The 61072-nt window shown below is 40.5% G+C and overlaps 1 protein-coding gene across 2 annotated transcripts; it reads left to right on the top strand.

Annotated features, from left to right (window-relative positions):
• The first annotated feature begins 4466 nt into the window (after positions 1–4466).
• LOC146968728 (F-box/WD repeat-containing protein 7-like) lies at positions 4467–57073 on the top strand. 2 transcript variants are annotated; one of them, XM_085759570.1, is made up of 13 exons: positions 4467–5048; positions 29754–29836; positions 30854–30989; positions 32708–32842; positions 34144–34267; positions 39483–39619; positions 40388–40501; positions 49110–49291; positions 50018–50243; positions 50878–50944; positions 51075–51218; positions 54969–55118; positions 56781–57073. In XM_085759570.1, exons 1-13 carry the CDS (start codon positions 4497–4499, stop codon positions 56912–56914), a joined length of 2184 nt encoding a protein of 727 aa, XP_085615696.1. In that variant the 5' UTR covers positions 4467–4496; the 3' UTR covers positions 56915–57073. The 2 variants fall into 2 exon arrangements, with proteins under 2 accessions (XP_085615696.1, XP_085615698.1); XM_085759572.1 differs by lacking the exon at positions 4467–5048 and adding an exon at positions 25412–25833.
• Positions 57074–61072: the final 3999 nt, after the last annotated feature.

Below are 61072 nucleotides of genomic sequence, written 5' to 3'. Positions count from 1 at the left end.
CATCAGGTGTTCGTACCTTTATATACTCGTTTCTGTTGCTGCAGTCTGTTCTTAATAATGCAGTGTTTCTCTTCTACATGCACTCACTTGATATTTGTCTTTTGAAGACAGCCTTGCTCTATTTAAAAGCCAACAGCCTTAGTGGTATTGTAGCACCTGTTCAACACACAGGGTTCCTCCTCCTCGTAAGTCAAAGATGTCTTCTACCAGTTTGTCAATCATGGACGTGTTTATTGAAACTGAGACATTTCAGCATTCCCACTATTATAGATGAATTAGTCAGTGGTTTTATCCCCGTTTTACTTCTTTAGCCATATAATTGAGACTTGTGTAACATTAATAACCCCAGATTTCTGCACTTCTCTTGGTGTTTGCTAGCTCTTACTTTGTAACCAGACCCACTTTCATATATCTGCCAAGTTTAGGTGTAGGTAACTCTCAATTTTTCTTTCTTCTAGAGCTCAGCGACAGTTTCCCTGACATAAAGCAACAGTGTTCAGAGAGTTTTAATGATTATTTTTGTGTCCCTGAGAAAATAACGCATTTAAAAATAAAGTAAGGCCTCATGGGATCCAAGCATGAACCTTTACATACCTGGACTCGCTGCAGGTTTTCTGAGTGCTTTCACATTGGTGGTTTACAAGGGAAGGAAATAAATATGCATCCATGAATATGTGATGAGATTTAAAAATAAAGAAAGGATAATTGTCTTTTCTTCAGTGTTTATGGTTTAAGTGATGTGACTGAACCCCAGCAGGGTGTTTCCTGGCTGTCTCCCCTCCGATTAAACAACATTGTTTTATGTCTTAAATTCCTCTTTGATTCTGCACCTTTAACTTCACTAACCGAGCTGAGGAATCTCTGTACATCTGGCCTGATTGAAATTAAAATTATATCATTATTATAATTACTATTAAAGAAAGAGAGAAAATTTAAAACCTGCTAAATCACTGAGAATCATGTAGTTTTAAAAAATAGTGACTAGTTTAGACGAGGAGATATTTATTTAAAGTGTCTCTGATTCAAACCAACAGTGTCTGACTCACTGGGAAAAGTCTGCGGTGCCAAGTTTGTTAATATGAGGATATTTGTAAGTTTCTGTCTCTATTTATGTATACATGTAGGTAATATTTGATAAATATATGTATAAATACATAATCTATATACTAATTAATAAAGTATTATTCCTTGTTGACATTGTTGTGTGTTTTATTTGTTATTTTTTGAGTCAATTCTTTAATATTCACTTATTTTACACCCTAATGAATATTTCACTGCCACTAATTAGCTGCTGTAAATGAGCAAGAGCAGGTCTTATGGCTCTAATGGTTTATTGAGTTGATTCCCTGTCCGAAATTACAAATGAACACGCTTCAGGGCCATTTTGCCTCAAACTGCAAAGCTATACATTACATTACATGCAGTCACAGTCTCATAAAGCAATACAGCAACTTATTATTTATAATGAACAGTTCTGAGCATGTGTTTTCCCTTTCGTCGTTGCTTTTGTTTCTTTATCTAAGCCCAAAATGCAGGTTCCAATATAATCGTAATGCTTAGTAATATTAATGGTAGGTTTCATCACTCATCACTGGAAAGGAAACAAAGAAAAAGTATTGTCTTTTGTTCTCCTTTAAATTGTAGCTTTGTAACCTCAAAACTAATTAACAAGCAGACATTGTGACTATGTTTTGTTGGATTTTCAAGTGCTTTTTGGCTGAAGATGATAATTAAGCTGGAGTGTCTTCTTAAAAAAAAAAAAATCTTTAATATGATTACAAGCTGTTAAATAAACTACAACCTAACAAACTATAAACTATAACTACATTTAATTGTAAATGACTTACATCCAGTTGCATTTCGACGTCGTTAAGAAGAATCAACAGATTTGGATTTGAAAGTAATTTGTGTGTTTTCTGTGAAGATGATATTGAAACAACAGAGCACCTCTTTATTACATGCTCTAAAACCCGACTGTTCTGGAAATTATTTACAGACTGGTTGAAAAGAAAAGAACCAACAATGCCAGACTTAAACTACAATAGTATTACCTATGGTGTTATATTAAAAGACAAACAATTGGATTTAACGATAAATGTCTTACTAAGCCAAATTCTTTAGTCACAAAGCCAAATATCTAAAAACTCCACCCAATCTTCACATACTTTTTAAATGAATTCCATCTCCATATTAAGTCCCTAAAATTTATTAAGTCAAAACATGCCAAAGACCTCTATGCAATGTTCAAAAATGATCTGACTAATGTAGCGTAACAATTGTTTTAATCCTGGACGATTTAATGTATGTTTTTATCTATTTATTTATTTACTTTTTCTCTTCCCTTCTATATTTGATATGTGTTTGTTTTGTTTTTTACTCTTAATTTAATCTTAATTTTTGTTTATTTAATGTTATTCTTAATTCTTATCTCTGATACATGATGTCTGCTCTTGTTAAATTGTGGACAGATATAATATTTGCCTGACTAGTTTGTAAATGCATTTGTTTAAAAGAAATAAATAAATAAATAAGAATCAACAGTTTAGCTTTGAAAAAAGAAAAGAAAAGAAAAAAACGTAAAGGCGCGTACCGCGTAAGAGTGACGTCATTACTACGCGCCAAACAAAGGTCCATGTGCAAGAGGAAGGTACAAAAAAAAAACTGAAAGTGGTGGGAAGTTTAGTTGTTTTTTTTCTTTAGTTTGTAATGAAAACACGCAAAAAAGAAAAAACGTGGAGTTGGAGAAGTTCAGCGTGAGGTCGCGTTGTTGTTCCGCTTCGAGCTGAAGAACTGAAGCTCTGGAGAGAAAAAAGAAAGAAAAAGAGAGAAAGAAACACCGGTGTTTAAAAATTAAAAGTCCGGAGGAGCTGCAGTTTAAAAGTTTCTGTGCATAAAAGGTCAGTTTGGTTCTTTTTATTTAATACTTTAACTTCACTTTAACTTTGTTTTTAAAGCCTCGTATCGGTAGTTTAGTCACATTGCAGCGCTTTATGTAGAATAAACTTAGAGAAACTTCACTGACACTAAACAACTTTGAGTTACTGCAAAGTAACACACACTACACACTATAAATGACTACGTAGTTCCCTCTGAATGTCTGTTGAACGGCTTCTTTCTTTCTTTCTTTCTTTCTTTCTTTCTTTCTTTACTTTGCTTATAGTTGTTTTGTCATCTTTTCTTGGACCTTATCACTGCTGTATTTATGTTGCACAATGAGCTGCTGCTGCTGTTGTATCAAACTAAAGACCGAAATAAACTTAACTAAGCTTTATCTTCCTACATTTCAGAGAAAAGTGTACCACTACAGTGTCCTGCAAAAGTTTAGGCACCCCTGCTCAAAATATCTGTTCATGTGAACAGCAAGTGGAAGATGAAATGATCTCCAAAAGGCATAAAGTTACAGACGACACATTCCCTGTATATTCAAAACTTTATTTAGCTATGTCAGTAATTCAATGAAAAAAGTCAAACTAATACATTATAAACATTTCATGTCTTTATCTTATTTCTTTCAATTAAAATGATTAAGACTTATATATATATATATATATATATATATATATATATATATATATATATATATAAAATGAAGACTTAAAGTTCAGTATCTCAAAAAAATTGAATTTTACAAAAGACCAAAACATTTTTTTTTAAAGAAGCATTTTTAAAGAGACCCTGAGGAGTTTTCTTTTGGTTATAAAAGAGTCTCATACTAATGTGGATGAATCTACGTTACCCACACTTGTTAATGGGTCCATTTTCAATAAATATATTGTTTTGTCTTTATAGTTATTTTGAATGATATTATTATTTGGTGGTCGACTCGCCCAGCATTTCCTAGTTTCGGTTTCCCCGACGCTGCCCGGCGAATCGCTAGTTGGCATCGCTTATGGTCGGAACTTTTCCATAATATTCAGATTTATTGAGATGCAGCTGTATTTTAACAATAGAAGACAGTAGAACTTATAGGGCTGGGACGATACGCTTTTCTCCCGATTCGATTCTTCTACGATTTTTTTGGATGCCGATTCGATTTAAATTGCGATTCTACGATATTGCCGATTCTCTCGATTTTTAGTCTTTAGCATTTTTAACATTTATCTGCACACAAATACTGTAGGAGCCTATAAATAACATACTCCATTATAAAGTGAACGTAAACCCTTTTCAAAACCTGTACTCTCTGTATGTAAAAAAGGCTAACAAATGCACATTGCACAATATTTAAAAAAATTCAAAAAAAAAAAAAAATCGATTTTTGAAAAAAGAAATCGATTTAAAAATCGTCAAAAAAGATATCGCGATATTTATGTGAATAGATTTTTTACCCCACCCCTAGTAGAACTGTGATGGCCGTGGTTTATTGTTGTTATTGTTTTTATTGTTATTATTAATGAGTTTTAATTGATCTTTTATCTCCTTCTCTCTCCTCAGGATGAATCTCTTTGCCTCCGCTCTGTGACGAACGACAGAAGAAACAGACGAGTGGAGAAAAGATGGAGAGAGAGGATTGTGTGCATAAAGAGGAGGAGGAGGAGGAAGAGGAGGAGACGGTGATAACTCCATCCAGGAGGAGAGAAGAGGAAGAGGAGGAGGAGGAGGAAGAGGAGGAGAGGATGAAGGCGACGGAGTTCAGAGTGCGGAGAGAGCTGATTGGTGGACACACTCCGATCTCCGCCTCCTCCTCCTTTAACTCCTCCCCCTTCCTGTCCCGAGGAAGAGGAGGAGGAGGAGGAGCGGGAGGAGGCGACGATGACGACGGCGAGGACGAAGACGAGGTCAGAGTCGCCATAGTTACCATCGAGGAGGACGAGTCCTGTCCGTCCGAGCCCTTTGGCACCACGCACCTCGAAACGGCCAATCAGATCACACGGACGGAGGACGAGGACGTCAAAGAGAAGAAAGAAGAGGAAGAAGAAGAGAAGAAGGAGGAGGAGGAGAGGAAGGATGGAGAGATGGAGGAGGAGGAGGAGGGAAAAGAGGAAGAGGAAGCTGAGGAGGAAGAGGAGGAGGAGGTGACGTCACCGTCGCTGCACCTGCAGAGCCAGGTAAGACCGCTCGCCTCGCACGTGATTGGCCGGTTTGAATACGTCCATGGAGAAGCAGGTGCACAGGTTGTTGTTACTATGACAACAACAATGTGGTGGAGAAAAAAAAGTTTAAGTTTTTGTTTTTATTTTCACATTTTACACAAAAACTGACAGAAAAGACACGAAATGAACATAAAACATTAAAAATATTAATATAAAAGCATAGTAAATATCAATACAGCTCTGGAAAAACCACTCCCAAAATGATCAGTTTCTCTGGTTTCACTATTTATAGGTTTGTGTTTGAGTAAAATTCTATTTTTTTTGTTTTTGTTTTATTCTATCAACTACCGACAACATTTCTCCCAAAATTGAAAAAAAAATATCGTCATTTAGAGCTTTTATTGGCTGAAAATGACTAATCTAGTCTAAATAACAAAAAATATCAAGTCTTTTCAGACCTTGAATAATAATAATGCAAAGAAAACATGTTCATATTTATTCCTGAACAACACAGCAAGAATATTTTAACTCAGGAAGAGTTTATAAATCAGTTTTTGTGGGATAATGTCGATGTTTAATCCCAGCAGTGGTTTTTATATAAAACCAGATGTGGTTCAGGTGATGACCTCATCAGAGTCTCATTAAGTAGAACGAGTTGTGTTTGTGTTTGTTTAAAAAAAGAAAAGAAAAGAACGACTGTCATACATGTAGAGATGCTTTTAAGAAACATTTGTGAAAGTGGTCTCTTGTTTTTTTCCAGAGCTGTATCTATAAAAGAAAAGCTATTAATACTTTGCTTGATCAAGGTGTATTTGTCAACATGTTGGAAATAATGAACATTTATACGTCTTATTTATTGTATTTATGCAGCTCGCTGTGAATTCATTAGATCAGCATTTACAGTTTCAAAGTGAGTTCATAAAAGCTGAAGAGTTTCTGAATTGATCGATTTATTTATAATTTATTGATTCTTCTCTAGTCGGACGTTGAACATGAGAACAGTGTTTCTCTCTCTGAGTCTCTGTGGTTTTTTAAAGAAAATGGTCAAACTGTAGATGTTTCTACGGTGGAAAAGTTAAAACTTCTCTGTGTTGATGTTGAATCTGAAGCTCAGAGTTATTAAATATTGATTCTGGCCGATGGATCAATCAGCGGATCGATCGTCTCTGAGGGTTGAGCTGTGGAGGATCGGTTGGTTGTGCAGCGAGGCAGCGGCCAGCAGGGGGCGACCTTGACCCAGCTGTTTTAAAGGTTCAATCTGTAAAAAAATCCTTGTTTTTCCGTCCAGGGTCACGTGATCCGTCTTTTCTTTTATCCCAGTTGTTCAAAGCTCAGTGTAAATGTGTAAAGGGGCAGTTTGTGTTGTTTTCTGTGCTGTTTTTTGTTTCTTTTATGTCTTTAAACAGCCAGACTTTGACTTATCTGGTCACTCAGAGTGGATTTTGTTTAAAAAATGGGGTGTTTGTATCTGGTCTGGCTGTTTAAATACATTAAAAATAATCAAATCTACAGCACATGAGTCAAATATATTGTGAATATTTCTCCATGTGTCAAATTCAAACTCCGAATACCATACCATACCACACCAGCTTTGATTATAAAGCACTTTAAAAACCCAGTGGACCAAAGTGCTGTACAAAATTAAACATAAAATCGGCATAAGACACAAAATGTACATAAAACGAAACAGAATAAAACCAATAAACATAAAATGCATTAAAAAAACACTATATAAAACCAATAAAACCATTTAAAACATAGCACATAAGTAAAAATGAGTCAAAAATACATAAATAAATGTCAAACATCATTAAATGATCCAGAAGTTGGGGAAAAGTTCTTCATTTGTGAAATAATTAAGCGTTAACTTTATTAACTTGAATAACTTCAATGGTTTAAAACTCAGGTGAATCAATAATAAATGTTTATACTTCATTATAATATGTTGTTTATTTGACCAGTTTGAGTTGAATTTAAATCACATTTTTGCTCCTGAATCCACCAAACTGCTGCGATCAAAGATTTTAGTTTTGAAACGACTCATTTTCAAGATTTGATTTGATCCGTTATCAAAAATCTGATCAGATAGATTAGTATCCGAACAACTGGAGGCCTGGTTACACACTGACCTGTTGTGTTGTCCGTGTGCGTGTGTGTGTGTGTGTGTGTGTGTGTGTGTGTGTATGTGGTGGACGATGACATCAGCGTCTGTGTGTGTGTGTGTGTGTGTGTGTGTGTGTGTGTGTGTGTGGCATTCAGGTGCCATTGTGTCTGCTGTTTGGTCGTCTTTACAAACAAACCAAACACCACCTGCTCCCTCTGTGTGAAAGTGTGTGTGTGTCTGTCTGCCTTTCACTCTTAACAATGGAACGACACTAGTAGCGTCACGTGACCTGCTGTCGTTCGTATCGAGTCGAGGCTTCGTCGTGCTGCGTTCAGGTTCAGAAACACTTTATTGATCCCCAGACTTTTTAGACTTTATTTATTTCCACATATAAAATAGAACAAAACATTTACTTTATCTCTCGTACTAGTAAGAAAAGAAATGTGCAGGTGAGGTCTGAAACCCGAAAGGCTTAGGACATGACCTCACCTTGATCAAACAAATTATTGCAGAAAAGAAATAATAATCACATAGCTTGTGCAAGGTAGAGAAATAGAATAAAATTTAAAAATGTATAAATCCCCACAGGGAAGTTTATCTTTGAATCGTATGAGAAATCAACATAAAGTGTGATATACATGGATAAATAAACTATTATTGCTCAAATAAAAGCAGAATATGAACAGAATACAATAAATAAGATGAAATGGAATAAGAATAAATGAAAATATAATAATAATTCACATATGTACGTGTCCTTAGAGTTTAATATACTCAGTAAACACAGTTAAACAGCTTAATAGCAACAGGCAGGACTGATTCCTGTGTCGCTTTGTTATACATTACAACACTTAAACTAAACTTCAGAGGAGTTAAACTGTGACCAGAGTTGATCATAGACTAAATATATATCTGACGTTCTCATTAACGATTCAACAAAAGACACTTGAACGCCTCATTTATGAAACAATGATATTAAGTGAAGCGGCAATTTCCTGAAATGTAACTGACACAAAATCAGTCAATTAATCAATGACAGTAATTTAACTGTTAGTTGCAGCCACTTTTTCTATTACACACACACACACACACACACACACAGACACACAGACAGTAGGTGTGTGTGCAGGAATGTGCAGCAGTCGACATTCCTCAGATTCCTCACACGACTCGCCGCTCCATCGGGATCATGGGATATGAAGTCTGCTGCTCCTATGGGAACTCTCATCGTAAAACACACACACACACACACACACACACACACACACACACACACACACACACACACACACACACACACACAGACACACACACTGATGGTTAATTAATTCATGTGGCGGCGGCGGTGCAGTTCTGGTCTGTGGCCACTAGAGGCAGCGACGTGGAGACGAGATCTGATGACGGACAATTGATTTGACCATGTGTGTGTCTGTGTGTGTGTGTGTGTGTGTGTCTGTGTGTGTGTGTGTGTGTGTGTGTGTGTGTGTGTGTGTGTGTGTGTGTGTGTGTGTGTGCGTGCGGACTGAGAATCTAGGGCACTAATCTGGGGAGACATGCTCTGTAATCTAAGAGCATTTTTTTTCTAGATTACTACACATATGGGAGATTATACACACACACACACACACACTGGTCTCTCTATAGTTGTGAGACTCGTTGGTATAATTCACATTCCCCGGCTCCTTTAAACCTTTAAAGGGATAGTTCAACGTTTTGGCAAATTGGCCCATTGCCATAATCCTTATAGTCATAGCAGTAGGTTCGTTACCTTTAATTGTCGGTGCAAGCTGTTTTTAGAACGGCGGAGCAGAGCCGTGAGCTGCTCAGAGCTACGCTACGGAGGCTCATGGGATTTCTTGGTTTCCACTCATCAAACTCATCAAATACACAATCCAACAACTCCACAACGCTCTGGTGGACAAGTTGTGACCTGCACATTCACCACGCTATGAGATAATAACACAACGTTACCAGACAGAGTTGTTTTAGAGGGAAAATCATGCAAAACCGCTGATGTGCGTTGCCTTCAGGGACAGTTTTACAGCAAGCAGTCTCTGTATTTCCCTCTAAAACAACTCTGTCTGGTAACGTTGTGTTATTATCTCATAGCGTGGTGAATGTGCAGGTCACAACTTGTCCACCAGAGCGTTGTGGAGTTGTTGGATTGTGTATTTGATGAGTTTGATGAGTGGAAACCAGGAAATCCCATGAGCCTCTGTAGCGTAGCTCTGAGCAGCTCACGGCTCTGCTCCGCCGTTCTAAAAATATCTTGCACCGACAATTAATGGTAACGAACCTACTGCTATGACTATAGGGATTATGGCAATGGGCCAATTTGCCAAAATGTTGAACTATCCCTGTAATTATGAAAGTGTGAATCATCAAACAGCCTGACAAAACAACAATGAATGTCCTCACAATGATGGTTTAACCAAACACACACACACGCAGGAATTAGGCCTACAGTATATTAATGCAGTTTAATGCCGAGGTCAGAGGTTTATCTTTGTTGTAAACCAGTTTTCTACGTCGACAAATTCAATCTGTTCGATAATTCACTCAGATCTCACACACACACACACACACACACAGATCATGCTAGGGTCAGATGACTGGTGTGAACACAAGCACATTAGAGCAGCAGTGGCACGTCTGGTATGTGAACACACACACACACACACATCACAGGGTCCTGATTGAGGTGTTTCCTCTGTGGAGGAGCGACGACGGATGATCCCGAACGCGTCACGGTTCATTTCCTGTCCGTCGACCTCGTCCGTTGCCGACGCCGACGACGAGGAGCAGGAAGAGTTGATTTCATGTTGCTCAGTGTGACCGCCGTCCTGTGACTCGTTTTTTTCCCTACACACACTAATCGGCGTCAGTGGAGAAACAGCTGTAACACGGTGGGAAACTCTCTCCAGATGGGACTGAATGATCCTGGCTGGTTAGCAGCGTCGCCGTGGTGACGGAGGACAGTTAAAGTCGTACCTCGCTTTGCCATATCTAAAACTATTGACCATGATGGAGCTCAGGAAGTGGAATCAAACGTGTGATCCTCGGCCCGAGTCCGGCCCATATACGGGCAGATTTCAGCCATTATCCTCCAGTGTTTCTGTCCCTGATCTTTAAAGGGATAGTTCAACATTTTGGCAAACTGGCCCATTGCCATAATCCCTATAGTCATCATAGCAGTAGGTTTGTTACCTTTAATTGTCGGTGCAAGCTATTTTTAGAGCTACGCTACGGAGGCTAATGGGATTTCTTGGTTTCCACTCATCAAACTCATCAAATACACAATCCAACAACTCCACAACGCTCTGGTGGACAAGTTGTGACCTGCACATTCACCACGCTATGAGATAATAACACAACATTACCAGACAGAGTTGTTTTAGAGGGAAATACAGAGACTGCTTGATGAAAAACTGTCCCTGAAGGCAACGCACATCAGCGGTTTTGCATGAATTTACCTCCAACCAACCAACCTTGTAAGATCAGAACCTCCGACCCGTAATCTCTTGTTTATTTATGACAGATAAGACTACTAGAGCTGCCGCCCAACCAAAGATTTTCTTGGTCGACCAGTTCGTTGTCATTTAGGTCCATTGGTCCGGTCAGACACTGTTCTCACACGTCACACAGGTTGAGAACTTGATAAATACTGAACTTAAAAACCAACAGTGAGTGGGTGTCATGAATTCCTGTATCCGGCCCTTCAAATTAAAGGCCCTCTATCCTTTCATACACAGTTCATTCATATAGATTTTGACCTAATTTTGACTTGAAGACACAGCTCCAAGTGTTTTTTTATTTATTTGTTTTTTCTGCGAACAATCAAACATACCATACCAACTTTATTTATAAAGCACTTTAAAAACCCCAGTGTACGAAAACACAAAACTAAACATAAAATAAACAACACATAAGACTTTAAATCCATAAAATGCAATAAAATACCAATATATGAAACCAATAAAACAAGTTCAAACACAGAAAATAAGTACATTTTGTAAATATAGACTACACAGATATACACATGGTAACATGGTAGATGATAAATAACGTTATCCTCCGCTCCATGGATTGATTTCTCACCAGCTTCGTTGAAAACAAATGCACATGGAGGAGAGGAGGGTTAGCAAGACTGGAGTTGCGTAGTTCCCCTTTAAACATAAAAATTAAACATGTTTGATCGTTTTGCGTCCAGATCAGAGAGTCCAACTCCACCTGGAGCAGTAAAACCACCACAATATACAACACAACAGACACAACACAGTGAAGAATGACTTGTTTGTGGCCGACCTGGGATCGGGCCGCGCCCCCCGATCGGAGGACAAACTGAGCGCTGAGTCGTCTGATGTGGACTCGACCTTTTATAGGAGGAAGAAAAACATCTCCTAATGGTCTCGGTGTGTCTTTATTCCACTCATACACACCTTAACACACCCACATACCCATCTGTGTGTGTGTGTGTGTGTGTGTGTGTGTGAGCGCACAAGGTCACATTCCAGCGCCGGGCAGCATTCCAGCCAGTTAGGTCCGACGGCCGATCTCGCCGAGTCAGCGCACTACACACACACACACACACACACACACACACACACACAGAAATACCTCGAGCTGCGGCAGCATTCCTGGAGTCTTGTGCTCGTCAGCAGGACGGAGGGTTTGAACCTGCGATCTGTGAGTTACAGAGCAGAGACTCAGAGGGACGAACGGGTTCAGTGACTCAAGTCGTTGAACGTCCGGTTGAACTCTTGAACGTTTGAACCGTCACACACTCGTCTCCTTTACTGGACACTTCATAGTGAGTGACAGGAGACCGAGCTGTGTCGGCATTACACAACAAAAGATGAGGAAAAATATTCTCAAAATAACATACAACAGATTGTTATAAGTCTTAGTGAAATCCGAAGTGGCAACAATATTAAAGGGACAACGAGGAGTTTTGGAAAAGCGAAGCGTTTTCACACTACATTTATGAGCCTCCGCGTGCACCGTGAAATTCTTTGCCCGGCACAAGACAGACTCATGTTTTCATTCATCAAGAATTAAAGTCAGAGGTTGGAAGACGATCACATACCGTCGTAGTTCCCACCATAAACGGTGATTCGGTGGCGTTATTCTCATGACTCGCCACGAAACCAAAATTAAGGAAACGCTGGTCGGCTCGACCAGCATTTCCACCACCACTAATAATAACAAAGTAACGATAGAGACAGAACAATATATTTATCGAAAATGGGCCCATTAACAAGTGTGGGTAACGTAGATTCATCCACATTAACGTGAGACTTTTTTATAACCAAATAGAAACTCCTCGTTGTCCCTTTAAATAGTTTCAAGAAAAACACAGGATATCTCTAAATGGGCTAATTTTAATCAGCCCCAGCTCACCCAGTCTGCTCTCATTCATTTTCCGACTGTGGATGATTGACAGGTCTCATGTCCCGCCCTCGCCATTGACCGACTGTGTGGGCAAATTTCATTCAGCCCACAGGCCGATCGGTTCTGACCAATCAGCAGGGTCAGTGATTGACAGGCGTCATGACAACGCCCCCTTGGTTTACTTGTCATTGGGGCTAATTTCATTTAGCCCAACACCGCTGTTTTCAGACCAATGACAGGAACCGGAGGGAAAGTTGTGTTGTTGTGGGAGGGAGGAGACAGAAACAGCGGCGCTAGGCGCTAGCATCACAGGTAGCATTACTTTACCGCTCTAAACTGTCTTTGCTAACATGAACGAAGTGGAGAATCTAGTTTCTAAACTCACCGGGCGATAAACATCAGACCAGAAAGGCCGTCGATATGAGATGCGTGTATAAGCATATTGTCTTCTTTTTTTTAAAAATGAGCAATATCGTCGTGCGTGTGTGTGAGAGAGAGAGAGAGGCCTAGTTAGTTGCTATAGTTTTGTGCCAATCAGATGGGATGTAACTTTTAACTTGAACAAGAGAGAGTTAAAGTGTTGAGAGAGAGCTAAAGCAGAAGTAAAGCGATCTGGTGGTTTTGGCTAACTTCCTGTCAGCCGATGGAGTTAGCAGTCCCCACCCTCGTCCCTACGTCACCACATTCACGCGCATCCCTTGGCTGCACACACAGAGAGGACCGCCCCTTCATGCCGTTCTCTCTCCTCATTGGATAAAGGTTGTAGGATACAAGGAAAGTTTTCTCTTCGGCTCAGAGAAGAGCAGAGTGACTGACAGACCCGTGTTTCAGACCAAACACTCTATAGAAGTGATTGTTGTTGGAAGATATAACTATTTAAGACTTATATTAACACAAATATTCTGCTTACTTTTGCTTTAAAGTGTTGAAGACACTTTGTTTTTGGTTCTTGACTCATGATCTTACAGTTTCTAAACAGTCGTCAGTGGCAACAGCATCCGATCTGCTGGAATCATCAATCGATCAGTCAATCAATACCCAAACTTTATCACATCCAGGACAAATTAATTCACTTTGATAGAAAAACGTACACGATTCGTTGCATTTCAGTTCTTTCATTAACACGTTAAAACAGTCGGATGTGCTGTCGTAACCACGGACGGACGGACGGACGGACGGACCAGGTGCTACTTGTTGTACAAATAAAAAAGTCTTCAGTCTCCGCTCTCGTCGTCGTCTACTGCGTCGTCACCGTGGTAACCCGACGGCAGCTCCCACGCTCCGATTGGTCGGTTCCGGAGGGGGAGCGTCTGTGTTGCGGCTCCACGTGTGTTTCTGTGCAGCACCTGTTCCTCATTGTCCTCTCTCCTTCTCTCCTTCTCTCCTTTTCTCCTTTTCTCACACACACACACACACACACACACACACACACACACACACACACACACACACACTCTCTCTCTGTGTCTGTGTTTTACAGTGTGTAAGGCGACACTTGAAGAATGCCAGTAAAACCTTCAGTCCCGTCGTTCTCGCCCTCCCTCCTCCTGTTTGTCTTCCTCTGATCTCCGTCTTCATGTTGTTTCTCTCGCTCCTTCCTCATCCGACCTCCTGACTCGGCCACTGCACAAGTTTTAAAAGGGATAGTTCAACAGCGTTTTGGCAAATTGGCCCATTGCCATAATCCCTATAGTCATAGCAGTAGGTTCGTTACCTTTAATTGTCGGTGCAAGCTGTTTTTAGAACGGCGGAGCAGAGCCGTGAGCTGCTCAGAGCTACGCTACGGAGGCTCATGGGATTTCTTGGTTTCCCTCATCATCAAACTCATCAAATACACAATCCAACAACTCCACAACGCTCTGGTGGACAAGTTGTGACCTGCACATTCACCACGCTATGAGGTAATAACAGAACGTTACCGGACAGAGTTGTTTTAGAGGGAAATACAGAGACTGTTTGATGAAAAACTGTCCCTGAAGGCAACGCACATCAGCTGTTTTGCATGAATTTCCCTCTAAAACAACTCTGTCTGGTAACGTTCTGTTATTATCTCATCATAGCGTGGTGAATGTGCAGGTCACAACTTGTCCACCAGAGCGTTGTGGAGTTGTTGGATTGTGTATTTGATGAGTTTGATGAGGGAAACCAAGAAATCCCATTAGCCTCCGTAGCGTAGCTCTGAGCAGCTTAATAACGCAATTCATTATAGAGAGCCTAAGCAGAAGCAGAAGAAAAGAAGAAAAGAAGCTCGCCATGGGACCTCAATTCAGAAAAAATCTCTATGTAAGTGAATGGGAGTCAAACTTTTATTTCGTGATCTGATTGAATTGTGTTATGAAAAAAAAAGACCTTAACCTCTTTAAAACATCGCGTTTCATTTAAAAAAATCAGCAGACCTCCAAATTGAGAGTTACTTCCTGCTTCCTCTTAGACTCTCTACAATAATAAGTATAATAGTGTGCCTATACAACTGCATTCATAGAAAGGAAAAAGACAATATAACCAAACCTTAACAGAACATAATAAAAACAGAAGAGGACACTGTAACACTGAATATTATCAATTATACCATATATTGCGATTTTTTTCCCCTTTTTGACTGAGCTACGTTCACTACTACTACTACGTTCAATGTTTGTATGTGAAATGTTAGTACAAAAAAATCTATTCAGTGCTTTTGAATATCGATACATTATTGCGAAACAAAGTATTGCGTTATTTCAATGTATCAGTGTGTAGCCTGAGAGGCAAAACTGAGGGGAAGCTAGATTTTCAAAGTGTTGTGATTAAATATCTGATACTGTGGAGGCCACACAGTAAAAAGATAATGTTTAAAAGGCTTTTATTTTGAAAAAACAACCTTATTAAAATTAAAGTTACAGAAATAAAAGCAGAATTTACATCGTCTTAACAATGCAAACAGCTCGTATGTTTGGTTCCTGTGTATTTTCTCCTGTTGAACGTGTCGATGCATCGCAGAGAGGAAACGTATTCTCTTCTTCTTCCTCCTCTCCTCCTCCTCTGTCCTGATTGTTAACACTCGATTTCTCCCCTGAGACACACACACACACACACACACACACACACACAGAGAGAGCTCCTCATTAAAATATACATGAGCACTAAGTCCCTTACATCCCTGCAACACTCTCTGCATCTATTATTGATACACACACAGACACACACACACACACACAGACACACACACACACACACACACACACACACACACACACACACACACACACACACACACACACACACACACTCTGCAGCCACAGTGTTTATTTGCTTTATGAAGCACCTGTTGTTTGCTGCATTGCACCTCTCTAATCGTTCCCCCTGGAAACACACAACTCGGCCCGTGTGTTTAGATCCCGTCAGTGACCACAGCATCCGTTCTGCTGACAGGAGGCTGTTGCCGTGGGAAACGGCATCTTCAGTCTGCCTGAGGCTGGTCGGTCGCACAAAATAACAAACCTTATATTATTAACATTTCTCCTTAAGCCTGAGGTTTTTTCACTCAGGTGTTTGGTTTAACTGACTTTAAAGGGATACGCCAACATTTTTTTTATGTGTCTTGCCTCACTCCCGAGTCCATGACCAGCAGATAGATGCCATCCTTTCGACTGTGCGTGCAGCAACAAGGGAGATAGAGCCGTATCGTATTTTCTTTAACTTTTTTTTTTCTTTTTTGAGAAATTTTGCCTGTTTTTCTAGAATTTTTTTTTTTTTTTTTGAGAATTTTTAACTTTTTTCCAGAAATTTCTCTACAACATTTTCAAAAATTTACACCATTGGCCCTAATTTGAACGTATATATCGACTAAAAAGTAATGTTCTTCAGTCTCAGAACAAATATTTGTGTAATTCTGGTGTTTGCTTCAATTTTTTTGTAAAGAAGTTTGAGAACCACTGCGTTAGACCAAGGGTTAAATTTACGCCGGATTATCCCTTTAAAGGTCCAGTGCGTAATATGGGGTTAGTAGCAGGCTATATTCAGATTTTTACAATAAACTTTGACAAACATTACACACTGGACCTTTAAGGTGTTTTAACTGTATCTAAAGATGGTTTCATTTTGTTTCTCTTCACAATAGTTTATGTTTTAAAAGAGTTAAGTGAGTGTGTTTGTGACCTCCGACCCCTCCAGTGTGTGTGTGTGTGTATCGTTGAGTCTGAGTGTGTGTGTAAGTGTGTGAATCTAAGTGAACTGGGCTCGGTGGATGTTGTTGAGTCGTCTCTGAAACCTGAAGCTCTGATCAATCTTTCACACGTTCCTCTGATCCGCGCTCCATATTGATTCTTCACACACTCGCAGGCTCAAACACACACACACACACATATATACACACACACACACATACACTGGAGCCACATCTGCCTCGGCCTTTGAAGTGTGTGTACGTCTTTGAAGTGGTTTTCTCTGTTTCCAGTGTCTGACAGTAGTTAGCTCAGAGGATAAAACACACACACACATACACACACATATACACACTTATGCACACACATACACACCCATGTTTCCTCATACATGCAGAAGAGGTTTTGTCAACACACACTTTAAGATGTTATTGCTCTCAGACACACACACACACACACATTTCTGGAGTGTGGGAACGACTCAGCTGTTTTAATGCAGAACACACAGAGTTTGGGGTTTTACAAGGCCGAGCCCAGACTCAGTGGGTCTGCTGCTGCATACCAGAGAGACAGAGAGAGAGAGAGAGAGAGAGTTAACAGTGGGACTGGGTGGAGACGAAAACAAAGAGAGAGAGGGAGAGAGAGATGGAGGGATGGAGGGATCGTTATTGAGACAGACATGTGAAATATGGAGAGGAGGAGGAGAAACAAAAGAACGAACAAGAGAGTTTAAGAAAATAAAGTCTTCATCTAAATATCATTAAATATATACGAGAGGTCGCGATGACTTCACTTCACTTTTATTTAACTCAGGAGCACAAACATTAAAGGGATAGTTCAACATTTTGGCAAGTCGGCCCATTGCCATAATAATCCCTATAGTCATAGCAGTAGGTTCGTTACCTTTTAAATAGTCGGTGCAAGATGTTTTTAGAACGGTGGAGCAGAGCCGTGAGATGCTCAGAGCTACGCTACGGAGGCTCATGGGATTTCTTGGTTTCCCTCATCCAACACCTCATCAAATACACAATCCAACAACTCCACAACGCTCTGGTGGACAAGTTGTGACCTGCACATTCACCACGCTATGAGATAATAACACAACGTTACCAGACAGAGTTGTTTTAGAGGCAAATGTAGAGACTTCTCGCCAAAAAACTGCCCCTGAACGCAACGCGCATCAGCGGTTTTGCATGAATTGAATTTACCTCTAAAACTAGCCGACAAAGCAGCCGACATTCACCACGCTGCTTCCAACATGTGATCGTTAGAGATGAGATAATGAGATAATAACACAACGTTACCAGACAGAGTTGTTTTAGAGGTAAATTCATGCAAAACCTTTTCAGTTTTTCAGCAAGCAGTCTCTGTATTTACCTCTAAAACAACTCAGTCTGGTAACGTTCTGTTAGACTCGGCGACTGCAAAAGGGATAGTTCAATATTTTGGCAAGTTGGCCCATTGCCATAATCCCTATAGTCATAGCAGTAGGTTCGTTACCTTTAATTGTCGGTGCAAGCTATTTTTAGAACAGCGGAGCAGAGCCGTGAGCTGCTCAGAGCTACGCTACGGAGGCTAATGGGATTTCTTGGTTTCCCTCATCAAACTCATCAAATACACAATCCAACAACTCCAAAACGCTCTGTGGACAAGTTGTGACCTGCACATTCACCACGCTATGAGATAATAACACAACGTTACCAGACAGAGTTGTTTTAGAGGGAAATTCATGCAAAACCGCTGATGCGCGTTGCCTTCAGGGACAGTTTTTCAGCTGCAGTCTCTGTATTTCCCTCTAAAACAACTCTGTGTGGTAACGTTGTGTTATTATCTCATAGTGTGGTGAATGTGCAGGTCACAACTTGTCCACCAGAGCGTTGTGGAGTTGTTTGATGGCATCAACTTCTCAAGACGTTCACTCAGGACCAGACGTTAGGATCAGGTCTAATGTAACCCAGTCCAGTCAGAGAGGCGTTGGTGTCGGTGTCGTACTCGACTGTTTGATAGCGACATGTGTTTTTAATATTTGGTAGAGAAACATCTATTGGAACCACCTGCAGGCTGATTATGACACGTTCTGGTCCAACAGCTCCGGACGAGGATTCATGTGTTTCATTCAAGTGTCCAGACCAATAAACCGGCTGTTCTCATCACATGAGCAAACGCAGCCAGGAAACAATCGTCTGAAGTCCGATTCAACTCTGTCAGACTCTGTGTTTCCTGACGATCAGAGGGAAACATTTGTTTTTCTGCTTTTTGTTTCTGTTTTTATCTCATTAATCATCTCTCACTCCCTGCATGCAGCCTGGGAATCCTGGGATCAAACCTTTTTAATTATTTTGTCGCTGCCTTTTTCTGATCCTCAGTTTGTTTGTTTGTTTGTTTGGCTGCAAATGTGTTGAAACCAAGCGCTCCTCTCCAAAAACACACACTTTGGTTGTTGTTTTTTTACCTCTCTCCTGCAGCAGCTGTCGTATGGCAAGCAGATTTAACATTTAAAAGCTAAGTTTGACTATCCGTAGATAATCAACAACGTCTTTCTGACTAGTCGTAACTACATTTTGAGTAGTTGGATTTTTCATTCAAGATATCTGTAATTCAGTTTTGCCTTAAGTCAAAAAGAACATTTCAGATATCCGCAACTACGTTCTTCCTAGGACAAATGACGTCACTTTTGCCGTTCATGTGTTTGGGGTTTGTCATTACAGATATCTACAATTCAGTTGCAGATATCCACTATGTGAATTACGGATATCTGTAACTGAATTACAACTATCCCTTATTCCAGTTTGAGATATCTACAACGTCATTTCGCCTATAGTCAAAACTTAATTTAAGATATCTGAAAAGGGACATGTACTGTAGATATCTTTAATTGAGGTGAATTAAAGATATCTTGAACTGGAATTATGACTAGTCAGAATCAAATTGTAGATATCTCAAACTGGAATTAGTACTAGTCGTAATTCAGTTACAGATATCCGTAATTCACATAGTGGATATCTGCAACTGAATTGTAGATATCTGTAATGACAAACCCCCATACACATGAACGGCAAAAGTGACGTCATTTGTCCTAGGAAGAACGTAGTTGTGGATATCGGAAATGTTCTTTTTGACTAGAGGCAAAACTGAATTACAGATATCTGCAACACACATCCAGTCTGGCTTTTAAATGTTAAAATGGCGGCTTGCCAGTTGCCGTAGCTGTCAATCACCCGACCTGCTCTGACCCCGCCCTCTGGCGCCGATCCACATCCTCCTCCTCCCTCTCTCCCCCTCTTCCTCCCCCATCTCAATCAGGATAATCACAGCCTGGACGACCTTTGACCTCTGGCCCTGTTAACCTGTAAATCTCTATATCTGTGTGTGTGTGTCATATCAGTTTCGACCACTGATGAATAACAAAACACTCTGGACTCTTCTCACTCATCACTCCTTTCCTTCTTTCCTTCCTCTGCGTTGCAACACGTCCTCCCTCCTTCTTTTCTTTTCCTTCAAATCTGGTCCTAATTCCTCCTTCATCTTCTTCGTTTTCTCCTATTGTCATAAATCTGAATTCAACATCTCCGTCTTTCTGCTTCCAATTTTCGTCCTTACACACACACACACCAAACTAAAACCACATCCAGATAAAACGACTTTAGAAATGTTGATTTTTTTCCACCGAAGGAAGAAATAAAAAGCTTTTTTACATCTTCATCTAATGATCACATGTTGGAAGCAGCATGGTGAATGTCGGCTGCTTTGTCGGCTAGTTTTAGAGGTAAATTCATGCAAAACCGCCGATGCGCGTTCCGTCGGGGGCAGTTTTTTGGCGAGAAGTCTCTGAATTTCCCTCTAAAACAACTCTGTCTGGTAACGTTGTGTTATTATCTCATAGCGTGGTGAATGTGCAGGTCACAACTTGTCCACCAGAGCGTTGTGGAGTTGTTGGATTGTGTATTTTATGAGTTTGATGAGGGAAACCAAGAAATCCCATGAGCCTCCGTAGCGTAGCTCTGAGCAGCTCACGGCTCTGCTCCGCCGTTCCAAAAACAGCTTGCACCGACAATTAAAGGTAACGAACCCACTGCTATGACTATAGGGATTATGGCAATGGGCCAGTTTGCCAAAATGTTGAACTATCCCTATTTAAGCCGCAACATTGTGTCCGCCGCTACTTCCTTTTTTTAAACATGTTTTACTCATGAACAGTTTCTTACCACTACTTCTTTATACAGCATCTAACTACTAGATAAAAAATACAGTCCATACACTACAACAGGGGTTCTCAACTAGTCTCACTCTGGGCTCCACATTTTCCCATGGTCATTAAGTCGCGACCCACTTTTATAGAATTCAAACCAAGATTTTTTTTTAAAGCCTTTAAAAACTAATTTTGCTCTTTATTGAGCAAAGTGCATTTCAGAGCACATGAATGAAACTGAGGAGTTACCATGACAACTGCATGTACGGAAGTGAATAAAATAATATCAAACTGCACAAAATGGAGACCAACAAAACAATATATTTGACTTCTAATGCATCTCTGCATTCAGAGCATGTTCACTAAAGTGGATAAATATCAAATTGCACAAAATAAAGACCCACAAAACAAGGTATTTTCACTGCATTCAGGCCACATTAATAAGAAACTGATATCTTTGCATTCAGAGCAAATAATAAGAAACTGTGGAGGACCATCACAACTGCATGTGTTCACGTGTCTCGTGTGCCTTTCAAAATAAGTTATTTTTCAAAATAAAAGACATGTCCAACATCAGATGTGCATTAAATATTATTTACCTTTTTGACCAGCTGTCCGCGACCCATCCAGAACGGGTCCGCGACCCACTTTTGGGTCCCGACCCACCAGTTGAGAACCACTGCTCTACAACATGTGGTTTTTGTGGTTTTTTCATGGCAGCTTAGCAGGAGATGGGGGAGGAGGAGGGGGGGGAGGGTGTTGAACAGGTGAGACAGATTGGAGGTGTTGTGTGTTTTGTCTCTTCAGGCTGTGGGTGAAGGTCTGACCTCCCAATTATCTCCCCCCTCCCCCTCCCCCTCCCTCCTCCTCTGTAGGAGTTTCAGTGTGACGACCTTTGGGGTCAATCAGCTGTGAGAAAGCTGCGACCTCCTTCAACCCCCCGTTGGGCTCCTGTGTGTGTGTTTAGGAAAATTACTGTCCCTATGTGTGTGTCTGTGTGTGTGTCTGTGTGTGTGTGTTTTCCAGTAGCTAATCCTTCCGGTCGGTCCGGTCTCGCTGCCTCTGCTCCGCGCTCGCAGCCTGGCTCCAGGCGACAGTGATGAATATTTGGCGAATAATTGACCTTTTAACTTTAGTGTCAACAGGAAGTCGTCATTTAAATTTGTCAAATATTTTGGTTAATGGTCAAAAACATGTCATTATTTTCTTTTTTGTATCTCTATGAATGAGAATATCATGGAAAACTCCATTTTAAATAGTTCAAGTTCAATTGAGTGAATATAGATGAACATTATGATATTAAAAATGCTTTTTTTAATAATCATTTTTTTGGAGATACTGAATTTTAGGTCTTAATTAAATGTGAAGCCATAATCATTACAATTTAAACAAATTAAATAAATAAAGACATTATTAGTTTCACTTTTTGAATTGAATTAGTTACATAAATAAACTTTTCCATGATATTTTAATTTACTGAGATGCACCTGTATATTTGTTTTTTTTGTTTTTGAATGGGAATAGGCATATACGATGTATAAACCGACAATACACTGACCAAAAAACAGACAAACAGAAGACAAAAGACAGAGCAAACCTAACAACACAACAAAAACATGACCAAAACAGGACAGAAAAGCAAAAAACACACAAGAAAAATAAAACAAAACAAAAGAACAAACAACTACAACAAAACAAGGATGTGAAACTACTAAAATTAAATTAACAATAACTACTTACATACACTCAAAAGTAGGTTTTTCCCATTTTTTGTTATGCATTTCTACCTTATCTTGATTTGATGCGATATTTTTTCCAAAAGAAATTGGCGTCGCACTTAAATTCTAAAAAAATAAAGTTCAAAAGTGTTTTTGTTTGGGTCTTAAATAATATTTTTATATATTTGTTGACTGTTTTGAGTTTGTCGACCTGTTGCAGAGTGGTTTTTGGACCAATCAGATGCCTCCCTGATGAGACTGATGACGGTTTACACCAAAATAAAGTGATATAAGCTCATCACTGGTGGAAGAGTCGGTTGATTCTGTTTATTAGCCGATGAATAATAATAGATGTAGGTTCAGACGCTCCAGAGTTCAGTTTGTGCACCAACATGAACGTGGGTGAAGCTGCTCTGTGCTCTCTGCAGTCTTGTTAACAGCTGCTGCTGTTTGACTTTCTCAATTAGTTATTGATCTGGGCTGATTGATCAGTGCTGATAGTGGAGATCTGTGACGGTCCGGCTGCTTCGTTCGAGGGTTTCCTGCTCGAAGGGAGGCAGCACGGATGCCGGTGGTAGCAGGAGGGGATGCAGTGTGTGTGTGTGTGTGTGAGGTAATTGAACCTGCAGGAGGTCAATAATGGAGGAAAAGGTGGAGGGAGAGATGTTGACTGCAATCAGAACAGACACTTTGTCACAAGTGAGTTTTGCTGTTAGAAACAGAATGAGCTAATGATGCTAACAGAGATACAGCTGGGATGAGCTGTGTTGTTGAGCTAGACTTAACTTAGCTTTGCTTAAAGCAGAAGTAAGCGATCCGGTGGTTTTGGCTAACTTCTTGTCAGCCGATGGAGTTAGCAGTCCCCGCCCTCGTCCCTACATCACCACATTCACGCGCATCCCTTGGCTGCACACACAGAGAGGACTGCCCCTTTATGCCATTCTCTCTCCTCATTGGATAAAGGTTGTAGGATACAAGGAAAGTTTTCTCCTGGGCTCAGAGCAGAGCAGAGTGACTGACAGACCCGTGTTTCAGACCAAACACTCTATATAAGTGATTGTTGTCGGAAGATAGAACTATTTAAGACTTATGGTGCGTTCCAGGCAACCCGTAACTCGTATTTTTCCGACCTGTTCCTATGGTTACCCGTTAGAACGTACAGTCAAACTCGTAACTTCCCACCTGTGAACTCGTACTAGATCGATCTGCTCCCAGTTCCCAGTTCGTAACTCGTAACTTGCCTGGAACGCTACAAACTCGTAACTGGTGACTTGAAGTCGTGACTTACGGGTTAAAAAGCCTGCCTGGAACGCACCATTATATTAACACAAATATTCCGCAGCACACAACATAAAAACATGGCGACACCACATGGCAGCCAGCACCGAGCTTACCCGCTCCATGTAGATATGAACGATATGAACGGCTCATTCAGAGCTGAAAGGAACACTTCACTTTGTTGATGGGGGGGATTATTGATGAATGAAAAACATACTTTTGAACCAAATAATCGATTTTCGTGAATAGATAACAGGAGAAGTTACACAATGTCCCTTTAAGACGTTACTGTATTTTCTATACATTTTTAATTTGGACCCAACATGTTAACATAATATAGTCCGAGCTGAGTGAGCTTCCTGCAGTGGAACGTTCATGTTCATGTGAATGTTAATGCTACAGTGTATCGAGCTGCTGACCAATGAGCGACGTCGTGTCGTGTGTCCGTTCTAGAACCACGACGTCACAACATGAGACACACACAACATTCTCCTGTTAACTTTAAAGCAGGGTTAGGGTTAGTAAGTAAGTGATATATTTGTGTTAATATAAGTCTTAAATAGTTCTATCTTCCGACAGCAATCACTTACATAGAGTGTTTGGTCTGAAACACGGGTCTGTCAGTCCCTCTGCTCTGCTCTGAGCCGAAGAGAAAACATTTATCGTATCCTACAGTTTTTATCCAATGAGGAGAGAGAACGGCATGCAGGGCTGTGTGTGCAGCCAAGGGATGCGCGTGAATGTGGTGGCGTAGGGACGAGGACCAATAGATCCATGACGAGGGCGGGGGCTGCTAACTCCATCGGCTGACAAGACGTTATGGTGCGTTCAGGGCAACTCGTAACTCGTGTTTTTCCGACCTGTGAAGTCGTACCAGTTCGATCTGGTACGACTTCACGGGTCAGAAGTTACGAGTGGCCGTTATAGTGACTTTCACAGGTAAAACAGGTCGGAAAAACACGAGTGGGTTGCCTGGAACGCTACAAAGTCGTAAGTTGTGACTTGAAGCTGTAATTTACGATTTCAAAAGCCTGCCTGGAACGCAGCATTAGCCAAAACGACCGGATCGCTTACTTCTGCTTTAAGTTTGTTGATGGGGGGGATTACTGATTAATGAAAAACAGACTTTTGAAAGAAATAATCGATTTTCACAATGTCCCTTTAAGACGTTACTGTATTTTCTATACATTTTTAATTTGGACCCAACATGTTAACATAATATAGTCCGAGCTGAGTGAGCTTCCTGCAGTGGAACGTTCATGTTCATGTGAATGTTAATGCTACAGTGTATCGAGCTGCTGACCAATGAGCGACGTCCTGTCGTGTGTCCGTTCTAGAACCGCGACGTCACAACATGAGACACACGCAACATTCTCCTGTTAACTTTAATCATCTGAACGTGCAGCTTTGCTTTGCTCTGTCTGTCCGCTCATACACACACACACACACACACACACACACACACACACACACACACACACACACACACACACACACACACAGAAACACACACCTCCGCGCGGCTCCACCCCTCGCGGACAGAGACATGTCCCTGCGTGTTCCTGTTGGAGGTCGAGCGACATAGAGAGAGAGTCAGAGAGAGAAAGAGAGAGAGAGAGAGAGTCAGTCAGTTTCCTCCAGTGGAGCAGCAGCAGCAGCAGCAGCAGCACGCGCCCTGCCTCAGCCTGCACGGACTCAACCCACCCGGAGCTGCTGATCATATCGATTAACACCACTTCTTCTTCTCTATCGATTGTAACCGACTGATTGATTGATTGATTGACCGGATGGATTGTTGACAGCGGATCGATGGACGTGTGGATTTAACGTTTTCACCTCAACCCGTTTTATTTTATTTTATTTCATTTCATTTTTTATTTTATTCCTGTTCTCACGCTCCTCGGGTCTGCGGGAGGGTTTCACCGACCGGGGCGCAGCCATGGGTTTCTACGGCACCTTGAAGCTCATCTTCTACAAAGTGAGTAGTAGTATTGATTATCGGAAACTGGTTTATTGATTGATTGAGAGTCGTGGTGGTGGTTGACACGCGTGTTCCCCGGCGTCAGGACACACAGAGCTGCTGTTCGTGCAGGAATTGAAGGTTGTCGCGGGGATGACGAGGCGTTTCTCCTCTGACAGCGGAGAGCGTGTGTGTGTGTGTGTGTGTGTGTGTGTGTGTGTGTGTGTGTGTGATGGACCACTGCGGAACCAGGAGAGAGAGAGAGAGGCTACTCATCCCTCTCTCTTTACCTTCTCCTGTCTGTGTGCCTCATTTGATTATTGCGTATTGGCTCTGTGGAAGGTGTCTGCTGCACTTTGAGCCTCAAAAAAATCAAGAAAAATCCGTTTTTTTAGGGGGAAAAAGTGCTGCAAACTGTAAAAAAAATCTGTTGAAATCTTGTTGGGAATAAAAAGTTCTGGATCAATAACTCTGATCAGATCATAGATTCATTCAGCCTCTTCATATCCAAACCCATGATGAGACGTGATGACTGCTCCTCTGCTCCTCTGCTCCTCTGCAACATGAAAATGCAAATGTCCAGTCCAGTGGGCCGGTGCTGCTCAGGCTCCATGTGCTTTAATAACACGACTAAAGATGTAAAACGAGATAAAAAGCCTCAGTTTATAGAGTTTGTTGACGTTTGACGCTTCAAACCAGATGAATGAAACCTGAGAAAACGACATTTCCTGCTTTTGAAATGACACAGAGAGAACATAATGCCAATAAAATGATGCTTTTTGCTTCTCTGCACTGTAAAAAAAATACAAATTTTACACATTTTAAAGCAGCATGAATCACTATAATGTGTATGAATGAATCCGTCTTAATGCAGAAATAATGTGAAGTGAACTACACATGTGTTTCCAACTCACAGGTCTGGATTTAACAGTAAACACATTTTATTTTGTTCTTCACCCCCAAGTCAAGTTTTTTTTTCTTTGGGGTTTAATGAAATCCACACAGACGGACGCCACAGCTGGTATTAAAGCCACACACACACACACACACACACACACACACATGGAGAAAAAAAAAAGAAAAAGTCAGAAAATGAAAAGCAGATTATGAGTTTAGGTCAGAGAGACGAGCCGTGTGTGATCGTAGGTTTGATTCCACACACAACTGTGCATTGGACTGATAAGAGGAAGAAGGACACACACATACACACACACAGCCTCCAGTGTGTGTATGTGTGTGTGTGTGTGTGTGTGTGTGTGTGTGTGTGTGCAGCCCCGTTAGCGTGTGCTGCTCTATTTTAGACCCGTGCTGCACCGGCGACATTCCTCCGATTTTCTGCATTCCTGCGTTCATTCACTGAGGGCGAGTCACAGAGAGAGACAGAGAGAGAGAGAGAGAGGGAGAGAGGAGCTGATTCAGACTCTGGGTCGATGTGTTTGTGGATCCCTCACAGCGTAGGAGTTTCCAGCGTCGTCTATGTTACTCATTACAGTTTAGTTTATCTGCATCTCCTCATGAAACAACTGTTGTAACGAAAAAACCACAAACACTCGGTGTGGTTTGATGTGTCTGTTTCAGCTTCACCTCGTCTCTCTGATCCGATCTGAACACCAAACTTCCAGGTTCAGGAAATACTAAGAAAAGAAAAGAATCTCATTGATGTGAGGAATGAGAAGTCAAACCTCTCTTCTCTCTGTCATGAAGCCGAGACGACGAGGGCGCGACCGATCAATCAGCCGATCGGAGACTCACGGCGGCTGATAAGAACCTATTTATAAAAACTACAAACGACAAACCGTCTTGTCTGAAGTATTGTTTATTGTCCTTTAGATCCTGATTAGTCTCCATAGCGATAAAGACTATAATTCTTCCTAGGGTCCACATTAAATCAAACAATTATTACAACAATTACATCATTACAGCATTTATACAACCAATTAGGTAACACTTTACTTGATGCCTATCTCTATACCTCATTATAACCATACTTATAATAAGGTATAATGCAATTATAGCACTGTATAACTATAGTTATAAACACTCATAAATGGTCATAATGCTTTATAACAATAATCATAACACACTTTAAAGCATTTTATCATGACTTATAAGATCAGTTATTATAATACGTTATAGTTGTTAGTAACTCACTGACTATGCCCACATTTATAATGCATAAATATAGTTATAATGTGTTATAATTGTCTTATAAATGTGTATAACTATCATTATTAACACTCTAGACTTTATAACAATAAGCATAACACATTATAGAGCATTATAACTCTATTAAGACCTTATAAGCCATTATAAAATCCTCTATGATGTGATTTATGAGTGTTAATAATGATCGTTATACACGTTTATAAGACAATTAAAACACATAACTATATTAATAATGCATCATAAACATGGGCATTGTCAGTGAGTTACTATCAATTATAACCTCTTATAATACCTGACCTTATAAGTCAAGATAAAATGCTTTATAGTGTGTTATGATTGTTATAAAGCATTATGATCATTTATGAGTGTTTATAACTATAGTTATACAGAGCTATAACTGCATTATAGCTCATTATAAGTATGATTATAATGTGTTATAGAGATAGGAGTCAAATAAAGTGTTACCAAAATGATAAAGAGGAATAATATAGTTTTTTTTTTACATGATTATAAAAGAGTTACGTGATTATAGAAGAAGGTAATCTGAAGCATAAAATGGACCAAGTTGTTCAACGTAGATGTATTAACATGCTTGAGTTCAACATGATTTCCTATTTTCATCGTAGGCTGTTGCAACATAATATTATGACGAAACACAGCTTCTCTCGGTTTCACTTTAAAACTCCAGTGGTTGTGATCAAGTGTAATGAAAATGTAGAAATGGCGTCCTGTCATTGGTCGATCCATTGGAGAGAAATAACCTCAGTGTTGTTGTTCATTCACGTTGTTTCTATAGATTTGCTCAGTTACTCATTTGTGGATTTCCACCTTTTTTCTTTTGATTCAGAGTTTACTGCAGAGCTGCACACAGAGGACGTGTTCAATAATCAAAGTTATTTATTGTTAAACAGTGAAATGTTGAGTCTCCAGTACAGATTTGTCTGAATCTTATTTGAGGGATTGTTGTTGAAAAAAACGTGTGTTAATGTAAACAGAAGGTGAAGTATTAGATGATTCATCAGTTTTTACTCCCTAATATCGATATCGGTCCCAAAAACCCCACATCAGTCTGACCCTACCTTTATATTTATATTATATTATATTATATTATGTTATATGTATGTCTGCACTACTGGATACTTGAATTTCCATTGGGATCAATGAAGTATCTCCAAGTCTATCTCTGATATTGTTCCATAATAATAAAATAATATAATGGTTTTGTTGTTTCGCAGCCTTTTACAAACACATAGTTGTAGAGTCTGGTCTGGAACGGATATTAACACCAGGAAGTAGAAAAACTTAGAAAGAATGACTTTAACTTGAGCTAAAGGTTGAGGTTTTTAGATCTGGATGTTTATGAAACGTTAGAATTACAGCTTCATCTTCGTGGCAGCAGCGACGGTGGAGTTGATCTTTGTCTTGTGACGTGATGAAAGAGATTGTGAGCGACGTGTTGAAGTGAGTCACGCAGGCCGAGGCCGCGTCGTCCTGTATAAACAAACAACTCATTCATTAAAACATGAGGAAACCGACGAGCAGCGAAAACAAACAGCAACACAAACACAAAGGCACCGATTCACTTCAGGTGACACAAATGAACTCGTCCATGCACGACGACGACGACGACAACGACATGCGTGAGCGTGACGGACCTGTAGAGTGAGTCACCATGCGATTGCAAGAGCCTCACCATCCCTCTCTCCCTCTCTCCCTCTCTCTCTCTCTCTCTGTGTGTGTGTGTGTGTGTGTCTTTGTCTCTCGACCTTCAGATGAAGAGGAAGTTGGATCATGGTCCAGACGGCCGGCCGTTCCCCTCGGGGAAGAAACACTGCAAAGGCAACGGCTACCTCAGGTAACACACACACACACACACACACACACTGCACAAGTATCAACTAGGGCTGCACCATGTTGGAAAAAACTAACATGTAATATGTATTTATATTGCGATATTAAAGGGATAGTTCAACATTTTGGCAAATTGGCCCATTGCCATAATCCCTATAGTCATAGCAGTAGGTTCATTACCTTTAATTGTCGGTGCAAGCTGTTTTTAGAACGGTGGAGCAGAGCCGCGAGCTGCTCAGAGCTACGCTACGGAGGCTCATGGGATTTCTTGGTTCCCCTCATAAAACTCATCAAATACACAATCCAACAACTCCACAACGCTCTCGTGGACAAGTTGTGACCTGCACATTCACCACGCTATGAGATAATAACACAACGTTACCAGACAGAGTTGTTTTAGAGGGAAATACATGCAAAACCGCTGATGCATGTTGCCTTCAGGGACAGTTTTTCATCAAACAGTCTCTGTATTTCCCTCTAAAACAACTCTGTCTCGTAACGTTGTGTTATTATCTCATAGCGTGGTGAATGTGCAGGTCACAACTTGTCCACCAGAGCGTTGTGGAGTTGTTGGATTGTGTATTTGATGAGTTTGATGAGGGAAACCAACCGAGAAATCCCATAATGAGCCTCCGTAGCGCAGCTCTGAGCAGCTCGCGGCTCTGCTCCGCCGTTCTAAAAACAGCTTGCAAACGACAATTACAGGTAACGAACCTACTGCTATGACTATAGGGATTATGGCAATGGGCCAATTTGCCAAAATGTTGAACTATCCCTTTATAACCCCCTGTTCAACTGGAACTAACCAACTCACTCAGTATTCCTCCGCCTGTACGGAGCTTCTTTCCAACTAGTAGATGGACTTAATTTAAGAATGAAGAAATAATAACAAAAAGGTTGACATGTTGTAAAAAAATGTTTTAAAGATGGCGTTGCTCAGACGATGTGTCGTGCAGCCAAAAAAGTCACTTTCACTTTGCATTGTGGGTAAGTTAACGCCCCGTCGTCCTCCTCTCTCCAGTCCCGCCAGTCTGGTTCCGGCCACTCCCACCACATTCGGCGACCTGCGATTGGCCAACGGGCACTCGGCTCAGCGGCGGCGGGTCACCTCGGGTCCGCCGCCCAACGGCCTTCAGGACTGGCTGCACACGTTCCAGGTCAGCACACACACACACACACACACACACACACACACACACACACACACACACAGACACACACACACACACACACACAGACACACACACAGTACCACATCTAAAGCTGCTTCTGTTCCACTACAACATTTATAGGCTGATTCATGATTTTATACATTGTAGTTTTAATTAAATTCAATCAAATTTTTGTATTTTCTAACATAATAAGAGACACTGGTTGCACATTTAGTGAATGCACAGCTTTCACTCCTTGTTAAAGGGATAGTTCACCCAAAATTGAAATTTCACTCATTATCTACTCACCCTCATGTGGCATAAGGACTGGGAGAAGTTTCAGAGTCCTCCGTGGCTTCTCTGAGTTACAGGGGGTCTCGGCGTAGCAGTGCATGTCCATATAACGGTTGCAAATGGATACCAACTGTCTTCATAACAAAAAGACACACCAAAAAACATCCAAATACCTCCATGACGAACCGGGAAGAGGAGCTTTGAGAAGCTTCCGCTACAAAACAAGCTTGAAAAATAGACTTATTTAATTTTTTTCGGGACAATTTTGCATTTCGGGGCTTCAATACAAGACAGACATTACATACGAGCAGCATGGAGGTATTTGGATGTTTTTTGGTGTGTCTTTTTGTTACGAAGACAGTTGGTATCCATTTGCAACCGTCATATGGACATGCACTGCTACGCCGAGACCCCCTGTAACTCAGAGAAGCCACGGAGGACTCTGAAACTTCTCCCAGCCCTTAGTCCACATGAGGGTGAGTAGATAATGAGTGCAATTTCACTCAATTTTGGGTGAACTATCCCTTTAACGCATCCTGCAGCGCCATAAAATGCACCCGCTTTCCCCTTGATGTTCTGCGTTTTGGTATAAAGTGAGTGTGTGAGCATCTTCCGCTGGGTGCACGACAACACAGAGCGGCAGAAGAAACACGCCTGTAGGCCGCTCTTATGTAACTAATAAAAAAAACATACAAATACAGACACACACAGACAGACACACACACACACACACACACATGCACACACACACACACACACACATGCACATTCAAATGAAAAACATAAGTCTCTCTTTTCTGGCTGGGGGAACAAGTTGAAACGATTTCAGAGAGGCGGAAACACTTTCAAACTCAAGAACGAACACACACGCTCTCAAAGAAACTCTCACTATGTCCTGGCAGACACATGTGCACAGAAGAACAAGAACAGATAAACGGAAAGAGGAATGTTTAAAAGTAAATGGGGGGAAAGAAACACTTAAAATCAGACATAAAAAGTTACACCTATTATTAGAGAGAAGAAATTAAAAAAGAAATGGAAAAAGAAACTGAGTAAAAGGAAAAAAAAAACATTCAGAGTTGTATGTTTCTGATTAAAAGTAAATGGAAAAGGAAACGTAAAAATTAATGGAAAAAGAAATGTTAAATGTCAAATTGTAAAAGAAACTTCTAGAAAATAAATGGAAAAACAAATGCTTAGATGTAAATGGAAAAACAAATTAAACAAAATAGTTATTACAAGAGAAATGGCAGTGTAATGGAAATATAAATGGAAACAGAAGTCCTTTAAGTCACAGGGAAGTAAACGGGAAAACATGAAACTAAATAGTTAAAAGTAAACGGAAAACAGAATGATTAGATAGAAAGAGATAACTAAATCCTTGTATATAAACACACAGATCTAATCACCTCTTCCCTCCTCCTCCTCAGACGTGGAGCGGCCCCGAGCGGCTGCTGGCCCTGGACGAGCTGATCGACCGGTGTGAGACCAACCAGGTGAAGCACATGATGCAGGTGATCGAGCCGCAGTTCCAGAGAGACTTCATCTCGCTGCTGCCCAAAGAGGTAAACAGGGTCGCCCACTAAACACCTTTTAGAGCTGCATAGACGAGACCAAGGGTTCTCAAAGTGGGGTCCGGGGACCCCCAGGGGTCCTTGAGAGGGTTCAAGGGGGTCCTCAACTTTTTTCTTGAAATTTTGTCACTTTTTTTCTAGAATTTAATTTTTTTTAATATACATTTTACCACTTTCCCTAGAATGGAAAGAAAAAATTAAAAGTTGAGGGGGTACTCAACTTTTTCTTGAAATTTTATCACTTTTTTTCTAGAATTTAATTTTTTTTAATATACATTTTACCACTTTCCCTAGAATGGAAAGAAAAAATTAAAAGTTGAGGGGGTACTCAACTTTTTCTTGAAATTTTATCACTTTTTTCCTAGAATTTTATCTGTTTTTTTGAGAATATTATTTTTTCCCCCACTTTTCCTAGAATTTTTTAAAAACATTTTTTTGGAGGAATTTTACCACTTTTTCTAGAATTTTTTGACATTTTACCACTTACCCTAGAATGGAAGTTAAGGGGGTCCTCAACTTTTTCTTGAAATTTTGTCACTTCTTTTTTTCTAGAATTTTTTACCTTTTTTTTTTTTGAGAATCTTCTTTTTTTTCCACTTTTACTAGAATTTTTTTTAAACCTTTTTTTAATAGAAAATTCTTAAGTACTTATTTCTTTTTTGAAATATTACCATTGTTTTCTAGAAATTTCTTTTTTTTTTTTTTACTTTTTTTATGGAGAATTTTTACCACTTTTTTCTAGAAATGTTTAAATGTTTTTGGAGAAATTCACACCATTGGCCCTAATGTGAACGTACATTGGACTAACAAAGTAATGTTCTTCAGTCTCAGAACAAATATTTGTGTAAAATTTTGTCCAATGGAGGTCCATGGTCTAATTTGTGTCAATTTAGGGGTCCTTCATGTGAACAAGTTTGAGAACCACTGTACTAGACGAATGCTTTCCCTGGCAGACAACATTTTGTCCGACCCAACGCATGTTTTAATGTTTTATTTGAAGAATACCAGTTGCTGCCACCCAACAGGAGATATAGACTAACCCTATAGCTCGATTAAAAAGACAGAGGAACTCCTTTATTCCTCAGTCTGTTAAAATGTTGAATCAGTTGGGTTCGTCGAGGCCTGAATAGCTGTTAGTGTGGAGATGTTTTTGTTATTGTCTGGTGTGGTATTTCGTCTGATGTTTGTTTAGTGTTATATTGTGTTGTATTTTGTAATTTTGGACACAAGAAAACAAACAGGATGTAACCAACACGTGGACTGACTCTGTGTGTGTGTGTGTGTGTTTGCAGTTGGCCCTGTACGTGCTGACCTTCCTGGCTCCCAGAGATCTGCTGCAGGCGGCCCAGACCTGCCGCTACTGGAGGATCCTGGCCGAGGACAACCTGCTGTGGAGGGAGAAGTGCCGCGAGGAAGGTAAACAACAACACAAACACAAACACTCTGCACAGTGCACACACAACGCTGGTTTCACTGTTGTGTCTCTTGTTGCTGCTGTTTTCTGTCTTAACTCTGTGCTTTTTTGTTTTCCGTTGGGCTTTGAATCGATTGATCTGATTGTATTGTATTGTATTTATTAGCACATAAAAGATATACAATGCTCCAAAAAATAAAGGGAACACTTAAACAACACATCTTAGAGCTCAATTAATGAAATATAGCTGTTTAAAATCGTTATTCAATATATAGTAGAGTGTATTGAGAACAAAATAACATAAAAATGATCAATGTAAATCAAAATTATCATCCCAGGTTGATTTCACACGGGTGTGATATACTTGGGGTTACAATGTGTTGTTTAAGTGTTCCCTTTATTTTTTTGAGCAGTGTATGAAACAGCATATTAAAAAGTGGAACAACAACAAAAAAAACATACAAAGTGTACAGTAGATAAAGCAAATGTGCCGGAGAAACCAAAAAAAACCCCTAAGGGCTTGTCAAGTGTCCTCCAGAAAGCAAACATTCAACATAAACTTAATTTACAGAATGAAAAAAAACAACATAAAACAATTAAAAAGTGAGAAAATCAATATTGTGTGGAAATTCAAGATAAACATTCAACATATTTGTTAAGATAAGCATTCAACATAAATTTATAAAGAAGATTGAAGATTGATTTCAAGCCTGTAGTTGAATTATATATTATATACAAATGTCTCAGTTATTTACTCCAGTTATTCACCCAGAATCCAGAAAAGTAACGATGAGAGACTTTCGTTCCATTAACTGTGCAGTGCCACTTCCCTCTTGTTTTATTATTATTTCAGCACCAAGGTCGTGTCCTCGATATCATCTCTGGGAATTTGGGGGATTTAGCCGCCTGAGGAAAAGTTTACATTCTTTATATATAAACATAAAATACAAACTAATATCGATGCGTTAAATACCAAATACCTTGACTAATTGACTATTCATAGGGTTTAAAAACATTCTGTCCTTCATGGAAGTTAGGGGTAGATACATTTTCAAGGGAAAAAAGAATCAAGGGAAAAAAGAAAATTTGATCCTCTTTATGGAAAGATTTACAGATTTCTTCATTTCTGTGTTGGGTGTGGCTCTGCTGTAGGAATTTAGATGTAAAATAACGCTGTAGAATAAATAGTTTGAGGTGTATTCTCAGCAGCAGATGATGAGCACACACAGTTGGGGCTGGAGAGAGCATTTGTTGCTCGTCGTGGGACTTTTTTGGGAGTTTAAATAAACTACAGCAGCGTGTGTTCACGATAATGAAGGATGGTGTCGTCGGCCTGTGCAGCCGTGCGTGTGTGTGTGTGGCTCGCTGATGTGTTTTTAATGGTGTTTGGAAAACAGTGGAGCTCCTCGGCTCGGAGGAATGAGATAAATTGGTTTGGTTTATTGTCGGGTTTTTTGGTGGAATTTGTCGTAAAATATTCGTCAGAAATGCAGTTTTTCTTTTAATTGTGGCGAGTGCTGATATTTTCCTCCTCGTCCGGTTCTCTCTTGCGGTGTGTTTTTGGCTTGATGAAACTTCTCGTAAAAAAGAGAAACCTTGGAAATGAAGAGAGAGGAAGGAACGGTTGCATGTTGAGCTGCAGCTGTGGGAGGTGGAGGTGCGGTAGCGGAGCGAGGGAGGGAAAGAGGGAGGGAGGGAGAGAGGACAAACGCCGGCTGCTGCAGGTGTGTCTGCTATGAAAACCAGGATTCAAATAGAGACAGGAGCTTTTTACTGGATGTATAGAGCTTTCTAACCTGAGTGTGACATGCAAATACAGCCACACACACACACACACACAGCCAGTCACTCCTCCTTCATTCAGCGCAATGCAGAGGCTCTCTCTCTCTCTCTCTCTCTCTCTCTCTCTCTCTCTCTCTGTGTGTGTGTGTGTGTGTGTGTGCTTCGCTCTGGGCTTTGTGCCAATCAGCCGACGAGATTCACTGCCAGCGCTCAGCAGCCATACCAATGAGGCTACCTCACGTTAGCGCCACACCGCAGCCATACTAATGAAGCCGGCGTTAACTGTTAACTGCACCTCACCAGCTTCATAAATAAATACTAAGGCTAATTTATATTTTGCACTAACACCACTCCTGACTGTTGTACCGGTGGGAACAGCGCTGGCTACTCTCCGAGAATGTAAATGCTGCTAGTAGAAACACCAGCACAGCGCCAGCCAGGTTACATACTAATGCAGCTTCAAGTCCTGTCAGGTGTTGGTGATCAAAGTAAACTGAGTTCAGTCGTACACACAGGCTTCAAGGGACACACCCACTAGTACTTCTACGTCGTGTACATGTCAAGTTAAAGCTTCATTCATACAGTGAATGTGTAATATTTCAATAATTGAGTGGAAAAAATCCACAAAAATTGTTGCAATATTTTCAGAAACGGAGAAAAATTCATTATGATTTGAGAATTAATTTGTGTTTTAAAGTTAAAAGTCAAGTAGGTAGATGTTTGTGTTAAAGCTCCATACAGTATAAAGGTAGACGTTTGTGTTAAAGCTCCATACAGTATAAAGGTAGATGTTTGTGTTAAAGCTCCTTCAAAATAAAGGTAAACGTTTGTATTAAAGCTCCATACAGTATAAAGGTAGATGTTTGTATTAAAGCTCCATACAGTATAAAGGTAGATGTTAGTGTTAAAGCTCCTTCAAAATAAAGGTAGATGTTTGTATTAAAGCTCCTTCAAAATAAAGGTAGATGTTTGTATTAAATATCCTTCAAAATAAAGGTAGATGTTTGTGTTAAAGCTCCATACAGTATAAAGGTAGATGTTTGTGTTAAAGCTCCATACAGTATAAAGGTAGATGTTTGTGTTAAAGCTCCATACAGTATAAAGGTAGACGTTTGTGTTAAAGCTCCATACAGTATAAAGGTAGATGTTTGTGTTAAAGCTCCATACAGTATAAAGGTAGATGTTTGTGTTAAAGCTCCTTCAAAATAAAGGTAAACGTTTGTATTAAAGCTCCTTCAGAATAAAGGTAGATGTTTGTGTTAAAGCTCCATACAGTATAAAGGTAGATGTTTGTGTTAAAGCTCCATACAGTATAAAGGTAGATGTTTGTATTAAAGCTCCATACAGTATAAAGGTAGATGTTTGTGTTAAAGCTCCTTCAAAATAAAGGTAAACGTTTGTATTAAAGCTCCATACAGTATAAAGGTAGATGTTTGTATTAAAGCTCCATACAGTATAAAGGTAGATGTTAGTGTTAAAGCTCCTTCAAAATAAAGGTAGATGTTTGTATTAAAGCTCCTTCAAAATAAAGGTAGATGTTTGTATTAAATATCCTTCAAAATAAAGGTAGATGTTTGTGTTAAAGCTCCATACAGTATAAAGGTAGATGTTTGTGTTAAAGCTCCATACAGTATAAAGGTAGATGTTTGTGTTAAAGCTCCATACAGTATAAAGGTAGACGTTTGTGTTAAAGCTCCATACAGTATAAAGGTAGATGTTTGTGTTAAAGCTCCATACAGTATAAAGGTAGATGTTTGTGTTAAAGCTCCTTCAAAATAAAGGTAAACGTTTGTATTAAAGCTCCTTCAGAATAAAGGTAGATGTTTGTGTTAAAGCTCCATACAGTATAAAGGTAGATGTTTGTGTTAAAGCTCCATACAGTATAAAGGTAGATGTTTGTATTAAAGCTCCTTACAGTATAAAGGTAGATGTTTGTATTAAAGCTCCTTACAGTATAAAGGTAGATGTTTGTATTAAAGCTCCATACAGTATAAAGGTAGATGTTTGTGTTGAAGCTCCATACAGTATAAAGGTAGATGTTTGTATTAAAGCTCCATACAGTATAAAGGTAGATGTTTGTATTAAAGCTCCTTACAGTATAAAGGTAGATGTTTGTATTAAAGCTCCATACAGTATAAAGGTAGATGTTTGTGTTAAAGCTCCATACAGTATAAAGGTAGATGTTTGTGTTAAAGCTCCATATGGTATAAAGGTAGATGTTTGTGTTAAAGCTCCATACAGTATAAAGGTAGATGTTTGTGTTAAAGCTCCATACAGTATAAAGGTAGATGTTTGTATTAAAGCTCCTTCAGAATAAAGGTAGATGTTTGTGTTAAAGCTCCATACAGTATAAAGGTAGATGTCCATGTGTAGTGTGATTATAAAGCAGCTCTAGGTTCTATATTAATACTGTGAAAGTATCAAAGCCTCAGTCCACAGAGAAATGCACACAGCCTGTATTCAGAAACTGAGCCTTAAAACCAGCCGTCAGGGGGCGGTGTTTAGCTCAGTTGGTAGAGCACCCGCCCCATGTGTTGAGGCTATAGTCCTCACTGCAGGCGGCCCCGGTTCGAGTCCCGCGTCGGACGGCCCTATCCTGCATGTTATTCCCCCCATCTCTGCCTCCCATTTCCTGTCACACTCTCAACTGTCCTATCGAATAAAGGCATGAAAAGCCAAAAAATATACTTTAAAAAAAAAAAAAAAAAAAAACAGCCGTCAGGACTTCCTGTCACTTTGTGATGTCACAACAAAGCCCCGCCCCCTCACCACCTGGACAACACCATCCATCCAATAACAACTTTGCAGGATTTGTTTTCTCTGAGTGTTTTATTCTGAAATCTGCTCTTATTTTTATTGGCTCAGTCAGAAAACAGAGGCTCAGAGTCTCCTCCTCTCCTCTCTTCTGATTGGCTGACACCAATCTGTTGTTACTATAGTGACAATATAGTGAGTTATAAATGTTCATAGGAGGCTGGTTTAGTGTCAATCAATCAATCAAATTTTATTTATATAGCACCTTTCAAAGCAAATAGATGCCGTTCAAAGTGCTTTACATTTTGATTGAACAATATATATATAGGAGGTAAAACAAGAAAAAGCATGGAGAACTAATGCACGAAGATTAAAAACAACAAAAAATAAAATATAGCAATAGAAAATAGATAAATAAAATAACAACTTTTAACAACAATAACATTTTTTAAATAGAATAGAATAAAATGCAGGATAGAAATAGGAGAAAGATAACAATAAGAAAGAGTATAAAACTGTAAAATAGAATAAAATCACTATGAGACTATAGCATAAAAGCCAGATTAAAAAGATGGGTTTTTAGCCTACGTTTAAAAGTGTCAATGTTTGTGACTGATGAAGTTAATTTTCTCTTGATGGATTGATGCAGCTCTCTTTCTCCCTCTCTCTCTCTCTCTCCAGGTATCTCGGAGAGTGCGTCGTCTCGCCGCAGGAAGTGTGCGCGGCCGGGCGCGGCGGTCAGTCCGTGGAAGTCGGCCTACATCCGACAGCACCGCATCGAGAACAACTGGAGGCAGGGGGACACACGGGAGCCCATGGTACATGAGAGAACACACACACACACACACACACACACACAGAGTGACTGAACCGAGCCGAGCAGAGTGTGTGTGTGTTTATTAATTTTTTTTCAAAATAAATATTCACACTACAACAAGTAAAATACAGGTGCAGAACAAAACTGTCACAATAAGGCTCATCGTAAATGGTACAAACATCACAGGGCAGTAGCATGTGTTATTTACACAGTCCAAAATATAAATAATCCATCATCTCTCTTAGAAAAGAGCATTTCAAATAAAAATTAAAAGGAGCAGAAAACAAATAAACAAACAGACGTGTAATAAATACATGGTCATTTTGTTGGTTGATGGCTTACATACAGGGGGAACATGCCTCCAATGCTTTCCTCCCCTCCAAGAACACCATAAAAGATCTCCACATACTGTCAAAGATTAGATATTTACCCTTTACTAATATTTGGTTTAGTAGTGGATTTCCATGACTTTGCTATAGTGTATTTGGCTTGTAACATGCAAAAAATAATCATACCAACCTCTATTATTAGTTTTATACCTTTAACCTGTGTGTGTGTGTGTGTGTGTGTGTGTGTGTGTGTGTGTGTGTGTGTGTGTGTGTGTGTGTGTGTGTGTGTGTGTGTGTGTGTGTGTGTGTGTGTGTGTGTGTGTGTGTGTGTGTGTGTGTGTGTGTGTGTGTGTGTGTGTGTGTGTATGTGTGTGTGTGTGTGTGTGTTTGATGTGTAAACGTGGACTTAGTGTCGTTAAAGCTTTTTTCTGTCTGTGCAGGTGTTGAAAGGTCACGACGACCACGTGATCACCTGCCTCCAGTTCAGCGGCGACCTCATCGTCAGCGGCTCCGACGACAACACGCTCAAAGTCTGGTCGGCCATCACAGGAAAGGTAGGACATCGTGTGTGTTTGTGTGAAGTTAAAACCATGTCGGAGAGAAGAACTCAAACAAGCAGGACTACATATCGTCAAACACATACTATACACATAACAAAAAAAGGGAAAACAGAAAAAGAAACACAGAAGAAATATACAAATAAACAGAAAAAGAAACAAAGTAAACGGAGAAGAAATATACAAATAAACAGAAAAAGAAACGTATAAATAAACGGAAAAAAGAAACAAAGTAAACAGAGAAGAAATATACAAATAAACAGAAAAAGAAACAGAGAAAAAATATACAAATAAACGGAAAAAGAAACAAATTAAACAGAGAAGAAATGTACAAATAAACAGAAAAAGAAACAAATTAAACAGAGAAGAAATATACAAATAAACGGAAAAAAGAAACAGAGAATAAAATATACAAATAAACGGAAAAAGAAACAGAAGAAATATACAAATAAACGGAAAAAAGAAACAGAGGAAATATACAAATAAACAGAAAAAGAAACATATAAATAAACGGAAAAAAGAAACAAAGTAAACAGAGAAGAAATATACAAATAAACGGAAAAAGAAACCAAGTTAACATAAAAAGAAACAGAATAAACAGAAAAAGAAATGCTTAAAGTCACAGGAATAAAGTTAAAAGTAAAAAAAAAACAACGAAAAACCAAATATGTAAAAGTCAAGGGAAAAAGAAAAAAGTTGAAAATGAAATTGTACAACAAACAGAAAAAGAAATGTTTACAAGTAAATGGAAAAAGAAAATACACACGTTATACATAAAGTGCAGGACGTCGTGTCTGTGTGTCAGAGACAGACTTATTGATTATGTAGATCAGGACTTTCTGCTGCCTCAGCTGTGACCACACGCTGGTGTGAATTAAAAAGCAGGTTGTGTCGACTCGTGAGGACGCGTCGTCCTTTAGGAGATCGATAAGATTTTATTCTTTTGGCAACTATTTTGACGAATAATTGATCATTTTAGTCTTTTTTTCTAACCTAAAACACAAAATATTTGGTTTGAATTGTTTCTTTGAGACGTTTAATGACATCATTTGAAAGTGGGACGTTTTCATTTTCACTGTCAAGAGAGAAAATTAATTGATGTGAGCTGTCGACCATCACATAATGGCTCGCTGTGTCATGTCCAGTGTGTGTGTGTGTGTGTGTGTTAGTGTGTGTGACGCAGCTTCATATGTGACCTTAATTAGAAAATGATAATACAATGGAGGTTTATGTAGGTCAGTGAGATCTAACAGAAAACTGCTCGGCTCAAATGTCTGAATAGAGGAGAGAGAGGAAGAGACTGAGACGGAGGCAGACGGACCAGTTGTGTTAGTCAGGGTGTGTCGATTTAAACACTGCACACACACACACAGACACACACACAGACACACACACACACACAGACACACAGACACACACACAGCCTGGAGCAGCTGTTTGAATCCACATCCTGTGTGTGCAGAAGGTGAAGAGATGGTTCTCAGTGTCTGAAGACTCGCTCTCTTCACTTAGACTGTGTGTATTGTGGTATTGTGCACGCCCAGTATGCACACACACACACACACACACACACACACACACACGTACGTACACAGTGGATTCAGGATTAAAAATAACTGAATATTTTCATACTTTCAGGCTTTATCCTCTGTGTGTGTGTGTGTGTGTGTGAGCTTCGTACCTCCACCACAGCTCGTCCATGTGAAGTAGATTCTCTGATTAGACTCTGCTGCATAAATTTGCATTTTTCTGATTTCATGTTTTTGAACTTCACAGCTGATGAGCACACACAACAGTTTTTTCATGTTTTATAGACAAATTGTCATTTAAAGACGACATCCTGATGCTGACATCTGGTTTTTTATATGCTGGTGTTGATGTATAATTAAATCAAATATCATGACAAGGAGAGTTTGAAGGTGATCCGTGACTAAATCTGACGCTAATTCCCATCTACTGATTACCTTGTTTTAACCAATCAATGACAGGCCTCCTGAGGTGTGTGTATATTAACCTACACCTGAAATACACAGCATCATAAAATATGCATGCACTTAAACTTTTATATGAAATAACAGGGTATCCACGGGGTCTTAAAAAGTCTAAAATTTGAAAATCTAAATTTTAGGCCTTAAAATGTCTTAAATTTGTTGAATTATTGTGTTCAAGTCTTAAATAATTTTAGACAGGTCTTAAATTTTCTTATGCCCACCATGAGCGAGCATTTCACTCGCATTTGCCCCTAAAAAAAAAAGTACATGTGTGAACTGGGAAAATCACAAAAAAGAAAGAGCACAACCTGCGATTGGTCAAAAACTACAAATCCCACAATTCTCTGCCTCAACAATAACAGTAGTTAGTGTAAGTAAGGGAGAGTGGAGCTGTGGGTGAAAAGAGGAAACAACGCCACGTCTGGTCCTGTTCTATGTTGTTCGTTCACACCGTCACCGTTTATTCGTTACGTCCGCGGTGTAAAAGGCCGTGACGCAAAGACGCGATTAGGCGCGAGACGCGATTAGGCGCGAGACGCGGTATACGCGACTTTTTTTTGGGCGACGCAATACACGCGATTCTTTTGGGGCGACGGGACCCTCGCGTCTTCGTCTATTTCATCGTGGAGGAACGCTTTTTTTTCGCTCGAGTTCTGACGCGCGACCAAACGCGAGATACGCGATTTTACGCTCCTACTCGTGTCAAAAAAAAAATTCACGAGCCCGCCAACAACTTTTTTTTTTTTTTCAAAGGAGGTTCAACTGGACTTAGTTATTTGTCTAGGAAGACGTTTCACCTCTCATCCAAGAGGCTTCATCAGTTCATGTAGCATCTGACCAGGCTGGGACTGGTCCAACTAACTGGTGTGGAGACTCATTAACCTCCTTTGAAATACTATGACCTGGACAAATGAGAATATGCACAGGCCTACAACAACATTTCTGCTCTCATCAACCATGGTTGAGGTCACAACGCTGCGCTGTAGCTGCTCTGGAAGTCCGAGACTCGTCTGAGGCCAAACGCCGCCGATAACATGACGCACAGTATACTGTTATAAGACACATTATGCATCCCAACTGTCTTTTTTTTAGAGGATTTTTTTTTTTTACCAAGAATGCGCCCAAAAAAATCATGATCCAGGGGCTAAAATTCGAAACAAATGTATATATTTTTTAATCATAATTCTCAATATTCTCCTGATGTCGGTTTAAAGTAAACAGATTGCGCTGATACGCGAGAGTAATGTGACAGCGGGGCAGTGCTGCAGCTGCTGTGCTGTGATGGACCTGATCAGACTGGTGGTGGTCCACAGTGAATCAGTCCCAGATCCTCCACCGTCAGCAGATCCCCCGAAAGCCCCCGCAAATAATTCATCGACAAGAAGTTAAGTGGCAAGTTGCACCTTTTCGTCGGCTTATTATTTGCCTATTTGCTTATTATTATAGCCTATATAACGTCACTGCAACATGCTGCTCTCAGTGCTTGTCGGTGTTGTGTCTATAAATTGTGAAATAACTTTTCCTCGATAGAAATATGAGACGTGGTCGATAGGTTTCATTCATCCATGTTTTGGCAGACAATACAAATAACCAATGATAATGAGATTTCCACCGCGCCGAACCAATCATGTGGCTGGAATAGAGCCAGTCAACAGTAACATGTGCATTTGTTTGGGTTGCTGCAGATGTGCACATCAGCTGACACCGCCGGTAAAAAAGAGAGAGAGAGAGAGATAATGAGTGTTGTCTCGGAAAAAAAAACAGTAAAGGAGAACTTGGACAAGTGACTGAAAAGACGCGTGGTGCGCAGTGGGGACACCAGGCAGCTGGAGCGGACCGTGGTCACGGTGCGGCCGCTCTGCTGCTCACCTCAGTGTGTGCGACACATAACAGCCGCTTCAAGGAGACTAGCGGACTTTTTTTTTTTTTATAGCCTCTTCATTCATCTTGGGCGGGGGGCGGTGCGCCGTCTTATAATGTTACAGAAAACCCTGCTTTATGTTTTTTACAACTCGTGTTCCTACACTATAGAGACAACTTGCTGTTGGCTCTATATTTCAAGAAACTTGTTTTCTGTTTAAAAGGCACAAACGTAGTATCCACCCATCTTTTAACCGGGTAGTTACGTCTCCAGTCTGTCGAGCGGGCGAGCGCACAGCTGATGTGCTTCCACTCCAACAGACGCACGGATTCAGTGTGGACAGAGAGCGTCAGATGTGACGCGGTTGTCGGACGCTCGCTCGCGTCGCATCCAGTTAGGACACGGTGTGAGCAGCCACATCCACTGAGCTCTGGATCAGCTGATCGGTGCTCAGGCGACGTTAGATCTTCACTTTTTTAAACTCATACAAAGTGCAGCCAAACAGCAGGCTGAAGAGAGAGGACCAGCAGCAGCAGCAGCAGCTCTGACAGCTCCTCTGTGGCGCTGCAGACAGGCTGCAGGTGAGCTGGCGTGAGAGCAGAGTGCCGTCTTTTTTTTTCTTTTTTTTTTTTTAGCAGCCTTTGTTACAGGTGATAGGCTACATGTCCATGTGCATGTGCATGAGAACTGATTTTGAATCGAAGAGACACCCAAATATTCACATCCTTCAGTCCAGGCTTTTGAAAAGAGAGTTAAAATCAGCTTCATGTAGCAGTTAACTTTAAAATGGTTCGAATATATTGCTGCTGAATAAATCTGAAACATGTGATGTGCATTTTTTTGGGGGAAATATGGCTTCTGATATAATAGTCTGTAGACATCATCATCATTCAACTTTTTCACATGGTCTGGTGTTAATAAAGCAAACTAAAAATCGCAAAAAGAAAATCAAGAATCGGTTGAATCGAAAATTGATTTTGAATCGAATCGTGACCCTAAAAGTCGGAATCGAATCGAATCGTGAGCCACCCAAAGATTCACATCCCTAGTACAGAGACCTGCCACAGTGTCATGGTGCATTAATATAAACTTCAACCTCAGAGCTGTCTGTCATCAGACTGTCCTGACTGTCCCTGAACATCACACAGGGATGCAAACAGCGCGCCGAAAAGCGAAACTCGCTTTTTTCATGACCAATTAGGTGACTTGTGTGAATCGTTCAGATCCGAAGAGTTTTTGTTTTGGGGGGGGGGGTCTCAGCGTCTCAGCTCGGGTCAGTAAAATGTTTTTCTACAGGCTGACAGTGACAATCATGTGAGGCAAACTCATTCATGGTCTCTGGTTATACTGATAACAGCCGACCTCCAATGTAGACGCGGGACATGCACGCACGTTACCCAAAGCGGCGACGCCGTTTTTCCCCCCGTGCATGTCCGTGGAGCTGTGGCCGCGGACATGCACGGTTCCCTACGTTGCTGTGTCAGGCAGGTGTTTCCACGGAGATCTGCCCCGTTTCAGAGGTGAAGGAAGCCCTGAGTGGAAAGACGTCGCCTCCGCGATGTAGAATGTATTCAAAAAGTGAAACTAACACATTATATAGGCCTGTATGTCCATTACACACTGAATGGGATGTTAAATCCCATGTCTTTATTTCTTCAGTTTATTTTAATAGTAATAATTATGACTAACATTCAGTGAAGACCTAAAAATCAGTATCTCCAAAATTGAAATATTGCAATGGTCTTTATTTTTTTAAAGCATTTTTAATATAGAAATGTTGGCCTTCTGAAAACTATGTCCATCTATATGCACTCAATACTTGGTTGGGGTTGAACTACTGGAAATGGACTTTTCTGTGATATTGTTAATGGTGAGCCCCCCCCCCCCGCCAAACAATTCCTCTCTTTTTTGGTCCTGACCCGTTTGCATCCCTGATATTAACACCACAGGGCTGGGTTTCAGAAATCGATTTTTATTGAAAAGATCTGATATCGAATCATAGAATCCTTCGATCGATCTTTTAAATCTTTACAAATTCATGTTTCCTCTGTTCAGTTCTGCACAATTGAGATTATCACACACAACTGTCCTGAAGGAGTTGCACTGGTTAGTTCTGTAGTGGGTCATGTTAAATAAACGTGCATTAACGTAACTCAGTGGTTCCCGACCTTTTTTGGAATCACAAATTCCTGGCGACCCCGCAATCTCGTGACTGCACTAAAATTTGTGCCGTCAATCAAGATGCGCCAGCTCATATATTGCATATTTGAACTCAATTTATATTCGAGAAAGTGAAAGTATAGAATACAGTTGGGTGTGGAATTGTAATTGGTTAAAAATATATATTTTTACCAGTAATTTTTATCAACTACTAGACATTTCAGGCGACCCCATTTGAGTACCAGGCAACCCCACGGTTGAAAAACACCGAAGTAACTCTCTGTGGGCCAATTCTTTATGTAAACATTGATATTTTTGACAATGCACCAGGTTAGAGAGTTACATCTTTCTTAGTTCTGTGAAAATCTCTTTCATAACCGAGCAAATTGGTGTTAAAACTGATATAGTATCTCTAAATGAATCAATATCGATTTGAATCTGAAATCGAATCGAATCAGGACCTTGTGAATAGGAATCACAGTGATTCAGGTTAACACTTCATAATAAGTACACACTATTAAAGCCCCTGTACAGACTTTTCATTTAGTGTTGATTTTGGCGGCCCCTGTGGACGAAAGCGGCGGAATGAAGACTGCATTTCCCACTGTCATGACGATGTTTGTCTGGCCGGCGCGTGTAGATTTATTTTGGAAACATCGGAAAGAAGACGGGACTTGCTTTTTTTTTTTTAGCAGCGTAATGTAACTATACGTATCGTTTCGTCAGTTGTCCGACCCGACCATGCCTTCCAGAGGTATAGAACTAGACTACGTAGAAATAGCGTATCTTCACACTGATGGGCTCATTTGCTGTTGTAGGTAACAGAGACACATCAGCAGAAACCAGAGACTTTTGCGTATCCAGTTAAAAGCTCCGTACAGGGGCTTTAAGCATTAATAAATACTGAATTCTTCATTTATGACGCATGAATACTCATTAGTATGTAGTTTATAAACACAGTTAGTTCAGTTAGTTCTGATTGATTGATTGATTATCAATGATGAGTAAAACATTTTTAACTGTTTATAAACTACATACTAATGAGTATTCATGTGTTATAAATGATGAATTCAGTATTTAATGCTCTAATGCTTAACGGTGTGTACTTGTTATAAAGCGTTACCCGATTCAGTAAATCAGTAGCGCCACCGGGCCCTGATACCCATGAGCCTTTGCAGCGGCAGGAAATTAAAATCAGGTTGTTGCAGCTTCAGTGAACTGATCCAGTTTTCCAGTTTGTGGTTTATCCTGAAGTTAACGGGTCAGGTGACGCAGTTTGAAGCTCTGTGATTGGACGATCGTCTGAGGAGTCGTAGTCGTTGACTGTTCGTCCGTGTGTCGGAGGCGTCGGTATCGAGTGGCTCCGCCCACTTAACGAGCGCAGAGTGTGAGGTCATCTGAGCCCACAGGAAGTGACATCATGAGTCATCAGAAGAACCTGTTTAGAGCCGCCAACGACACCGCCGCCGTCGAACAAACGCTCTCGTTGATTCAGACGCTGGTTTCGGTGAAACATTCTTGAACCGGACACACCTGCTCTTTGTGTGTGTGTCTTCTTGCTCCCTGCAGAAAGAAAAACACACACACCCTCATCTGTAGCCTGCGGGAATGATGCGTGTGTCTGTGTGTGTGTGTGTTTCCTCTTGTCTCTACATACAGCTGCTACACTATACCACACACACACACACACACACACACACACACACGGCCACGTTAATTAACGGCGGTAGCTGCTGCAGTGTCTTCCAGGACAACAGTTGCCAAGGCAAAGTTTTCCTCCGTTGCCGCGGCAACCCCCAACACAACACCTTCCAAGGTGAAACTGTATTCTCTCGAGTGAGTGTGTGTGTGTGTGTGTGTGTGTGTGTGTGTGTCCTTCAAGGGCAGCTGTGAAAGTGGAACAAATATTGACACACATACTTCTTTTGCCGTAACACACATACACACACACACCTGCAGACACACACACACACCTGCAGACACACACACACACACACTGGATGTAGAGAAAACATCTTTTTCCCAGAAGAAGAACTGGATGACTGAGAGCTGTGGATGATTCTGAGGTTTTAACTGAATTCAGGTTTAATTAAGACTGGATTCATTTAATCAGCTGCATCCACACTGGTGCAGTTAGATGGGAGAACGGGGAACCACTCTCATTGTACATCCAATAGTAACATGGAAACAATACAGAATACAGACAAAATAAGTACATCAATAAGTAATTAGAATAAAAATGTTAATAAATAAATGAATTAAGGGGAGGAGGGGGTCTCAGAGATGCAGCTGTTACATGATCCACCACCATCCTCTGAGCCAGAGCCGATGACATCACTGTGACATCATCAGGCTGCTTTCACACTTTTCATTGGTCGTCATAGATAGATGCTTTTATTGTTGTTGTACACGTCCATACAGCGAGACTTCCTTTGAAAGCAGTCCCTGTCATCATACCAGCATTTTAATAAATACTAAAAGAAAAAAAGACTAAAACATGAAGAAAAAAAAGTGACGTACTGTCCCTTTAAACAGTTAATGACCACCTCTCTCTCTCTCTCTCTCTCTCTCTCTCTCTCTCTCTCTCTCTCAGTGTCTGCGGACGTTGACCGGCCACACCGGCGGCGTGTGGTGCAGTCAGATGGCGGTCGCCACGGTGATCAGCGGCTCCACCGACCGGACGCTGCGCGTGTGGGACGCCGAGAGCGGCGAGTGCGTCCACACGCTGTACGGACACACGTCCACCGTGCGCTGCATGCATCTCCACGGCAACAGGTAACATTCCATTCCATCCCTCTCTCTCCTCCATTCCATTCTCTTCTCTTAGTTCCGGAACACTCTAACACTCCGCCGCTTTGCTACATTCTGTCTCCGTGACAACCAGGAAGACCCACAGACGTGATTCATACATTCTATCTACACTGTGAAGGCCACGCTTTATGACGCACATAGCCACCGCTGGTCACCGTGGTAACCAGATTAACTTTAATACACACACACACATACACACACTAACACAATTAATACACTCCTACGTGTGATACAAACACACACATGTAGTAAATACACACACACTACTACACACCGACTATGCATTATACATTCACACTAAAATAAATACACAATAATAAATACAAACACATACTAAAGACACACACTTGAAACACACAACTACACACCAGCTGTCTTTACACAATCACAATTAATAGAAACTACACTTTAACTACAGTGTGGGCACACTCACATACACACAAACACAACTGTAGGCCAAACACACACACACACATAGGCTACACACATCTACACAGTGCATAGACACAAACACACACACACACACACACAGGAAGTGTAAACACACATTTACATGCTAAATACAGACTCACATTTACATAGCAAATACACACAATAATAACAACATTATGAAACTGGGTCACACACACACTCGGAGTTGAAGGAAGCTGATTGGCCGACGCTGCAGTGATGTAACTCTCTCTCGCTCAGGGTGGTGTCGGGCTCTCGGGACACGACGCTGCGCGTGTGGGACGTGTCGACCGGCCGCTGCGAACACGTGCTGACGGGCCACGTGGCGGCGGTGCGCTGCGTGCAGTACGACGGGCGCCGCGTGGTGTCGGGCGGCTACGACTACATGGTGAAGGTGTGGGACCCCGAGACCGAGGCCTGTCTACACACACTGCAGGGACACACCAACAGGGTGTACTCGCTACAGGTACGCACACACACACACACACACACACACACACACACACACACACACCAAGATCAGTGAAGGAAGACCTTCAAATTAAAAGTCTTATTATTTTAACAGGCTTTTATTGTGAAGGCCATACAGTATAGGAGAACTTAAACTTCAAATTAAAAGTGTGATTATTGTAACAAGCTTTTATCGTGGAGGTCATATAAGAGAACTTCAACTTCAAATTAAAAGTGTGATTATTATAACTGGCTTTTATTTGATTAGGTCATATAGGAGAATGTCAACTTCAGAATAAAAGTGTGATTATTATAACAGGCTTTTATTGTGAAGGTCATATAGGAGAACTTCAACTTCAGAATAAAAGTGTGATTATTATAACAGGCTTTTATTGTGGAAGTCATATAGGAGAACTTCAACTTCAGAATAAAAGTGTGATTATTATAACAGGCTTTTATTGTGAAGCTTGTATAGTTGTATAGGAGAATTTCATTTTGAAATTAAATGTGTGATTATTATAACAGGCTTTTATTGTGAAGGTCATATAGGAGAACTTCAACTTCAAAATAAAAGTGTTATTATTATAACAGGCTTTTATTGTGGAGGTCATATCATATAAAACTTTCTTACCGTTTCTCCGTCTTCACAGTTTGACGGCGCCTTCGTCGTCAGCGGCTCGTTGGACACGTCGATCAGAGTTTGGGACGCGGAGACAGGTACGGCCACACCTCTGATGTGATGTCAGATGTTGTTGTTGTTGTTTTGAAAACGCGGCGCACTGTGCCTTTAAATGAGCCCTGAGTCCTGATTGGTCCGTTCGCCCTCGTGTCCCTTGTGTCTCTGCAGGCGGCTGCGTCCACACGCTGACCGGCCACCAGTCGCTGACCAGCGGGATGGAGCTGAGGGAAAACATCCTGGTGTCCGGGAACGCCGACTCCACGGTCCGAGTCTGGGACGTCCGGACGGGGCAATGTCTGCACACACTGCAAGGTGAGGGGGGGGGGGAGAGAAGAAAGAAAGAAAGGGAGAAAGAAAGAAAGGAAGAGAGAGGCAGAGAGAGAGAGAGGGGATGAAAGAAAGAGTGAGAGGATGAATGAAAGAAAGAGAGTGAGAGGATGAATGAAAGAAAGAGGCAGAGGGACAGAGAGAGGATGAAAGAAAGAGAGAGAGGATGAAAGAAAGAGAGTGAGAGGATGAAAGAAAGAGAGAGTGAGAGGATGAAAGAAAGAGTGAGAGAGAGGATGAAAGAAAGAGAGAGTGAGAGGATGAATGAAAGAAAGAGAGTGAGAGGAGAAAGAAAGAAAGAAAGAAAGAAAGGGAGAGGATGAAAGAAAGAGAGTGCGGATGAATGAAAGAAAGAGGCAGATGGACAGAGAGAGAGGATGAAAGAAAGAAAGAGGGTGACAGGATGAAAGAAAGAGAGAGTGAGAGGATGAATGAAAGAAAGAGAATGAGAGGATGAAAGAAAAAGAGAGTGAGAGGATGAATGAAAGAGAGAGTGAGAGGATGAATGAAAGAGAGAGTGAGAGGATGAATGAAAGAAAGAGAGTGAGAGGATGAAAGAAAGAAAGAGGCAGAGGGACAGAGAGAGAGGATGAAAGAAAGAAAGAGGGTGAGAGGATGAAAGAAAGAGAGAGTGAGAGGATGAATGAAAGAAAGAGAGTGAGAGGATGAAAGAAAGAAAGAGGCAGAGGGACAGAGAGAGAGGATGAAAGAAAGAAAGAGGGTGAGAGGATGAATGAAAGAAAGAGAGTGAGAGGAGAAAGAAAGAAAGAAAGAAAGGGAGAGGGACAGAGAGAGAGGATGAAAGAAAGAAAGAGGGTGAGAGGATGAAAGAGAGAGTGAGAGGATGAATGAAAGAAAGAGAGTGAGAGGATGAATGAAAGAAAGAGTGAGAGGATGAATGAAAGAAAGAGTGAGAGGATGAAAGAGAGAGTGAGAGGATGAATGAAAGAAAGAGGGTGAGAGGATGAAAGAGAGAGAGAGAGGATGAAAGAAAGAAAGAGAGTGAGAGGATGAAAGAAAGAAAGAGGCAGAGAGAGAGAGAGAGACGGAGAAGATGAAAGAAAGAAAGAGAGGGACAAAGGGAGACAGATAGAAGGGGAGAGGGGGAGAGAATGAAAGAAGGAAAAAGAAAGGGAGAGGGAGCGAAAGAGAGAGGATAAAAGAAAGAAAGAAAGAAAGTGGCAGAGGGAGAGAGAAAGAGAGGGATATAATGAAAGAAAGAGAGAGAGGCGGGAGGAGAGGATGAAAGAAAGAGAGAGGGAGAGGATGGAAAAAAGAAAGAAAGAGAGAGAGCAAAATAGAGGGAGAAGATGAAAGAAAGAGGGACAGAGCGGGAGAGAAAGAACGAGAGAGATGGAGAGAGAAATAAAAGGAGAGGGAGTGAAAAAGAGAGAGGATAAAAGAAAGAGAGAGGCAGAGAGAGAGACAGATGGAAGGGGAGAGGAGGAGAGAATGAAAGAAAGAGAGAGGGAGCGAAAGAGAAGATAAAAGAAAGAAAGAAAGTGGCAGAGGGAGAGAATGAAAGAAAGGGGGAGAGAAAGAATGACAGGATAAAAGAAAGAAAGGGAGAGAGGATGAAAGAGAGAGAGAGGTGCATCATGGGAAAGACGAGGGAGGAAGGAATGAAGGGAACAGCGGAGGAAGGGAGCGAGGAGATGAAGGAGAAAAGGGGGAGGGGGCGATAAAGCGTAGAGGGATGTGTCGAGTGGGGATGAAAACTTTATTTATAGAGACAGAGGAGACGAGGGAACAGAGGCAGCGGGAAATAAAGGTGATTCATCATAGAAAGTGGAAGAAAAAAACAGGAGGATGAGGAGAAAAAAAAGGAGGAGAAAGAGAGAGAGAGAGAGAGAGAAACGACCCCACAGTGAAAAATAACAAAGACTGAGAGAGAGAGAGAGAGAGAGAGAGAGAGAGAGAGAGAGAGGCTGAACTCAGCAGGTTTTCACCTCCTCAGCTGTTTGGATTCATCCTCAGGGGAACGAGAAGCAGAAACAGAAACAAGTTCAGAACAGGAAACAGATGTGAAGACGTTTCATAAAGAAAATAAAATAAAACAAAAGTATTAAAGATGGAGAGATGAAGTCTGTCAGGGTTCATCCTCAGGAGAACAAGAACCAGAGTTCATGCTGCTCCATCAACTGACGACATGGAGGAAAATAATCCGCAGAGGAAACTAAATGTTCGACCAGAATTTCAAGACGAGCAACAGAACGGAACAAGAAAGAACAAGTTGTATGAATTAAGTAAATAATAAAGTAAAGTAATTCTTAAAGGGATAGTAGCATTTTTTTTTAAAGTGGGGTTGTATGATCTACAAATAGCCCCTAAGTACTTTAATTGCAGTAGAAGACTCTCTGCACTCCTCCCGTTAGCAACGCCAGCCCATAATAGCCCTGCCCAGAGATTTACAACATACAGTACATTGTTGTGAATGGACCCAAAGAAACGACCTATTTTCGCGGCCTAAAAGAGGTTTTACCTGGAAAAAAAATACACAGTTCCATTGTTCGCTATAATATATATTTTTTCCAGCCCCTCAAAGTGCAGGAAAAACGCAGTTTTTATTTGGACCTAGAGAACAAAGGAAATGGCGTGCTCGACTCTAATGTAAGAATAAAACTGGGTGCCGGCTCAAAAATCAAAACACTGAAAAAACTGAAATAGCAGCACTCACAAAATAAACTTGAAATATTTATTTAACGCAGAGCAGTGCCTGACGGACGCGTTTCAGCCCTTGGCTTTCTTCAGCGTATGATTGCTGAATGGGTGTGACCCATATATATAACCTCTCGGACCTCCCTCGAAAACACCAGCTGATAATCAATCAATCAAACACTTAGTCAACAAATAATAATCATCACATGACAGAAGATTATGCTACAAGTGGCCAATAGGTATTTGAAAACCTACACCATACTTAATAAGATGGCCACACTACATAAAGTCACATATTGGATCAATATCACGTGGTGAACAATACAAGATCAAATATGTCAAATCTAATGCATCGCATAGTAAACACTAAGTGTCAAACATCTTGGAATAATACTTAGATAAGAATAATAGATTAAAAATGGTATACAAATATTAAAAAGAAACGAAAAAAATGGGAAATACATGTAAATCCACCAGAGTCCTCTAAACAGGGATCCTTAGTGGTGACCCATGAAAAACTATCTAACACTCAAAATCAGGCAGATGAAGCTGCATACTCACATTGTTCAACACCTGCATGCAGACAAACAAAACCACATACAAACAATGCTCAATGCGTGTACGCAGACCTGTTCGCTGGTCATAGAACATCCACATAATTAGTTACAATATTCACAAAATTCATAAATACCTAGAAAAATCTACACAACATTCATAAGAAACAGGACAAAGACAGCTCTTCATTTAAGCCTCTGGGAAATTCGGTCTGTAAGTGGACCTAACCAACTGCTGATCGGCGGGCGCTAACCCTGGGCGGAGGGATACGTGAGTTGGTTAGGTCCAAATAAAAACTGTGTTTTTCCTGCACTTTGAAGGGCTGAAAAAAATTATATTATAGCGAACAATGGAACTGTGTATTTTTTTTCAGGTAAAACCTCTTTTAGGCCGTGAAAATAGGCCGTTTCTCCTGCATCCAGTCCGTCTGCTTCATCCTCGTCCTGCAGCTGGGAAATTAAATGAATCTGAACTGTTGTGTCTAAACATGGACGCCATTTTTTTCCTTCTCTCTCTTCTCAGGTCCGAACAAGCACCAGTCGGCGGTGACCTGCCTGCAGTTCTGCCGAGGTCTGGTTCTGTCCAGCTCCGACGACGGGACGGTCAAACTGTGGGACCTGCGGACCGGCGCCTGGCTGAGGGACGTGGTGGCGCTGCAGAGCCGGGGATCAGGTGAGCAGAGAGAGAGAGAGAGAGAAACCACCAGAACCTCAGTCTCTTTGAGTTCTTAAAGGTTTACGTAGGAATTCCCCCCATCTAGCGGTGCGGTTGCATATCGGAACGTATTCTTGATGTTGCATTCACGAGAGGGGGAGAGGATGAAAGAAAGAAAGAAAGAAAGAAAGAGAGAGGTAGAGAATGAATGAAAGGAAAAGAGAGGAAGAGGATAAAAGAAAGAAAGAGCGAGAGAGGGACAGAGGGGAGAGAAAGAGAGTGAGAGAGAGATGGAAGGAGAGAGAGGGAGAGGGGATAGAATGAAAGAAAGAAAGAGGGAGAGGGAGCGAAAGAGAGAGAGGATAAAAGAAAGAAAAAGTGGCAGATGGAGAGAAAGAGAGAGACAGGATAAAAGAAAGAGAGGGAGAGGGTGAAAGAAAGAGAGAGGAAGGGAGAGAGAGGATGAAAAAAGAAAGAGAATGAATGAAAGGAAGGGAGAGAGGATGAAAAAAGAAAGAGAATGAATGAAAGGAAGAGAGAGAGAGATGATGAAAGAGAGTGAGAGAGAAGGAGGGAGAGAGAGGGAGAGGGGAGAGAATGAAAGAAAGAAAGAGAGAGGAAAAAGGAGAGAAAGATGGAGAGACAATGAAAGGGAGAGGGAGCGAAAGAGAGAGAGAGGATAAAAGAAAGGAAGTGGCAGAGGAAGAGAATGAGAGAGACAGGATAAAAGGGGAGAGGGTGAAAGAAAGAGATGGAGAGACAGATGGAAGGAGAAATATAATGTGTAGGAATTCCCCCCATCTAGCGGTGCGGTTGCATATCTGAACGTATTCTTGATGCTGCATTCACGTGAAATCGGGCAGACGTCAGACAGACAACAGACGCTGCATGTAACAGGATAAACAAGCGTCTATGTAAACAAGTGGTCCGCCAGCACGAGGCAAAACAATACAGGCGTGACAATATGTTGTCATGGTGATGTGGTATTGTTTTACCGTCTTTCTCTGGTGGAGTAAAATGACATCCGGTTGGTTTGCCGACGGCCGTCTGCCTGACTGCACCTGAATGCAACATCAGTGCCTCCGTCCTTCCTCACACTACACAGTGGTGACAGTTTTAACAGGCCGAGCCGACAATATTTGATTTTTGCTAATTAAAAGGAAAAAGAAGAGTTCCCGCACACATGGCCAACTTGCAGAATTTATTGTAATGCAACGTTTCGGTGCTAGACCTTTTTCAAGCAAAGGTTTGCGCCACCACAGGAAGCCATCTTAAATAGGAGTGGCTGTGTGACACAAACCAATCAGTTTCTCACACGTCTGGATGTGAGGAATTCAAATATTAAATATCAACATACAAACGATAAGAAACAGCATCAATATAGTACAAAGGTAAAGAGCAATGGATATAGACAATAAATACTAAGCTGCCGTGACTGGATACATTAGGTCCTAATGGAAGGTAATAGCTAATAATCACAGTCAGAAACAATAAATACGACAGATACAATAGAAAAATAGAAGACAGAGGGACTTGCAATAAAAAGTGTGCAAGGCTACAATAGAAATCTGAAAAAGTCTGAACAAATCATGCAGAGTCTTACCTGCATATGTCAATTAAAAGCCAAATAAGTTACACACTGGGGCTTTAACCAATCACACGACTTCTTCTTCTCGACAGGCGGCGTGGTGTGGCGAATCAGAGCGTCCGACACGCGGCTGGTGTGCGCCGCCGGCAGCAGGAACGGGACGGAGGAAACCAAACTGCTGGTGCTGGACTTCGACCTGGACGACAAGAAGAAGGAGACGGATTGAAGAGACAAAAAAACAAAAAAAAAGACAAACAAACAAGGAAAAAAGACGAAGTAGAGACAGCAGTCGACAGCCGACCAGACAGGTATGAATGTTACATTACGTCCTGATTGGCTGAAAGAGACAGTCGGACAAAAAAAACACCTGCTGCATTCTGGGAGAAAGTTTAAAAGAAAAAAAGAAGGAAAAAAAAAAAGGACAAAAAGGTCACGAAGAGAAACCTGACGGAGCTGCGTGGACGGACGAATGTTTGACGAAAATGGATGAAAATGGACGAAAAATGGCGGATTAATAAACGGACAACGACGATGATGATGATGATGGTTGAATGTAACCAAACTGGGGTTAGGGTGGGGGGGGGGTTGGGGGGTTTTGGGGGGTCGAGGGCATTGACTTCTACTGCTGCTGCTGAACCAATGAGGACGTTGCTGTTGCTGTTGTTGAGAAACCAACCAATCCAAATGAACCAAATCTTTGACGGCTCGAGACACCACACGTAGGACGGCGACGGTGACGGCAACGGCGAATGATGTTGAGACCAGGGCCGTTGCTAGGAATTCTGGGCCCCCTTAAAGAATACTAAAGTGGGCCCCTCCCCCTAACTTTACCTTTTTTTTTTCTTAGACTACGTATGTATTATCGTTTTTTATTTAGCCTTCTTTGTTTTGATGCTAATGCAGCATTACACTGCAAAAACTCAAGTACCTTAGCAAGAATATTTGTCTTATTTCTAGTCAAAATGTCATTTCTAGTCAAAACAAATCTCATTCTACTTAAAATAAGACACATCATATTAAAAAGTAGCTTGTTCTTAGACACTTTTTACTTCTTTCAAGCATATTTTCACTTGGAATAAGTAGAAAAAATCTGATAGTGGAGCAAGTTTTTCTTCCTTATTACAAGCACAAAAAACTTACTTTCACTGGCAGATTTTTCTATTTATTGTGAATTTAAGTGAAAATTATCTAAAAACAAGTTAATTTTTAGGTAATGAGTCTTATTTTAAGTGGAAAAGAGATTAGTTTTGACTAGAAATGAGACATTTGGACAAGAAATAAGACAAATATTCTTGGAAAGATGTTGAGTTTTTACAGTGTACTATGAGTATTAGTCAGGGTCTTACGCAGAATAAATCAGTCATACAGAGATTAGACTACTGGGGGTTTTTATGGGCCCCACTGGGCGCTGGGCCCCTAGAATTATCATCACCTTTCTCCCCTATACAACGGCCCTGGTTGAGACTGAAACGTTACAGAAAACGAACCTCAAGATTTTTAGTCAGTATTGTTTTTTACGAAACCAGCCGAGCGTTTGTTTCTCCGCCGCCGCTTCCCTGAACGCAGCGACGTCGTCCCCGTCCTGTGTGTGTCTCGGCCGCTGCAGTACTGTAAAGCCGGACGTGGAAAATCGTCCGGTGAGGTGAAGTTTGGGGAATTTAAAAGAGAAAAAGAAAGGTTTTTTGTTGTTTTTGTTTTTTTTTCCATCCAGAAAAGACGGACGACTAAACTACAAACGTGTAAAATCCAGTTTCAGCCGGAGTCGCACATCTGCAACTGTTCAACCTTTACAGATTATGTTTTTTTTTTTTGTTTTTTTTAAAGACAGAGCAGCGTTAATGTTGCACTTTAAATCTAATTCACTGCTACAAGCTCCAATGATTCGCTCGTAATGAGGAATCTTTGTCTCTCTGCTGCAACAAACAATTATTTTTTATTATTGATTAATCTGTGACTAATGTCTCAATTCATCTTTTTATCTGTTAAATGTCAAGACAGAAACTCCAAAACCTTCAGATGATTCATGAGAAAATTATTCCTCACATTAATTTGTTTGTAAAGTTCGAAAACATGCTTTAAGAGTATGAAATTTGCAAATATTTGATCATTTCAATATTGATTATTTCTAAATTGGGGGTTAGTTTTACAGAGAAGTGATGAATCAAACGATTAGTTCACCGTCATTTCTTTCCTGCAGCTGAGGGTGAAATCACTTTACTAAAAAACTGTGGAGGCAAAAAAGGCGACAGATTCTTTTAAGCTACGACTTTATTGCCTAAAAATGTAAATACACTGAATTTATAGCATTAAAATATTTAAACACACAGAGTTTATGTGGCTTGCATTAACCCGTTTGAAAAGTTTCCACAGGGTAATCTTTAAAAAAAAACAAAAAACGTTTTTTTAATGTCACACTTTATATAAACTGTATTTTGTCCCTTCTTTGCCTCCATAGAGACACCTGTGATTTAACACTCTGCTCCAGATTAAATCCCTTCTTCTCCCCTCATCTTATGAAATATTAAAAATAAAAATAATTAAAAAATAAAAAACAACTACTCTTACCAGATATTAATCCGATAAGCTGCTGTTGCCAGGCAACACCTCCAGCCAATAAGCAGAGATTTGGGTGATATTTCCCCCGGCAACAAGTGGTTTATTTCAGGGCCGGTGTTATTTCCAGGAAAGTTGACCTTTTGCAGGTGTGAGGCTCCGGAGAGCTGCCGCTGTCCTGACGACGACGATGATGATGATGATGTTAATGATGATGATGATGGTGTAATCATGTAAATTACTGTAAATACAAAGAGGATGTACATATTCAGCTTTTTATAAGACCAAAACAGAAAATATTGTCACGGTGAAATGAGAGGAAAAATGGCGATGGATGGATGAAAATGGATCAATAAAGATGAGTTTTATAAAAAAAAGCCTAGCAGGTCATTTGTTCATTCTCTGTTGTTGATGTTTTAATTTGTGTTTGACCTTAAAAATGTTCATCTAGTGTCAAAAGTTTAAAGACTTTCCCATGAGCCTCAGCTAATGTACAGTACACGTGGTTTATTACATCAATTAATATTCATTGTTTCATAATGTTGAATTTGCTCTTTCAGCCACATCATATGTGGTAGTTAATGAGAAACATTATTGATGAAAATACAAGAATAAGGCTGTTTATTTTCTACGATAACTGTAATCTAAACGATTAATGGACAGAAAGGTGACACTTCATTTTACGGGTCTGTAATTTCCTAATAACGCAAAGTCATCTGGTGCTAATGAAGAGAAAATAAGAGACTGTGTTCAATTAGTGGACTTCTAAGTGATTCATGTTAATTGCTGTAATAACCTTCAGAGTGAGTGAACATGCAGAAGTGTAGGATGATGTGTTTTTAAGCAACAATATACAACTCAGCAAAAATAGGAATTAATGAATACAGTGGTGGATTATTATTACTGAATGGATGTTTATTTGGGTTTAAATGGTTCAAAAGAAAAGCACAGGGGGAGATTCAGACCTATAAAACTGACAGTTTAGGAAACGTCTCTGTTGTGGTGCAGAGGAAAGAAAACTCCTGTCAACATCAACCAAACACTTTCCCTTTGAGCAGCGACTGAACGCTGCAGCAGCCGAGTGTGGGAAGAAGAACTGAAGAGAGAAGAGTGTGTGTGTGTGTGTTTCTGTGTGAATGTAAATCGTAGTGAAGCTCCCCGGAGAAATACAAGTTTAAAAAGGAAAAGAGAAAACACTCACTGCAGTCACACTCAATGTCTATATATCCAGCCTGTTTGGCCCAGAAAAAATGGATGGGATGGCTGGTTGCTGTGGTAACGATGCCGGCGGCAGCGCAACCAAGCGTCAGAGGCGATGATGATTTTTTTTTTTTTTCCACAAGAAGAAAAACTGCAAATTGTGTCCTTTAAAAGAAGGACGAGGGATGTTCAGGGTCTGCACAGAGGCAAAGGGGACTATTGTGTAAAGTGAGGACATCTTGTAAAGTGGTAACTGTTTAGTAAAGGAAGAATATTTTCATAAAGGAAGGATGTTTGTTAAAGTGAGGACACTAGTTAAGTGGTAACTATTTAGTAAAGCAAGAATATTTTTGGTAAGGAAGGACATTTTTGTAAGGGAAGGATTGTAAAGTAAGGATATTTTGTAAAAGACGGATGTTTTTGTAAAGTAAGGATATTTGTGTAAAGGAATTATGTTTTTGTAAAGTAAGGATATTTTGTAAAAGAAGGATGTTTTTGTAAAGTAAGGATATTTTGTAAAAGAAGGATGTTTTTGTAAAGTAAGGATATTTTGTAAAAGAAGGATGTTTTTGTAAAGTAAGGATATTTGTGTAAAGGAATTATGTTTTTGTAAAGGAATGATGTTTTTAAA

The sequence above is a fragment of the Trachurus japonicus genome, chromosome 18, assembly GCF_045865225.1.
Source record: "Trachurus japonicus isolate A0001 chromosome 18, Traja_1.0".
Lineage (NCBI taxonomy): Eukaryota > Metazoa > Chordata > Actinopteri > Carangiformes > Carangidae > Trachurus > Trachurus japonicus.
Note: the sequence above shows the minus strand (reverse complement) of the source record. Positions and strands in the feature narration are given on the sequence as shown.

Bases quoted from the DNA above. Each gene is read 5' to 3' on its own strand.
- LOC146968728 (XM_085759570.1), top strand. From the start codon at position 4,497: ATGGAGAGAGAGGATTGTGTGCATAAAGAGGAGGAGGAGGAGGAAGAG. The intron at 5,049-29,753 runs GTAAGACCGCTC...CTCGACCTTCAG, and splicing joins CGCTGCACCTGCAGAGCCAG to ATGAAGAGGAAGTTGGATCA. The intron at 32,843-34,143 runs GTAAACAGGGTC...GTGTGTTTGCAG, and splicing joins TCTCGCTGCTGCCCAAAGAG to TTGGCCCTGTACGTGCTGAC.